Here is a 72,089-nt window from a genome sequence, read left to right on the forward strand (position 1 = left end):
GATCCAGTTCACCCAAAGTCCACATGTCATTTAGAGGCACTGTAGGAAGGTTATATTAGGAGCCGCTGTCCTCCGTGTTGTGGACGACCTGGATATGGTAGAAACAGTGGGATTTTTGAATTCCAATTTTCCACTTCATTCCACAAAAAAACTATTAGAACTAATAAATCAATTCAGTAAAGTTGCAAAATCAATACACAGAAATCAGTTGCCTTTCTAAACACTAATAATGAACCATCAGAAAGAGAAAGAAAGCAACCCTATTTACAACTGCATCAAAAAGAACAAAATACCTGGGAATAAAGTCAACCAAGGAGGTGAAAGACCTGCACACTGAAAACTTGAAGACATTGATGAAGACATTGAAAGACACACCAATAAATGGAAAGATATCCTGTTCTCATGGAATGGAACAATTAATATTGTTAAAATATCCATGCTACCCGAAGCAGTGGACACAGTGAATGCAATCCCTCCCAAAATTCCATGGTATTTCCCCCCAAAATAGAGCAAATCCTCCTAATATCTGTGGGGAACCACAAAGGACCCCAAATAGCCAAAGAAACCCTGAAAAAAGAGAACGGGCTGGAGGCATCTCCCTCCCTGACGTCACACTCTGCTGAGAAGCTACAGTCACCAAAACAGTGTGGAACTGGCTCAAAACGGGCGCAGGGACCAGAGGAACAGGACAGAGAGACCAGAATTCAACCCACACGGACGGGGTCGGTGAATTTATGACACAGGGACCAAGGGCACACCAAGGAGCACGACACTCCCCACGATAAATGGTGCTGGGAAAACTGGACGCCCGATAACTCACGCTGGCTACCCTGCACACAAACCTGACCAAAAACCCAGCTTTCCACGCCAAGCCCTCCCTCGCTCACACGAAGACGGACCCCCTCAACGGTCAGTCGCCCACAGGAAGCTTCTCCCCACTTTTCCTCACCGTCTCTTCACCTTTTCCTCAGGCATCACCTGGGTCCTCAGGAACCCTAGTTCCCTAGTCAGCGTGGAGGCAGCCCCACTTTGTCCTGAAGCCGAAACCCCAGCGAGTCCTGAGGAGATGGAGACCGAGCTCCTCTCAGCAGAGAAGCTGAGCCGGGCGTCCTACCCGAAGGCCCCCGCCCCCGCCCCCGCGCCTGAGGCGGCTCAACTCCTCTCAGCTGCCCTCACAATGGAGTTCCATGGAATGAGCATGCGCTGTGGGACAGAGAGGCGAACTCGGCGCCACCCTGTGGTCAGTGCAGGAAGTGCAGGCCGTGCCTCCCTCACAGGTCACTGGAGGCAGCGTGCCCTACTGACAGGACTGCTGAATCCATTAAACTGGAAATTCAAACGAAAACGGAGTCTCTATCCCAAAAGTTTTCTAAAAGTAGTTAAGGAACAATTAATTGGAAACCATTTGGAAGGAAGTGAATGTAGATGCAAACTTTACAACTTATACCAAATTCACTCAAAGTTATTCAGAGGCAAATTTTATTTTAGTTTATAATTTATGTTTGGCTGCATTGGGTCTTCGTTGCTGCATGTGGGCTTGCTCTGGTTGCGTCGAGCGGGGCTACTCTTCGTTGTGGTGCACGGGCTTCTCATTGCGGTGGCTTCTCTTGTGGGCGAGCACGGGCTCTAGGCGCACAGGCTTCAGTAGTTGTGCCGCGCAGGCTTGGTTGCTCTGCGGCATGTGGGAGCTTCCCGGACCAGGGCTCGAGCCCGTGTCCCCTGCATTGGCAGGCGGACTCTTAACCACTGCGTCACCAGGGAAGTCCCCACAGACAAACTTTAAATACAAAACTATTCAAGGGGCTTCCCTGGTGGCGCAGTGGTTGAGAATCTGCCTGCTAATGCAGGGGACACGGGTTCGAACCCTGGTCCGGGAAGCTCCCACATGCCGCGGAGCAACTAGCCCCGTGAGCCACAACTCCTGAGCCTGCGCGTCTGGAGCCTGGGCTCCGCAACAAGAGAGGCCGCGATAGTGAGAGGCCCGCGCACCGCGATGAAGAGTGGCCCCCGCTTGCCACAACTAGAGAAAGCCTTCGCACAGAAACGAAGACCCAACACAGCCAAAAATAAATTAATTAATTCATCAATTAAAAAAGAAAGCTGTCTCTCAAATTTAACTTCCAGAATATATTCAGGAAAAACGCATACGCCCTTTTTGCCCAACCAAAGAAGCGGGCAATGCAAATCAACACTACAGAGAGGTATCACTGTGAATCAGAAAAAAGGACCATCCTCACAAAGGGTAAAAACCAGATATGCAGGACAAGGAGAGGAGAAAAGGGAGCCTTGTTACGCTGAAGGGGGGAATGTAAATTGCCAACGGCCACTCTGGAGAAGTGTGCTGTGTTTCCTGAAGCATCTAAAAAACAGAGCTACAAAGCATAGGGCGCTTCCACTCATGGGCCTATATGTTGGCAAAACCAAAAATCCACAGGATGCAGGCACCCCGTTTACTGCTGCTATGTTTACAACAGCCTCGACTTGGGTACAACTTCATAGTCCTTGGAAGGAAAAAACGGTGAAAGAAAATTTGGTACTTAAGCACAACGGAATATTACTCAGCCCTGAAATCAATGAAATGAGGCCAGTTGCAGCAACTCAGGGGGACTTATGTATGGTCATTGAGAGTGAAATAAGTTAGACAGCAAGAGAAACTTATCATATCACTTATAAAGGGAATCTAAAAATCGCCAACCGTGAACTGAATTACAAACAGAACACCATCACACGTTTACAAAACACACTTATGGCTGCTTAAGGGGAAAAGTGTGGTGCGGTGATGCATAAACCAGGAGGTTGAAATTGGCACAGATACCGTTCCACACGCCAATAATGTAATCGCCAAGACATACTCATTGTTCAAGGAACTGGACTCAGCACACTCTAGTCACAGAAAAAACATATATCTGACTACTAGAAACTAGAAAAGAATTTATTGATGTCTCTCTGTAAGTGACTCAAGTGGATGTACAGCACCAAGAAACACAACATTGCAAATCAGCTCCAGCCCATTATAAAAATTAATTATAAAAAGAGAAAGACAGTGAGAGAGAGAGGAATTCTTACAAAATTCAATCACGGGCTGTGAGGCAACTGGACTGACCACATCTACACTCACAGCTGAATGGGACGTAAGGCTGGACACCCTAACCCTAAACCCTAACCCTAACCCAACCCTAACCCTACCTTAACCCTAACCCTAACCCAACACTAACCCTAACCCTAAACCTAAACCCTAACCCTAACCCCTAACCCTAACCCAACCCTAAGCCTAACCCTAACCCCTAGCCCTAGCCCTAGCCCTAACCCTGACCCTAACCCCTAACCCTTAACCCCTAACCCCTAACCCTAACCAAGTTCACAAGTAAACTTCTCGCCCACCTGGAGAGAGTGATTTCATTTGAAAGAGTAAAGACACAATCAGCTCAGTAATTGGCCACGGGGGCTGGAGGGGCCAAGGCTAACCTGAGCTGGAGGAACGTGGGTGCCTGCCTGGATGCTCAGAGGCCAAGGGCTGTTCTGAGACCTGCTTGGACACCCGTGCAGATGGAACAAAGGATCCGCCCAGTCCCAAGAGGGCCCCACCGGCCCTCACGAACGCAACACCAGACTTCCCTGGTGGCGCAGTGGTTAAGAATCCACCTGCCAATGCAGAAGACACGGGTTTGAGCCCTGCTCAGGGAAGATCCCACATGCTGTGGAGCAGCTAAGCCCGTGCACCACAACTACTGAGCCTGCGCTCTAGAACCCGCGAGCCCCAACTGCTGAAGCCCACGCGCTTAGAGCCTGTGCTCTGCAACAAGAGAAGCCACCGCAATGAGAAGCCCCCACTCGCCGCAATTAGAGAAAGCCTCCGGGCAGCAATGCAGACCCAACACAGCCCAAAATTAATTAATTAATTAATTAATTAATTAATTAAGAAAAAAAAAAAGGCAGCACCTGGGGGCTGGCAGACTGATGCACCAAGTCTTACATCACGTCTACTTAGTATCCTGCATGTCAGGGCCATGCTGGACCTGGGGCTGCCCAGACAGAGTGGGGCCTGCATCACCCTTCCCAGGAGGGAGGGTGGAGGGAAACCCTGCATGACCTCTGAGGCCCTAAGAACCCTTGACTAAGGCTGAGCTCAATTTGAAACAGTGGGTGACCAGAGCAGACATTTCATTCGTCTATCAATGAGAATCCAGCACTGGAGGAGCAGCAAACCATGGCCTCGCTCAACCTTGACGCTAATCCTGACATGGACCCTAACCCTAAACTCTGATCCTGACCCTAAGCCCTGACCTAACCTTAGCCTAACCCGTACCCTAAACCTGTACCTTACCCTAACCCATGCTCTACCCGCATCCTACCTGTACCCCAATTCTCACCCGTACCCTAACACCCACTCTAACACAGAACCCTAACACCCTGAGACCAAAACCATAAACCTTAACCAATAAGCAAAACCATAACCATAACCAAACCATAAAATATAGTCATTAACCATACCCATAAATAACTCATTAACCATAAAATTTAAACCATAACAGCAACCATAAACCATACACAGCCCCAACCCTCACACCAGCCCCAGCCCTAATGCTAACCCTCCAAACCACTTACACCAAGCCAAGTCTAATCAGATTATACAAATACATCTTGAAAAAGAAAACTGGGGAATACTCTGGTGGCCCAGTGGTTAGGACTCTGTGCTTTCACTGCCAAGGGCTCGGGTTCGATCCCTGACTGGGGAACTAAGATCCCACAAGCCATGGGACGTGGCCAAAGTAAATAAATAATTAAAATGAAATAAAACCACTATTTTAAAAAAGATTTTAAAAATAAAGGAAAAAAACAAGAAAACTACCCCAGTACAACTTATAAATAGGAATGTAAAAATCTATCACACAATAATAGCAACATGAAACCAACAGAACGTTAAATGGATAATGCCATAAGCCAAGTATCTCTACACCAGGAATTTCAGGTTGCTCAACATATGAAAAGTAAGCAATGTATTCAACCACAATAATGGTGTGAAGTAAAAACACATAATCATATCAATTAATGCAAAAAATCTACAATGAAAATCCAGTGTTATTTCATGAAAAACACTCAAGAAAGCAGGAATAAAAGGAAATGTGTTCAATATGGAAAAGAGTAGTACAAAAAGCCACAGCAAACATCATGCTCAACGTTAAAGACTGAAAGATTTACTCCTGAAATCAGGAACAGGGCCAGGAAGCTGGCCTTCATCACCGTTACTCAATAGTGTACTGGAAGTTCTACCCAGAATCTTGAGGAAAGAAAGAAAAGGCATCCATGGGTGAATGGAAAAATTAAAACCGTGTCTCTTCACAGAACATAGGTCACATCATCTTATATATAAAACTACCTATAATCAGCAAAGAAATTATTTGAGCTAATCAACTCATTAATAAGCAAAGTTATAGAACAAAATATCAATTCATGAAAATCTATCTTATATGCATACGCTGGCAAAAAATAATCTGAAAAAGAATTTATGAGAACAATTCCATTTTTAAGAATGTCAACATCAATATTTAGGAGTATATTTAATCAAGGTAGGAGACTTGTTTTTATGTATGTAAAGTTGTATGTTTGAAATTACTGGAAAGTCAATTACTTTTCAAAACATCATGTATGTCAACAGCATGCCAGAAAAGCAGAGAAAACATCAAACTTCCATATAGAAGCCAAGCCTTACCCAGATCCAGTTCACCCAAAGTCCACATGTCATTTAGAGGCACTGTAGGAAGGTTATATTAGGAGCCGCTGTCCTCCGTGTTGTGGACGACCTGGATATGGTAGAAACAGTGGGATTTTTGAATTCCAATTTTCCACTTCATTCCACAAAAAAACTATTAGAACTAATAAATCAATTCAGTAAAGTTGCAAAATCAATACACAGAAATCAGTTGCCTTTCTAAACACTAATAATGAACCATCAGAAAGAGAAAGAAAGCAACCCTATTTACAACTGCATCAAAAAGAACAAAATACCTGGGAATAAAGTCAACCAAGGAGGTGAAAGACCTGCACACTGAAAACTTGAAGACATTGATGAAGACATTGAAAGACACACCAATAAATGGAAAGATATCCTGTTCTCATGGAATGGAACAATTAATATTGTTAAAATATCCATGCTACCCGAAGCAGTGGACACAGTGAATGCAATCCCTCCCAAAATTCCATGGTATTTCCCCCCAAAATAGAGCAAATCCTCCTAATATCTGTGGGGAACCACAAAGGACCCCAAATAGCCAAAGAAACCCTGAAAAAAGAGAACGGGCTGGAGGCATCTCCCTCCCTGACGTCACACTCTGCTGAGAAGCTACAGTCACCAAAACAGTGTGGAACTGGCTCAAAACGGGCGCAGGGACCAGAGGAACAGGACAGAGAGACCAGAATTCAACCCACACGGACGGGGTCGGTGAATTTATGACACAGGGACCAAGGGCACACCAAGGAGCACGACACTCCCCACGATAAATGGTGCTGGGAAAACTGGACGCCCGATAACTCACGCTGGCTACCCTGCACACAAACCTGACCAAAAACCCAGCTTTCCACGCCAAGCCCTCCCTCGCTCACACGAAGACGGACCCCCTCAACGGTCAGTCGCCCACAGGAAGCTTCTCCCCACTTTTCCTCACCGTCTCTTCACCTTTTCCTCAGGCATCACCTGGGTCCTCAGGAACCCTAGTTCCCTAGTCAGCGTGGAGGCAGCCCCACTTTGTCCTGAAGCCGAAACCCCAGCGAGTCCTGAGGAGATGGAGACCGAGCTCCTCTCAGCAGAGAAGCTGAGCCGGGCGTCCTACCCGAAGGCCCCCGCCCCCGCCCCCGCGCCTGAGGCGGCTCAACTCCTCTCAGCTGCCCTCACAATGGAGTTCCATGGAATGAGCATGCGCTGTGGGACAGAGAGGCGAACTCGGCGCCACCCTGTGGTCAGTGCAGGAAGTGCAGGCCGTGCCTCCCTCACAGGTCACTGGAGGCAGCGTGCCCTACTGACAGGACTGCTGAATCCATTAAACTGGAAATTCAAACGAAAACGGAGTCTCTATCCCAAAAGTTTTCTAAAAGTAGTTAAGGAACAATTAATTGGAAACCATTTGGAAGGAAGTGAATGTAGATGCAAACTTTACAACTTATACCAAATTCACTCAAAGTTATTCAGAGGCAAATTTTATTTTAGTTTATAATTTATGTTTGGCTGCATTGGGTCTTCGTTGCTGCATGTGGGCTTGCTCTGGTTGCGTCGAGCGGGGCTACTCTTCGTTGTGGTGCACGGGCTTCTCATTGCGGTGGCTTCTCTTGTGGGCGAGCACGGGCTCTAGGCGCACAGGCTTCAGTAGTTGTGCCGCGCAGGCTTGGTTGCTCTGCGGCATGTGGGAGCTTCCCGGACCAGGTCTCGAGCCCGTGTCCCCTGCATTGGCAGGCGGACTCTTAACCACTGCGTCACCAGGGAAGTCCCCACAGACAAACTTTAAATACAAAACTATTCAAGGGGCTTCCCTGGTGGCGCAGTGGTTGAGAATCTGCCTGCTAATGCAGGGGACACGGGTTCGAACCCTGGTCCGGGAAGCTCCCACATGCCGCGGAGCAACTAGCCCCGTGAGCCACAACTCCTGAGCCTGCGCGTCTGGAGCCTGGGCTCCGCAACAAGAGAGGCCGCGATAGTGAGAGGCCCGCGCACCGCGATGAAGAGTGGCCCCCGCTTGCCACAACTAGAGAAAGCCTTCGCACAGAAACGAAGACCCAACACAGCCAAAAATAAATTAATTAATTCATCAATTAAAAAAGAAAGCTGTCTCTCAAATTTAACTTCCAGAATATATTCAGGAAAAACGCATACGCCCTTTTTGCCCAACCAAAGAAGCGGGCAATGCAAATCAACACTACAGAGAGGTATCACTGTGAATCAGAAAAAAGGACCATCCTCACAAAGGGTAAAAACCAGATATGCAGGACAAGGAGAGGAGAAAAGGGAGCCTTGTTACGCTGAAGGGGGGAATGTAAATTGCCAACGGCCACTCTGGAGAAGTGTGCTGTGTTTCCTGAAGCATCTAAAAAACAGAGCTACAAAGCATAGGGCGCTTCCACTCATGGGCCTATATGTTGGCAAAACCAAAAATCCACAGGATGCAGGCACCCCGTTTACTGCTGCTATGTTTACAACAGCCTCGACTTGGGTACAACTTCATAGTCCTTGGAAGGAAAAAACGGTGAAAGAAAATTTGGTACTTAAGCACAACGGAATATTACTCAGCCCTGAAATCAATGAAATGAGGCCAGTTGCAGCAACTCAGGGGGACTTATGTATGGTCATTGAGAGTGAAATAAGTTAGACAGCAAGAGAAACTTATCGTATCACTTATAAAGGGAATCTAAAAATCGCCAACCGTGAACTGAATTACAAACAGAACACCATCACACGTTTACAAAACACACTTATGGCTGCTTAAGGGGAAAAGTGTGGTGCGGTGATGCATAAACCAGGAGGTTGAAACTGGCACAGATACCGTTCCATACGCCAATAATGTAATCGCCAAGACATACTCATTGTTCAAGGAACTGGACTCAGCACACTCTATTCACAGAAAAAACATATATCTGACTACTAGAAACTAGAAAAGAATTTATTGATGTCTCTCTGTAAGTGACTCAAGTGGATGTACAGCACCAAGAAACACAACATTGCAAATCAGCTCCAGCCCATTATAAAAATTAATTATAAAAAGAGAAAGACAGTGAGAGAGAGAGGAATTCTTACAAAATTCAATCACGGGCTGTGAGGCAACTGGACTGACCACATCTACACTCACAGCTGAATGGGACGTAAGGCTGGACACCCTAACCCTAAACCCTAACCCTAACCCAACCCTAACCCTACCTTAACCCTAACCCTAACCCAACACTAACCCTAACCCTAAACCTAAACCCTAACCCTAACCCCTAACCCTAACCCAACCCTAAGCCTAACCCTAACCCCTAGCCCTAGCCCTAGCCCTAACCCTGACCCTAACCCCTAACCCTTAACCCCTAACCCCTAACCCTAACCAAGTTCACAAGTAAACTTCTCGCCCACCTGGAGAGAGTGATTTCATTTGAAAGAGTAAAGACACAATCAGCTCAGTAATTGGCCACGGGGGCTGGAGGGGCCAAGGCTAACCTGAGCTGGAGGAACGTGGGTGCCTGCCTGGATGCTCAGAGGCCAAGGGCTGTTCTGAGACCTGCTTGGACACCTGTGCAGATGGAACAAAGGATCCGCCCAGTCCCAAGAGGGCCCCACCGGCCCTCACGAACGCAACACCAGACTTCCCTGGTGGCGCAGTGGTTAAGAATCCACCTGCCAATGCAGAAGACACGGGTTTGAGCCCTGCTCAGGGAAGATCCCACATGCTGTGGAGCAGCTAAGCCCGTGCACCACAACTACTGAGCCTGCGCTCTAGAACCCGCGAGCCCCAACTGCTGAAGCCCACGCGCTTAGAGCCTGTGCTCTGCAACAAGAGAAGCCACCGCAATGAGAAGCCCCCACTCGCCGCAATTAGAGAAAGCCTCCGGGCAGCAATGCAGACCCAACACAGCCCAAAATTAATTAATTAATTAATTAATTAATTAATTAAGAAAAAAAAAAAGGCAGCACCTGGGGGCTGGCAGACTGATGCACCAAGTCTTACATCACGTCTACTTAGTATCCTGCATGTCAGGGCCATGCTGGACCTGGGGCTGCCCAGACAGAGTGGGGCCTGCATCACCCTTCCCAGGAGGGAGGGTGGAGGGAAACCCTGCATGACCTCTGAGGCCCTAAGAACCCTTGACTAAGGCTGAGCTCAATTTGAAACAGTGGGTGACCAGAGCAGACATTTCATTCGTCTATCAATGAGAATCCAGCACTGGAGGAGCAGCAAACCATGGCCTCGCTCAACCTTGACGCTAATCCTGACATGGACCCTAACCCTAAACTCTGATCCTGACCCTAAGCCCTGACCTAACCTTAGCCTAACCCGTACCCTAAACCTGTACCTTACCCTAACCCATGCTCTACCCGCATCCTACCTGTACCCCAATTCTCACCCGTACCCTAACACCCACTCTAACACAGAACCCTAACACCCTGAGACCAAAACCATAAACCTTAACCAATAAGCAAAACCATAACCATAACCAAACCATAAAATATAGTCATTAACCATACCCATAAATAACTCATTAACCATAAAATTTAAACCATAACAGCAACCATAAACCATACACAGCCCCAACCCTCACACCAGCCCCAGCCCTAATGCTAACCCTCCAAACCACTTACACCAAGCCAAGTCTAATCAGATTATACAAATACATCTTGAAAAAGAAAACTGGGGAATACTCTGGTGGCCCAGTGGTTAGGACTCTGTGCTTTCACTGCCAAGGGCTCGGGTTCGATCCCTGACTGGGGAACTAAGATCCCACAAGCCATGGGACGTGGCCAAAGTAAATAAATAATTAAAATGAAATAAAACCACTATTTTAAAAAAGATTTTAAAAATAAAGGAAAAAAACAAGAAAACTACCCCAGTACAACTTATAAATAGGAATGTAAAAATCTATCACACAATAATAGCAACATGAAACCAACAGAACGTTAAATGGATAATGCCATAAGCCAAGTATCTCTACACCAGGAATTTCAGGTTGCTCAACATATGAAAAGTAAGCAATGTATTCAACCACAATAATGGTGTGAAGTAAAAACACATAATCATATCAATTAATGCAAAAAATCTACAATGAAAATCCAGGGTTATTTCATGAAAAACACTCAAGAAAGCAGGAATAAAAGGAAATGTGTTCAATATGGAAAAGAGTAGTACAAAAAGCCACAGCAAACATCATGCTCAACGTTAAAGACTGAAAGATTTACTCCTGAAATCAGGAACAGGGCCAGGAAGCTGGCCTTCATCACCGTTACTCAATAGTGTACTGGAAGTTCTACCCAGAATCTTGAGGAAAGAAAGAAAAGGCATCCATGGGTGAATGGAAAAATTAAAACCGTGTCTCTTCACAGAACATAGGTCACATCATCTTATATATAAAACTACCTATAATCAGCAAAGAAATTATTTGAGCTAATCAACTCATTAATAAGCAAAGTTATAGAACAAAATATCAATTCATGAAAATCTATCTTATATGCATACGCTGGCAAAAAATAATCTGAAAAAGAATTTATGAGAACAATTCCATTTTTAAGAATGTCAACATCAATATTTAGGAGTATATTTAATCAAGGTAGGAGACTTGTTTTTATGTATGTAAAGTTGTATGTTTGAAATTACTGGAAAGTCAATTACTTTTCAAAACATCATGTATGTCAACAGCATGCCAGAAAAGCAGAGAAAACATCAAACTTCCATATAGAAGCCAAGCCTTACCCAGATCCAGTTCACCCAAAGTCCACATGTCATTTAGAGGCACTGTAGGAAGGTTATATTAGGAGCCGCTGTCCTCCGTGTTGTGGACGACCTGGATATGGTAGAAACAGTGGGATTTTTGAATTCCAATTTTCCACTTCATTCCACAAAAAAACTATTAGAACTAATAAATCAATTCAGTAAAGTTGCAAAATCAATACACAGAAATCAGTTGCCTTTCTAAACACTAATAATGAACCATCAGAAAGAGAAAGAAAGCAACCCTATTTACAACTGCATCAAAAAGAACAAAATACCTGGGAATAAAGTCAACCAAGGAGGTGAAAGACCTGCACACTGAAAACTTGAAGACATTGATGAAGACATTGAAAGACACACCAATAAATGGAAAGATATCCTGTTCTCATGGAATGGAACAATTAATATTGTTAAAATATCCATGCTACCCGAAGCAGTGGACACAGTGAATGCAATCCCTCCCAAAATTCCATGGTATTTCCCCCCAAAATAGAGCAAATCCTCCTAATATCTGTGGGGAACCACAAAGGACCCCAAATAGCCAAAGAAACCCTGAAAAAAGAGAACGGGCTGGAGGCATCTCCCTCCCTGACGTCACACTCTGCTGAGAAGCTACAGTCACCAAAACAGTGTGGAACTGGCTCAAAACGGGCGCAGGGACCAGAGGAACAGGACAGAGAGACCAGAATTCAACCCACACGGACGGGGTCGGTGAATTTATGACACAGGGACCAAGGGCACACCAAGGAGCACGACACTCCCCACGATAAATGGTGCTGGGAAAACTGGACGCCCGATAACTCACGCTGGCTACCCTGCACACAAACCTGACCAAAAACCCAGCTTTCCACGCCAAGCCCTCCCTCGCTCACACGAAGACGGACCCCCTCAACGGTCAGTCGCCCACAGGAAGCTTCTCCCCACTTTTCCTCACCGTCTCTTCACCTTTTCCTCAGGCATCACCTGGGTCCTCAGGAACCCTAGTTCCCTAGTCAGCGTGGAGGCAGCCCCACTTTGTCCTGAAGCCGAAACCCCAGCGAGTCCTGAGGAGATGGAGACCGAGCTCCTCTCAGCAGAGAAGCTGAGCCGGGCGTCCTACCCGAAGGCCCCCGCCCCCGCCCCCGCGCCTGAGGCGGCTCAACTCCTCTCAGCTGCCCTCACAATGGAGTTCCATGGAATGAGCATGCGCTGTGGGACAGAGAGGCGAACTCGGCGCCACCCTGTGGTCAGTGCAGGAAGTGCAGGCCGTGCCTCCCTCACAGGTCACTGGAGGCAGCGTGCCCTACTGACAGGACTGCTGAATCCATTAAACTGGAAATTCAAACGAAAACGGAGTCTCTATCCCAAAAGTTTTCTAAAAGTAGTTAAGGAACAATTAATTGGAAACCATTTGGAAGGAAGTGAATGTAGATGCAAACTTTACAACTTATACCAAATTCACTCAAAGTTATTCAGAGGCAAATTTTATTTTAGTTTATAATTTATGTTTGGCTGCATTGGGTCTTCGTTGCTGCATGTGGGCTTGCTCTGGTTGCGTCGAGCGGGGCTACTCTTCGTTGTGGTGCACGGGCTTCTCATTGCGGTGGCTTCTCTTGTGGGCGAGCACGGGCTCTAGGCGCACAGGCTTCAGTAGTTGTGCCGCGCAGGCTTGGTTGCTCTGCGGCATGTGGGAGCTTCCCGGACCAGGGCTCGAGCCCGTGTCCCCTGCATTGGCAGGCGGACTCTTAACCACTGCGTCACCAGGGAAGTCCCCACAGACAAACTTTAAATACAAAACTATTCAAGGGGCTTCCCTGGTGGCGCAGTGGTTGAGAATCTGCCTGCTAATGCAGGGGACACGGGTTCGAACCCTGGTCCGGGAAGCTCCCACATGCCGCGGAGCAACTAGCCCCGTGAGCCACAACTCCTGAGCCTGCGCGTCTGGAGCCTGGGCTCCGCAACAAGAGAGGCCGCGATAGTGAGAGGCCCGCGCACCGCGATGAAGAGTGGCCCCCGCTTGCCACAACTAGAGAAAGCCTTCGCACAGAAACGAAGACCCAACACAGCCAAAAATAAATTAATTAATTCATCAATTAAAAAAGAAAGCTGTCTCTCAAATTTAACTTCCAGAATATATTCAGGAAAAACGCATACGCCCTTTTTGCCCAACCAAAGAAGCGGGCAATGCAAATCAACACTACAGAGAGGTATCACTGTGAATCAGAAAAAAGGACCATCCTCACAAAGGGTAAAAACCAGATATGCAGGACAAGGAGAGGAGAAAAGGGAGCCTTGTTACGCTGAAGGGGGGAATGTAAATTGCCAACGGCCACTCTGGAGAAGTGTGCTGTGTTTCCTGAAGCATCTAAAAAACAGAGCTACAAAGCATAGGGCGCTTCCACTCATGGGCCTATATGTTGGCAAAACCAAAAATCCACAGGATGCAGGCACCCCGTTTACTGCTGCTATGTTTACAACAGCCTCGACTTGGGTACAACTTCATAGTCCTTGGAAGGAAAAAACGGTGAAAGAAAATTTGGTACTTAAGCACAACGGAATATTACTCAGCCCTGAAATCAATGAAATGAGGCCAGTTGCAGCAACTCAGGGGGACTTATGTATGGTCATTGAGAGTGAAATAAGTTAGACAGCAAGAGAAACTTATCATATCACTTATAAAGGGAATCTAAAAATCGCCAACCGTGAACTGAATTACAAACAGAACACCATCACACGTTTACAAAACACACTTATGGCTGCTTAAGGGGAAAAGTGTGGTGCGGTGATGCATAAACCAGGAGGTTGAAATTGGCACAGATACCGTTCCACACGCCAATAATGTAATCGCCAAGACATACTCATTGTTCAAGGAACTGGACTCAGCACACTCTAGTCACAGAAAAAACATATATCTGACTACTAGAAACTAGAAAAGAATTTATTGATGTCTCTCTGTAAGTGACTCAAGTGGATGTACAGCACCAAGAAACACAACATTGCAAATCAGCTCCAGCCCATTATAAAAATTAATTATAAAAAGAGAAAGACAGTGAGAGAGAGAGGAATTCTTACAAAATTCAATCACGGGCTGTGAGGCAACTGGACTGACCACATCTACACTCACAGCTGAATGGGACGTAAGGCTGGACACCCTAACCCTAAACCCTAACCCTAACCCAACCCTAACCCTACCTTAACCCTAACCCTAACCCAACACTAACCCTAACCCTAAACCTAAACCCTAACCCTAACCCCTAACCCTAACCCAACCCTAAGCCTAACCCTAACCCCTAGCCCTAGCCCTAGCCCTAACCCTGACCCTAACCCCTAACCCTTAACCCCTAACCCCTAACCCTAACCAAGTTCACAAGTAAACTTCTCGCCCACCTGGAGAGAGTGATTTCATTTGAAAGAGTAAAGACACAATCAGCTCAGTAATTGGCCACGGGGGCTGGAGGGGCCAAGGCTAACCTGAGCTGGAGGAACGTGGGTGCCTGCCTGGATGCTCAGAGGCCAAGGGCTGTTCTGAGACCTGCTTGGACACCCGTGCAGATGGAACAAAGGATCCGCCCAGTCCCAAGAGGGCCCCACCGGCCCTCACGAACGCAACACCAGACTTCCCTGGTGGCGCAGTGGTTAAGAATCCACCTGCCAATGCAGAAGACACGGGTTTGAGCCCTGCTCAGGGAAGATCCCACATGCTGTGGAGCAGCTAAGCCCGTGCACCACAACTACTGAGCCTGCGCTCTAGAACCCGCGAGCCCCAACTGCTGAAGCCCACGCGCTTAGAGCCTGTGCTCTGCAACAAGAGAAGCCACCGCAATGAGAAGCCCCCACTCGCCGCAATTAGAGAAAGCCTCCGGGCAGCAATGCAGACCCAACACAGCCCAAAATTAATTAATTAATTAATTAATTAATTAATTAAGAAAAAAAAAAAAGGCAGCACCTGGGGGCTGGCAGACTGATGCACCAAGTCTTACATCACGTCTACTTAGTATCCTGCATGTCAGGGCCATGCTGGACCTGGGGCTGCCCAGACAGAGTGGGGCCTGCATCACCCTTCCCAGGAGGGAGGGTGGAGGGAAACCCTGCATGACCTCTGAGGCCCTAAGAACCCTTGACTAAGGCTGAGCTCAATTTGAAACAGTGGGTGACCAGAGCAGACATTTCATTCGTCTATCAATGAGAATCCAGCACTGGAGGAGCAGCAAACCATGGCCTCGCTCAACCTTGACGCTAATCCTGACATGGACCCTAACCCTAAACTCTGATCCTGACCCTAAGCCCTGACCTAACCTTAGCCTAACCCGTACCCTAAACCTGTACCTTACCCTAACCCATGCTCTACCCGCATCCTACCTGTACCCCAATTCTCACCCGTACCCTAACACCCACTCTAACACAGAACCCTAACACCCTGAGACCAAAACCATAAACCTTAACCAATAAGCAAAACCATAACCATAACCAAACCATAAAATATAGTCATTAACCATACCCATAAATAACTCATTAACCATAAAATTTAAACCATAACAGCAACCATAAACCATACACAGCCCCAACCCTCACACCAGCCCCAGCCCTAATGCTAACCCTCCAAACCACTTACACCAAGCCAAGTCTAATCAGATTATACAAATACATCTTGAAAAAGAAAACTGGGGAATACTCTGGTGGCCCAGTGGTTAGGACTCTGTGCTTTCACTGCCAAGGGCTCGGGTTCGATCCCTGACTGGGGAACTAAGATCCCACAAGCCATGGGACGTGGCCAAAGTAAATAAATAATTAAAATGAAATAAAACCACTATTTTAAAAAAGATTTTAAAAATAAAGGAAAAAAACAAGAAAACTACCCCAGTACAACTTATAAATAGGAATGTAAAAATCTATCACACAATAATAGCAACATGAAACCAACAGAACGTTAAATGGATAATGCCATAAGCCAAGTATCTCTACACCAGGAATTTCAGGTTGCTCAACATATGAAAAGTAAGCAATGTATTCAACCACAATAATGGTGTGAAGTAAAAACACATAATCATATCAATTAATGCAAAAAATCTACAATGAAAATCCAGTGTTATTTCATGAAAAACACTCAAGAAAGCAGGAATAAAAGGAAATGTGTTCAATATGGAAAAGAGTAGTACAAAAAGCCACAGCAAACATCATGCTCAACGTTAAAGACTGAAAGATTTACTCCTGAAATCAGGAACAGGGCCAGGAAGCTGGCCTTCATCACCGTTACTCAATAGTGTACTGGAAGTTCTACCCAGAATCTTGAGGAAAGAAAGAAAAGGCATCCATGGGTGAATGGAAAAATTAAAACCGTGTCTCTTCACAGAACATAGGTCACATCATCTTATATATAAAACTACCTATAATCAGCAAAGAAATTATTTGAGCTAATCAACTCATTAATAAGCAAAGTTATAGAACAAAATATCAATTCATGAAAATCTATCTTATATGCATACGCTGGCAAAAAATAATCTGAAAAAGAATTTATGAGAACAATTCCATTTTTAAGAATGTCAACATCAATATTTAGGAGTATATTTAATCAAGGTAGGAGACTTGTTTTTATGTATGTAAAGTTGTATGTTTGAAATTACTGGAAAGTCAATTACTTTTCAAAACATCATGTATGTCAACAGCATGCCAGAAAAGCAGAGAAAACATCAAACTTCCATATAGAAGCCAAGCCTTACCCAGATCCAGTTCACCCAAAGTCCACATGTCATTTAGAGGCACTGTAGGAAGGTTATATTAGGAGCCGCTGTCCTCCGTGTTGTGGACGACCTGGATATGGTAGAAACAGTGGGATTTTTGAATTCCAATTTTCCACTTCATTCCACAAAAAAACTATTAGAACTAATAAATCAATTCAGTAAAGTTGCAAAATCAATACACAGAAATCAGTTGCCTTTCTAAACACTAATAATGAACCATCAGAAAGAGAAAGAAAGCAACCCTATTTACAACTGCATCAAAAAGAACAAAATACCTGGGAATAAAGTCAACCAAGGAGGTGAAAGACCTGCACACTGAAAACTTGAAGACATTGATGAAGACATTGAAAGACACACCAATAAATGGAAAGATATCCTGTTCTCATGGAATGGAACAATTAATATTGTTAAAATATCCATGCTACCCGAAGCAGTGGACACAGTGAATGCAATCCCTCCCAAAATTCCATGGTATTTCCCCCCAAAATAGAGCAAATCCTCCTAATATCTGTGGGGAACCACAAAGGACCCCAAATAGCCAAAGAAACCCTGAAAAAAGAGAACGGGCTGGAGGCATCTCCCTCCCTGACGTCACACTCTGCTGAGAAGCTACAGTCACCAAAACAGTGTGGAACTGGCTCAAAACGGGCGCAGGGACCAGAGGAACAGGACAGAGAGACCAGAATTCAACCCACACGGACGGGGTCGGTGAATTTATGACACAGGGACCAAGGGCACACCAAGGAGCACGACACTCCCCACGATAAATGGTGCTGGGAAAACTGGACGCCCGATAACTCACGCTGGCTACCCTGCACACAAACCTGACCAAAAACCCAGCTTTCCACGCCAAGCCCTCCCTCGCTCACACGAAGACGGACCCCCTCAACGGTCAGTCGCCCACAGGAAGCTTCTCCCCACTTTTCCTCACCGTCTCTTCACCTTTTCCTCAGGCATCACCTGGGTCCTCAGGAACCCTAGTTCCCTAGTCAGCGTGGAGGCAGCCCCACTTTGTCCTGAAGCCGAAACCCCAGCGAGTCCTGAGGAGATGGAGACCGAGCTCCTCTCAGCAGAGAAGCTGAGCCGGGCGTCCTACCCGAAGGCCCCCGCCCCCGCCCCCGCGCCTGAGGCGGCTCAACTCCTCTCAGCTGCCCTCACAATGGAGTTCCATGGAATGAGCATGCGCTGTGGGACAGAGAGGCGAACTCGGCGCCACCCTGTGGTCAGTGCAGGAAGTGCAGGCCGTGCCTCCCTCACAGGTCACTGGAGGCAGCGTGCCCTACTGACAGGACTGCTGAATCCATTAAACTGGAAATTCAAACGAAAACGGAGTCTCTATCCCAAAAGTTTTCTAAAAGTAGTTAAGGAACAATTAATTGGAAACCATTTGGAAGGAAGTGAATGTAGATGCAAACTTTACAACTTATACCAAATTCACTCAAAGTTATTCAGAGGCAAATTTTATTTTAGTTTATAATTTATGTTTGGCTGCATTGGGTCTTCGTTGCTGCATGTGGGCTTGCTCTGGTTGCGTCGAGCGGGGCTACTCTTCGTTGTGGTGCACGGGCTTCTCATTGCGGTGGCTTCTCTTGTGGGCGAGCACGGGCTCTAGGCGCACAGGCTTCAGTAGTTGTGCCGCGCAGGCTTGGTTGCTCTGCGGCATGTGGGAGCTTCCCGGACCAGGGCTCGAGCCCGTGTCCCCTGCATTGGCAGGCGGACTCTTAACCACTGCGTCACCAGGGAAGTCCCCACAGACAAACTTTAAATACAAAACTATTCAAGGGGCTTCCCTGGTGGCGCAGTGGTTGAGAATCTGCCTGCTAATGCAGGGGACACGGGTTCGAACCCTGGTCCGGGAAGCTCCCACATGCCGCGGAGCAACTAGCCCCGTGAGCCACAACTCCTGAGCCTGCGCGTCTGGAGCCTGGGCTCCGCAACAAGAGAGGCCGCGATAGTGAGAGGCCCGCGCACCGCGATGAAGAGTGGCCCCCGCTTGCCACAACTAGAGAAAGCCTTCGCACAGAAACGAAGACCCAACACAGCCAAAAATAAATTAATTAATTCATCAATTAAAAAAGAAAGCTGTCTCTCAAATTTAACTTCCAGAATATATTCAGGAAAAACGCATACGCCCTTTTTGCCCAACCAAAGAAGCGGGCAATGCAAATCAACACTACAGAGAGGTATCACTGTGAATCAGAAAAAAGGACCATCCTCACAAAGGGTAAAAACCAGATATGCAGGACAAGGAGAGGAGAAAAGGGAGCCTTGTTACGCTGAAGGGGGGAATGTAAATTGCCAACGGCCACTCTGGAGAAGTGTGCTGTGTTTCCTGAAGCATCTAAAAAACAGAGCTACAAAGCATAGGGCGCTTCCACTCATGGGCCTATATGTTGGCAAAACCAAAAATCCACAGGATGCAGGCACCCCGTTTACTGCTGCTATGTTTACAACAGCCTCGACTTGGGTACAACTTCATAGTCCTTGGAAGGAAAAAACGGTGAAAGAAAATTTGGTACTTAAGCACAACGGAATATTACTCAGCCCTGAAATCAATGAAATGAGGCCAGTTGCAGCAACTCAGGGGGACTTATGTATGGTCATTGAGAGTGAAATAAGTTAGACAGCAAGAGAAACTTATCGTATCACTTATAAAGGGAATCTAAAAATCGCCAACCGTGAACTGAATTACAAACAGAACACCATCACACGTTTACAAAACACACTTATGGCTGCTTAAGGGGAAAAGTGTGGTGCGGTGATGCATAAACCAGGAGGTTGAAATTGGCACAGATACCGTTCCATACGCCAATAATGTAATCGCCAAGACATACTCATTGTTCAAGGAACTGGACTCAGCACACTCTAGTCACAGAAAAAACATATATCTGACTACTAGAAACTAGAAAAGAATTTATTGATGTCTCTCTGTAAGTGACTCAAGTGGATGTACAGCACCAAGAAACACAACATTGCAAATCAGCTCCAGCCCATTATAAAAATTAATTATAAAAAGAGAAAGACAGTGAGAGAGAGAGGAATTCTTACAAAATTCAATCACGGGCTGTGAGGCAACTGGACTGACCACATCTACACTCACAGCTGAATGGGACGTAAGGCTGGACACCCTAACCCTAAACCCTAACCCTAACCCAACCCTAACCCTACCTTAACCCTAACCCTAACCCAACACTAACCCTAACCCTAAACCTAAACCCTAACCCTAACCCCTAACCCTAACCCAACCCTAAGCCTAACCCTAACCCCTAGCCCTAGCCCTAACCCTAACCCTGACCCTAACCCCTAACCCTTAACCCCTAACCCCTAACCCTAACCAAGTTCACAAGTAAACTTCTCGCCAACCTGGAGAGAGTGATTTCATTTGAAAGAGTAAAGACACAATCAGCTCAGTAATTGGCCACGGGGGCTGGAGGGGCCAAGGCTAACCTGAGCTGGAGGAACGTGGGTGCCTGCCTGGACGCTCAGAGGCCAAGGGCTGTTCTGAGACCTGCTTGGACACCCGTGCAGATGGAACAAAGGATCCGCCCAGTCCCACGAGGGCCCCACCGGCCCTCACGAACGCAACACCAGACTTCCTTGGTGGCGCAGTGGTTAAGAATCCACCTGCCAATGCAGGGGACACGGGTTTGAGCCCTGGTCCGGGAAGATCCCACATGCTGTGGAGCAACTAAGCCCGTGCACCACAACTACTGAGCCTGCGCTCTAGAACCCGCGAGCCCCAACTGCTGAAGCCCACGCGCTTAGAGCCTGTGCTCTGCAACAAGAGAAGCCACCGCAATGAGAAGCCCCCACTCGCCGCAACTAGAGAAAGCCTCCGGGCAGCAATGCAGACCCAACACAGCCCAAAATTAATTAATTAATTAATTAAGGGAAAAAAAAAAGGCAGCACCTGGGGGCTGGCAGACTGAGGCACCAAGTCTTCCATCACGTCTACTTAGTATCCTGCATGTCAGGGCCATGCTGGACCTGGGGCTGCCCAGACAGAGTGGGGCCTGCATCACCCTTCCCAGGAGGGAGGGTGGAGGGAAACCCTGCATGACCTCTGAGGCCCTAAGAACCCTTGACTAAGGCTGAGCTCAATTTGAAACAGTGGGTGACCAGAGCAGACATTTCATTCGTCTATCAATGAGAATCCAGCACTGGAGGAGCAGCAAACAATGGCCTCGCTCAACCTTGACGCTAATCCTGACATGGACCCTAACCCTAAACTCTGATCCTGACCCTAAGCCCTGACCTAACCTTAGCCTAACCCGTACCCTAAACCTGTACCTTACCCTAACCCATGCTCTACCCGCATCCTACCTGTACCCCAATTCTCACCCATACCCTAACACCCACTCTAACACAGAACCCTAACACCCTGAGACCAAAACCATAAACCTTAACCAATAAGCAAAACCATAACCATAACCAAACCATAAAATATAGTCATTAACCATACCCATAAATAACTCATTAACCATAAAACTTAAACCATAACAGCAACCATGAACCATACACAGCCCCAACCCTCACACCAGCCCCAGCCCTAATGCTAACCCTCCAAACCACTTACACCAAGCCAAGTCTAATCAGATTATACAACTACATCTCGAAAAAGAAAACTGGGGAATACTCTGGTGGCCCAGTGGTTAGGACTCTGTGCTTTCACTGCCAAGGGCTCGGGTTCGATCCCTGACTGGGGAACTAAGATCCCACAAGCCATGGGACGTGGCCAAAATAAATAAATAAGTAAAATGAAATAAAACCACTATTTTAAAAAAGATTTTAAAAATAAAGGAAAAAAACAAGAAAACTACCCCAGTACAACTTACAAATAGGAACGTAAAAATCTATCACACAATAATAGCAACATGAAACCAACAGAACTTTAAATGGATAATGCCATAAGCAAGTATCTCTACATCAGAAATTTCAGGTTGCTCAACATACGAAAAGTAAGCAATGTATTCAACCACAATAATGGTGTGAAGTAAAAACACATAATCATATCAATTAATGCAAAAAATCTACAATGAAAATCCAGGGTTATTTCATGAAAAACACTCAAGAAAGCAGGAATAAAAGGAAATTTGCTCAATATGGAAAAGAGTAGTACAAAAAGCCACAGCAAACATCATGCTCAACGTTAAAGACTGAAAGATTTACTCCTGAAATCAGGAACAGGGCCAGGAAGCTGGCCTTCATCACCGTTACTCAATAGTGTACTGGAAGTTCTACCCAGAATCTTGAGGAAAGAAAGAAAAGGCATCCATGGGTGAATGGAAAAATTAAAACCGTGTCTCTTCACAGAACATAGGTCACATCATCTTATATATAAGACTACCTATAATCAGCAAAGAAATTATTTGAGCTAATCAACTCATTAATAAGCAAAGTTATAGAACAAAATATCAATTCATGAAAATCTATCTTATATGCATACGCTGGCAAAAAATAATCTGAAAAAGAATTTATGAGAACAATTCCATTTTTAAGAATGTCAACATCAATATTTAGGAGTATATTTAATCAAGGTAGGAGACTTGTTTTTATGTATGTAAAGTTGTATGTTTGAAATTACTGGAAAGTCAATTACTTTTCAAAACATCATGTATGTCAACAGCATGCCAGAAAAGCAGAGAAAACATCAAACTTCCATATAGAAGCCAAGCCTTACCCAGATCCAGTTCACCCAAAGTCCACATGTCATTTAGAGGCACTGTAGGAAGGTTATATTAGGAGCCGCTGTCCTCCGTGTTGTGGACGACCTGGATATGGTAGAAACAGTGGGATTTTTGAATTCCAATTTTCCACTTCATTCCACAAAAAAACTATTAGAACTAATAAATCAATTCAGTAAAGTTGCAAAATCAATACACAGAAATCAGTTGCCTTTCTAAACACTAATAATGAACCATCAGAAAGAGAAAGAAAGCAACCCTATTTACAACTGCATCAAAAAGAACAAAATACCTGGGAATAAAGTCAACCAAGGAGGTGAAAGACCTGCACACTGAAAACTTGAAGACATTGATGAAGACATTGAAAGACACACCAATAAATGGAAAGATATCCTGTTCTCATGGAATGGAACAATTAATATTGTTAAAATATCCATGCTACCCGAAGCAGTGGACACAGTGAATGCAATCCCTCCCAAAATTCCATGGTATTTCCCCCCAAAATAGAGCAAATCCTCCTAATATCTGTGGGGAACCACAAAGGACCCCAAATAGCCAAAGAAACCCTGAAAAAAGAGAACGGGCTGGAGGCATCTCCCTCCCTGACGTCACACTCTGCTGAGAAGCTACAGTCACCAAAACAGTGTGGAACTGGCTCAAAACGGGCGCAGGGACCAGAGGAACAGGACAGAGAGACCAGAATTCAACCCACACGGACGGGGTCGGTGAATTTATGACACAGGGACCAAGGGCACACCAAGGAGCACGACACTCCCCACGATAAATGGTGCTGGGAAAACTGGACGCCCGATAACTCACGCTGGCTACCCTGCACACAAACCTGACCAAAAACCCAGCTTTCCACGCCAAGCCCTCCCTCGCTCACACGAAGACGGACCCCCTCAACGGTCAGTCGCCCACAGGAAGCTTCTCCCCACTTTTCCTCACCGTCTCTTCACCTTTTCCTCAGGCATCACCTGGGTCCTCAGGAACCCTAGTTCCCTAGTCAGCGTGGAGGCAGCCCCACTTTGTCCTGAAGCCGAAACCCCAGCGAGTCCTGAGGAGATGGAGACCGAGCTCCTCTCAGCAGAGAAGCTGAGCCGGGCGTCCTACCCGAAGGCCCCCGCCCCCGCCCCCGCGCCTGAGGCGGCTCAACTCCTCTCAGCTGCCCTCACAATGGAGTTCCATGGAATGAGCATGCGCTGTGGGACAGAGAGGCGAACTCGGCGCCACCCTGTGGTCAGTGCAGGAAGTGCAGGCCGTGCCTCCCTCACAGGTCACTGGAGGCAGCGTGCCCTACTGACAGGACTGCTGAATCCATTAAACTGGAAATTCAAACGAAAACGGAGTCTCTATCCCAAAAGTTTTCTAAAAGTAGTTAAGGAACAATTAATTGGAAACCATTTGGAAGGAAGTGAATGTAGATGCAAACTTTACAACTTATACCAAATTCACTCAAAGTTATTCAGAGGCAAATTTTATTTTAGTTTATAATTTATGTTTGGCTGCATTGGGTCTTCGTTGCTGCATGTGGGCTTGCTCTGGTTGCGTCGAGCGGGGCTACTCTTCGTTGTGGTGCACGGGCTTCTCACTGCGGTGGCTTCTCTTGTGGGCGAGCACGGGCTCTAGGCGCACAGGCTTCAGTAGTTGTGCCGCGCAGGCTTGGTTGCTCTGCGGCATGTGGGAGCTTCCCGGACCAGGGCTCGAGCCCGTGTCCCCTGCATTGGCAGGCGGACTCTTAACCACTGCGTCACCAGGGAAGTCCCCACAGACAAACTTTAAATACAAAACTATTCAAGGGGCTTCCCTGGTGGCGCAGTGGTTGAGAATCTGCCTGCTAATGCAGGGGACACGGGTTCGAGCCCTGGTCCGGGAAGCTCCCACATGCCGCGGAGCAACTAGCCCCGTGAGCCACAACTCCTGAGCCTGCGCGTCTGGAGCCTGGGCTCCGCAACAAGAGAGGCCGCGATAGTGAGAGGCCCGCGCACCGCGATGAAGAGTGGCCCCCGCTTGCCACAACTAGAGAAAGCCTTCGCACAGAAACGAAGACCCAACACAGCCAAAAATAAATTAATTAATTCATCAATTAAAAAAGAAAGCTGTCTCTCAAATTTAACTTCCAGAATATATTCAGGAAAAACGCATACGCCCTTTTTGCCCAACCAAAGAAGCGGGCAATGCAAATCAACACTACAGAGAGGTATCACTGTGAATCAGAAAAAAGGACCATCCTCACAAAGGGTAAAAACCAGATATGCAGGACAAGGAGAGGAGAAAAGGGAGCCTTGTTACGCTGAAGGGGGGAATGTAAATTGCCAACGGCCACTCTGGAGAAGTGTGCTGTGTTTCCTGAAGCATCTAAAAAACAGAGCTACAAAGCATAGGGCGCTTCCACTCATGGGCCTATATGTTGGCAAAACCAAAAATCCACAGGATGCAGGCACCCCGTTTACTGCTGCTATGTTTACAACAGCCTCGACTTGGGTACAACTTCATAGTCCTTGGAAGGAAAAAACGGTGAAAGAAAATTTGGTACTTAAGCACAACGGAATATTACTCAGCCCTGAAATCAATGAAATGAGGCCAGTTGCAGCAACTCAGGGGGACTTATGTATGGTCATTGAGAGTGAAATAAGTTAGACAGCAAGAGAAACTTATCGTATCACTTATAAAGGGAATCTAAAAATCGCCAACCGTGAACTGAATTACAAACAGAACACCATCACACGTTTACAAAACACACTTATGGCTGCTTAAGGGGAAAAGTGTGGTGCGGTGATGCATAAACCAGGAGGTTGAAACTGGCACAGATACCGTTCCATACGCCAATAATGTAATCGCCAAGACATACTCATTGTTCAAGGAACTGGACTCAGCACACTCTATTCACAGAAAAAACATATATCTGACTACTAGAAACTAGAAAAGAATTTATTGATGTCTCTCTGTAAGTGACTCAAGTGGATGTACAGCACCAAGAAACACAACATTGCAAATCAGCTCCAGCCCATTATAAAAATTAATTATAAAAAGAGAAAGACAGTGAGAGAGAGAGGAATTCTTACAAAATTCAATCACGGGCTGTGAGGCAACTGGACTGACCACATCTACACTCACAGCTGAATGGGACGTAAGGCTGGACACCCTAACCCTAAACCCTAACCCTAACCCAACCCTAACCCTACCTTAACCCTAACCCTAACCCAACACTAACCCTAACCCTAAACCTAAACCCTAACCCTAACCCCTAACCCTAACCCAACCCTAAGCCTAACCCTAACCCCTAGCCCTAGCCCTAACCCTAACCCTGACCCTAACCCCTAACCCTTAACCCCTAACCCCTAACCCTAACCAAGTTCACAAGTAAACTTCTCGCCAACCTGGAGAGAGTGATTTCATTTGAAAGAGTAAAGACACAATCAGCTCAGTAATTGGCCACGGGGGCTGGAGGGGCCAAGGCTAACCTGAGCTGGAGGAACGTGGGTGCCTGCCTGGACGCTCAGAGGCCAAGGGCTGTTCTGAGACCTGCTTGGACACCCGTGCAGATGGAACAAAGGATCCGCCCAGTCCCACGAGGGCCCCACCGGCCCTCACGAACGCAACACCAGACTTCCCTGGTGGCGCAGTGGTTAAGAATCCACCTGCCAATGCAGGGGACACGGGTTTGAGCCCTGGTCCGGGAAGATCCCACATGCTGTGGAGCAACTAAGCCCGTGCACCACAACTACTGAGCCTGCGCTCTAGAACCCGCGAGCCCCAACTGCTGAAGCCCACGCGCTTAGAGCCTGTGCTCTGCAACAAGAGAAGCCACCGCAATGAGAAGCCCCCACTCGCCGCAACTAGAGAAAGCCTCCGGGCAGCAATGCAGACCCAACACAGCCCAAAATTAATTAATTAATTAATTAAGGGAAAAAAAAAAGGCAGCACCTGGGGGCTGGCAGACTGAGGCACCAAGTCTTCCATCACGTCTACTTAGTATCCTGCATGTCAGGGCCATGCTGGACCTGGGGCTGCCCAGACAGAGTGGGGCCTGCATCACCCTTCCCAGGAGGGAGGGTGGAGGGAAACCCTGCATGACCTCTGAGGCCCTAAGAACCCTTGACTAAGGCTGAGCTCAATTTGAAACAGTGGGTGACCAGAGCAGACATTTCATTCGTCTATCAATGAGAATCCAGCACTGGAGGAGCAGCAAACAATGGCCTCGCTCAACCTTGACGCTAATCCTGACATGGACCCTAACCCTAAACTCTGATCCTGACCCTAAGCCCTGACCTAACCTTAGCCTAACCCGTACCCTAAACCTGTACCTTACCCTAACCCATGCTCTACCCGCATCCTACCTGTACCCCAATTCTCACCCATACCCTAACACCCACTCTAACACAGAACCCTAACACCCTGAGACCAAAACCATAAACCTTAACCAATAAGCAAAACCATAACCATAACCAAACCATAAAATATAGTCATTAACCATACCCATAAATAACTCATTAACCATAAAACTTAAACCATAACAGCAACCATGAACCATACACAGCCCCAACCCTCACACCAGCCCCAGCCCTAATGCTAACCCTCCAAACCACTTACACCAAGCCAAGTCTAATCAGATTATACAACTACATCTCGAAAAAGAAAACTGGGGAATACTCTGGTGGCCCAGTGGTTAGGACTCTGTGCTTTCACTGCCAAGGGCTCGGGTTCGATCCCTGACTGGGGAACTAAGATCCCACAAGCCATGGGACGTGGCCAAAATAAATAAATAAGTAAAATGAAATAAAACCACTATTTTAAAAAAGATTTTAAAAATAAAGGAAAAAAACAAGAAAACTACCCCAGTACAACTTACAAATAGGAACGTAAAAATCTATCACACAATAATAGCAACATGAAACCAACAGAACTTTAAATGGATAATGCCATAAGCAAGTATCTCTACATCAGAAATTTCAGGTTGCTCAACATACGAAAAGTAAGCAATGTATTCAACCACAATAATGGTGTGAAGTAAAAACACATAATCATATCAATTAATGCAAAAAATCTACAATGAAAATCCAGGGTTATTTCATGAAAAACACTCAAGAAAGCAGGAATAAAAGGAAATTTGCTCAATATGGAAAAGAGTAGTACAAAAAGCCACAGCAAACATCATGCTCAACGTTAAAGACTGAAAGATTTACTCCTGAAATCAGGAACAGGGCCAGGAAGCTGGCCTTCATCACCGTTACTCAATAGTGTACTGGAAGTTCTACCCAGAATCTTGAGGAAAGAAAGAAAAGGCATCCATGGGTGAATGGAAAAATTAAAACCGTGTCTCTTCACAGAACATAGGTCACATCATCTTATATATAAGACTACCTATAATCAGCAAAGAAATTATTTGAGCTAATCAACTCATTAATAAGCAAAGTTATAGAACAAAATATCAATTCATGAAAATCTATCTTATATGCATACGCTGGCAAAAAATAATCTGAAAAAGAATTTATGAGAACAATTCCATTTTTAAGAATGTCAACATCAATATTTAGGAGTATATTTAATCAAGGGACGAGACTTGTTTTTATGTATGTAAAGTTGTATGTTTGAAATTACTGGAAAGTCAATTACTTTTCAAAACATCATGTATGTCAACAGCATGCCAGAAAAGCAGAGAAAACATCAAACTTCCATATAGAAGCCAAGCCTTACCCAGATCCAGTTCACCCAAAGTCCACATGTCATTTAGAGGCACTGTGGGAAGGTTATATTAGGAGCCGCTGTCCTCCGTGTTGTGGACGACCTGGATATGGTAGAAACAGTGGGATTTTTGAATTCCAATTTTCCACTTCATTCCACAAAAAAACTATTAGAACTAATAAATCAATTCAGTAAAGTTGCAAAATCAATACACAGAGATCAGTTGCCTTTCTAAACACTAATAATGAACCATCAGAAAGAGAAAGAAAGCAACCCTATTTACAACTGCATTCAAAAAGAACAAAATACCTGGGAATAAAGTCAACCAAGGAGGTGAAAGACCTGCACACTGAAAACTTGAAGACATTGATGAAGACATTGCAAAACACACCAAGAAATGGAAAGATATCCTGTTCTCATGGAATGGAACAATTAATATTGTTAAAATATCCATGCTACCCAAAGCAGTGGACACAGTGAATGCAATCCCTCCCAAAATTCCATGGTATTTTCCCCCAAAATAGAGCAAATCCTCCTAATATCTGTGGGGAACCACAAAGGACCCCAAATAGCCAAAGAAACCCTGAAAAAAGAGAACGGGCTGGAGGCATCTCCCTCCCTGACGTCACACTCTGCTGAGAAGCTACAGTCACCAAAACAGTGTGGAACTGGCTCTAAACGGGCACAGGGACCAGAGGAACAGGCCAGAGAGACCAGAATTCAACCCACACGGACGGGGTCGGTGAATTTATGACACAGGGACCAAGGACACACCAAGGAGCACGACACGCCCCACGATAAATGGTGCTGGGAAAACTGGACGCCCCATAACTCACGCTGGCTACCCTGCACACAAACCTGACCAAACACCCAGCTTTCCACGCCAAGCCCTCCCTCGCTCACACGAAGACGGACCCCCTCAACGGTCAGTCGCCCACAGGAAGCTTCTCCCCACTTTTCCTCACCGTCTCTTCACCTTTTCCTCAGGCATCACCTGGGTCCTCAGGAACCCTAGTTCCCTAGTCAGCGTGGAGGCAGCCCCACTTTGTCCTGAAGCCGAAACCCCAGCGAGTCCTGAGGAGATGGAGACCGAGCTCCTCTCAGCAGAGAAGCTGAGCCGGGCGTCCTACCCGAAGGCCCCCGCCCCCGCCCCCGCGCCTGAGGCGGCTCAACTCCTCTCAGCTGCCCTCACAATGGAGTTCCATGGAATGAGCATGCGCTGTGGGTCAGAGAGGCGAACTCGGCGCCACCCTGTGGTCAGTGCAGGAAGTGCAGGCCGTGCCTCCCTCACAGGTCACTGGAGGCAGCGTGCCCTACTGACAGGACTGCTGAATCCATTCAACTGGAAATTCAAACGAAAACGGAGTCTCTATCCCAAAAGTTTTCTAAAAGTAGTTAAGGAACAATTACTTGGAAACCATTTGGAATGAAGTGAATGTAGATGCAAACTTTACAACTTATACCAAATTCACTCAAAGTTATTCAGAGGCAAATTTTATTTTAGTTTATAATTTATGTTTGGCTGCATTGGGTCTTCGTTGCTGCATGTGGGCTTGCTCTGGTTGCGTCGAGCGGGGCTACTCTTCGTTGTGGTGCACGGGCTTCTCACTGCGGTGGCTTCTCTTGTGGGCGAGCACGGGCTCTAGGCGCACAGGCTTCAGTAGTTGTGCCGCGCAGGCTTGGTTGCTCTGCGGCATGTGGGAGCTTCCCGGACCAGGGCTCGAGCCCGTGTCCCCTGCATTGGCAGGCGGACTCTTAACCACTGCGTCACCAGGGAAGTCCCCACAGACAAACTTTAAATACAAAACTATTCAAGGGGCTTCCCTGGTGGCGCAGTGGTTGAGAATCTGCCTGCTAATGCAGGGGACACGGGTTCGAGCCCTGGTCCGGGAAGCTCCCACATGCCGCGGAGCAACTAGCCCCGTGAGCCACAACTCCTGAGCCTGCGCGTCTGGAGCCTGGGCTCCGCAACAAGAGAGGCCGCGATAGTGAGAGGCCCGCGCACCGCGATGAAGAGTGGCCCCCGCTTGCCACAACTAGAGAAAGCCTTCGCACAGAAACGAAGACCCAACACAGCCAAAAATAAATTAATTAATTCATCAATTAAAAAAGAAAGCTGTCTCTCAAATTTAACTTCCAGAATATATTCAGGAAAAACGCATACGCCCTTTTTGCCCAACCAAAGAAGCGGGCAATGCAAATCAACACTACAGAGAGGTATCACTGTGAATCAGAAAAAAGGACCATCCTCACAAAGGGTAAAAACCAGATATGCAGGACAAGGAGAGGAGAAAAGGGAGCCTTGTTACGCTGAAGGGGGGAATGTAAATTGCCAACGGCCACTCTGGAGAAGTGTGCTGTGTTTCCTGAAGCATCTAAAAAACAGAGCTACAAAGCATAGGGCGCTTCCACTCATGGGCCTATATGTTGGCAAAACCAAAAATCCACAGGATGCAGGCACCCCGTTTACTGCTGCTATGTTTACAACAGCCTCGACTTGGGTACAACTTCATAGTCCTTGGAAGGAAAAAACGGTGAAAGAAAATTTGGTACTTAAGCACAACGGAATATTACTCAGCCCTGAAATCAATGAAATGAGGCCAGTTGCAGCAACTCAGGGGGACTTATGTATGGTCATTGAGAGTGAAATAAGTTAGACAGCAAGAGAAACTTATCGTATCACTTATAAAGGGAATCTAAAAATCGCCAACCGTGAACTGAATTACAAACAGAACACCATCACACGTTTACAAAACACACTTATGGCTGCTTAAGGGGAAAAGTGTGGTGCGGTGATGCATAAACCAGGAGGTTGAAATTGGCACAGATACCGTTCCATACGCCAATAATGTAATCGCCAAGACATACTCATTGTTCAAGGAACTGGACTCAGCACACTCTATTCACAGAAAAAACATATATCTGACTACTAGAAACTAGAAAAGAATTTATTGATGTCTCTCTGTAAGTGACTCAAGTGGATGTACAGCACCAAGAAACACAACATTGCAAATCAGCTCCAGCCCATTATAAAAATTAATTATAAAAAGAGAAAGACAGTGAGAGAGAGAGGAATTCTTACAAAATTCAATCACGGGCTGTGAGGCAACTGGACTGACCACATCTACACTCACAGCTGAATGGGACGTAAGGCTGGACACCCTAACCCTAAACCCTAACCCTAACCCAACCCTAACCCTACCTTAACCCTAACCCTAACCCAACACTAACCCTAACCCTAAACCTAAACCCTAACCCTAACCCCTAACCCTAACCCAACCCTAAGCCTAACCCTAACCCCTAGCCCTAGCCCTAACCCTAACCCTGACCCTAACCCCTAACCCTTAACCCCTAACCCCTAACCCTAACCAAGTTCACAAGTAAACTTCTCGCCAACCTGGAGAGAGTGATTTCATTTGAAAGAGTAAAGACACAATCAGCTCAGTAATTGGCCACGGGGGCTGGAGGGGCCAAGGCTAACCTGAGCTGGAGGAACGTGGGTGCCTGCCTGGACGCTCAGAGGCCAAGGGCTGTTCTGAGACCTGCTTGGACACCCGTGCAGATGGAACAAAGGATCCGCCCAGTCCCACGAGGGCCCCACCGGCCCTCACGAACGCAACACCAGACTTCCCTGGTGGCGCAGTGGTTAAGAATCCACCTGCCAATGCAGGGGACACGGGTTTGAGCCCTGGTCCGGGAAGATCCCACATGCTGTGGAGCAACTAAGCCCGTGCACCACAACTACTGAGCCTGCGCTCTAGAACCCGCGAGCCCCAACTGCTGAAGCCCACGCGCTTAGAGCCTGTGCTCTGCAACAAGAGAAGCCACCGCAATGAGAAGCCCCCACTCGCCGCAACTAGAGAAAGCCTCCGGGCAGCAATGCAGACCCAACACAGCCCAAAATTAATTAATTAATTAATTAAGGGAAAAAAAAAAGGCAGCACCTGGGGGCTGGCAGACTGAGGCACCAAGTCTTCCATCACGTCTACTTAGTATCCTGCATGTCAGGGCCATGCTGGACCTGGGGCTGCCCAGACAGAGTGGGGCCTGCATCACCCTTCCCAGGAGGGAGGGTGGAGGGAAACCCTGCATGACCTCTGAGGCCCTAAGAACCCTTGACTAAGGCTGAGCTCAATTTGAAACAGTGGGTGACCAGAGCAGACATTTCATTCGTCTATCAATGAGAATCCAGCACTGGAGGAGCAGCAAACAATGGCCTCGCTCAACCTTGACGCTAATCCTGACATGGACCCTAACCCTAAACTCTGATCCTGACCCTAAGCCCTGACCTAACCTTAGCCTAACCCGTACCCTAAACCTGTACCTTACCCTAACCCATGCTCTACCCGCATCCTACCTGTACCCCAATTCTCACCCATACCCTAACACCCACTCTAACACAGAACCCTAACACCCTGAGACCAAAACCATAAACCTTAACCAATAAGCAAAACCATAACCATAACCAAACCATAAAATATAGTCATTAACCATACCCATAAATAACTCATTAACCATAAAACTTAAACCATAACAGCAACCATGAACCATACACAGCCCCAACCCTCACACCAGCCCCAGCCCTAATGCTAACCCTCCAAACCACTTACACCAAGCCAAGTCTAATCAGATTATACAACTACATCTCGAAAAAGAAAACTGGGGAATACTCTGGTGGCCCAGTGGTTAGGACTCTGTGCTTTCACTGCCAAGGGCTCGGGTTCGATCCCTGACTGGGGAACTAAGATCCCACAAGCCATGGGACGTGGCCAAAATAAATAAATAAGTAAAATGAAATAAAACCACTATTTTAAAAAAGATTTTAAAAATAAAGGAAAAAAACAAGAAAACTACCCCAGTACAACTTACAAATAGGAACGTAAAAATCTATCACACAATAATAGCAACATGAAACCAACAGAACTTTAAATGGATAATGCCATAAGCAAGTATCTCTACATCAGAAATTTCAGGTTGCTCAACATACGAAAAGTAAGCAATGTATTCAACCACAATAATGGTGTGAAGTAAAAACACATAATCATATCAATTAATGCAAAAAATCTACAATGAAAATCCAGGGTTATTTCATGAAAAACACTCAAGAAAGCAGGAATAAAAGGAAATTTGCTCAATATGGAAAAGAGTAGTACAAAAAGCCACAGCAAACATCATGCTCAACGTTAAAGACTGAAAGATTTACTCCTGAAATCAGGAACAGGGCCAGGAAGCTGGCCTTCATCACCGTTACTCAATAGTGTACTGGAAGTTCTACCCAGAATCTTGAGGAAAGAAAGAAAAGGCATCCATGGGTGAATGGAAAAATTAAAACCGTGTCTCTTCACAGAACATAGGTCACATCATCTTATATATAAGACTACCTATAATCAGCAAAGAAATTATTTGAGCTAATCAACTCATTAATAAGCAAAGTTATAGAACAAAATATCAATTCATGAAAATCTATCTTATATGCATACGCTGGCAAAAAATAATCTGAAAAAGAATTTATGAGAACAATTCCATTTTTAAGAATGTCAACATCAATATTTAGGAGTATATTTAATCAAGGGACGAGACTTGTTTTTATGTATGTAAAGTTGTATGTTTGAAATTACTGGAAAGTCAATTACTTTTCAAAACATCATGTATGTCAACAGCATGCCAGAAAAGCAGAGAAAACATCAAACTTCCATATAGAAGCCAAGCCTTACCCAGATCCAGTTCACCCAAAGTCCACATGTCATTTAGAGGCACTGTGGGAAGGTTATATTAGGAGCCGCTGTCCTCCGTGTTGTGGACGACCTGGATATGGTAGAAACAGTGGGATTTTTGAATTCCAATTTTCCACTTCATTCCACAAAAAAACTATTAGAACTAATAAATCAATTCAGTAAAGTTGCAAAATCAATACACAGAGATCAGTTGCCTTTCTAAACACTAATAATGAACCATCAGAAAGAGAAAGAAAGCAACCCTATTTACAACTGCATTCAAAAAGAACAAAATACCTGGGAATAAAGTCAACCAAGGAGGTGAAAGACCTGCACACTGAAAACTTGAAGACTTTGATGAAGACATTGCAAAACACACCAAGAAATGGAAAGATATCCTGTTCTCATGGAATGGAACAATTAATATTGTTAAAATATCCATGCTACCCAAAGCAGTGGACACAGTGAATGCAATCCCTCCCAAAATTCCATGGTATTTTCCCCCAAAATAGAGCAAATCCTCCTAATATCTGTGGGGAACCACAAAGGACCCCAAATAGCCAAAGAAACCCTGAAAAAAGAGAACGGGCTGGAGGCATCTCCCTCCCTGACGTCACACTCTGCTGAGAAGCTACAGTCACCAAAACAGTGTGGAACTGGCTCTAAACGGGCACAGGGACCAGAGGAACAGGCCAGAGAGACCAGAATTCAACCCACACGGACGGGGTCGGTGAATTTATGACACAGGGACCAAGGACACACCAAGGAGCACGACACGCCCCACGATAAATGGTGCTGGGAAAACTGGACGCCCCATAACTCACGCTGGCTACCCTGCACACAAACCTGACCAAACACCCAGCTTTCCACGCCAAGCCCTCCCTCGCTCACACGAAGACGGACCCCCTCAACGGTCAGTCGCCCACAGGAAGCTTCTCCCCACTTTTCCTCACCGTCTCTTCACCTTTTCCTCAGGCATCACCTGGGTCCTCAGGAACCCTAGTTCCCTAGTCAGCGTGGAGGCAGCCCCACTTTGTCCTGAAGCCGAAACCCCAGCGAGTCCTGAGGAGATGGAGACCGAGCTCCTCTCAGCAGAGAAGCTGAGCCGGGCGTCCTACCCGAAGGCCCCCGCCCCCGCCCCCGCGCCTGAGGCGGCTCAACTCCTCTCAGCTGCCCTCACAATGGAGTTCCATGGAATGAGCATGCGCTGTGGGTCAGAGAGGCGAACTCGGCGCCACCCTGTGGTCAGTGCAGGAAGTGCAGGCCGTGCCTCCCTCACAGGTCACTGGAGGCAGCGTGCCCTACTGACAGGACTGCTGAATCCATTCAACTGGAAATTCAAACGAAAACGGAGTCTCTATCCCAAAAGTTTTCTAAAAGTAGTTAAGGAACAATTACTTGGAAACCATTTGGAATGAAGTGAATGTAGATGCAAACTTTACAACTTATACCAAATTCACTCAAAGTTATTCAGAGGCAAATTTTATTTTAGTTTATAATTTATGTTTGGCTGCATTGGGTCTTCGTTGCTGCATGTGGGCTTGCTCTGGTTGCGTCGAGCGGGGCTACTCTTCGTTGTGGTGCACGGGCTTCTCACTGCGGTGGCTTCTCTTGTGGGCGAGCACGGGCTCTAGGCGCACAGGCTTCAGTAGTTGTGCCGCGCAGGCTTGGTTGCTCTGCGGCATGTGGGAGCTTCCCGGACCAGGGCTCGAGCCCGTGTCCCCTGCATTGGCAGGCGGACTCTTAACCACTGCGTCACCAGGGAAGTCCCCACAGACAAACTTTAAATACAAAACTATTCAAGGGGCTTCCCTGGTGGCGCAGTGGTTGAGAATCTGCCTGCTAATGCAGGGGACACGGGTTCGAGCCCTGGTCCGGGAAGCTCCCACATGCCGCGGAGCAACTAGCCCCGTGAGCCACAACTCCTGAGCCTGCGCGTCTGGAGCCTGGGCTCCGCAACAAGAGAGGCCGCGATAGTGAGAGGCCCGCGCACCGCGATGAAGAGTGGCCCCCGCTTGCCACAACTAGAGAAAGCCTTCGCACAGAAACGAAGACCCAACACAGCCAAAAATAAATTAATTAATTCATCAATTAAAAAAGAAAGCTGTCTCTCAAATTTAACTTCCAGAATATATTCAGGAAAAACGCATACGCCCTTTTTGCCCAACCAAAGAAGCGGGCAATGCAAATCAACACTACAGAGAGGTATCACTGTGAATCAGAAAAAAGGACCATCCTCACAAAGGGTAAAAACCAGATATGCAGGACAAGGAGAGGAGAAAAGGGAGCCTTGTTACGCTGAAGGGGGGAATGTAAATTGCCAACGGCCACTCTGGAGAAGTGTGCTGTGTTTCCTGAAGCATCTAAAAAACAGAGCTACAAAGCATAGGGCGCTTCCACTCATGGGCCTATATGTTGGCAAAACCAAAAATCCACAGGATGCAGGCACCCCGTTTACTGCTGCTATGTTTACAACAGCCTCGACTTGGGTACAACTTCATAGTCCTTGGAAGGAAAAAACGGTGAAAGAAAATTTGGTACTTAAGCACAACGGAATATTACTCAGCCCTGAAATCAATGAAATGAGGCCAGTTGCAGCAACTCAGGGGGACTTATGTATGGTCATTGAGAGTGAAATAAGTTAGACAGCAAGAGAAACTTATCGTATCACTTATAAAGGGAATCTAAAAATCGCCAACCGTGAACTGAATTACAAACAGAACACCATCACACGTTTACAAAACACACTTATGGCTGCTTAAGGGGAAAAGTGTGGTGCGGTGATGCATAAACCAGGAGGTTGAAATTGGCACAGATACCGTTCCATACGCCAATAATGTAATCGCCAAGACATACTCATTGTTCAAGGAACTGGACTCAGCACACTCTATTCACAGAAAAAACATATATCTGACTACTAGAAACTAGAAAAGAATTTATTGATGTCTCTCTGTAAGTGACTCAAGTGGATGTACAGCACCAAGAAACACAACATTGCAAATCAGCTCCAGCCCATTATAAAAATTAATTATAAAAAGAGAAAGACAGTGAGAGAGAGAGGAATTCTTACAAAATTCAATCACGGGCTGTGAGGCAACTGGACTGACCACATCTACACTCACAGCTGAATGGGACGTAAGGCTGGACACCCTAACCCTAAACCCTAACCCTAACCCAACCCTAACCCTACCTTAACCCTAACCCTAACCCAACACTAACCCTAACCCTAAACCTAAACCCTAACCCTAACCCCTAACCCTAACCCAACCCTAAGCCTAACCCTAACCCCTAGCCCTAGCCCTAACCCTAACCCTGACCCTAACCCCTAACCCTTAACCCCTAACCCCTAACCCTAACCAAGTTCACAAGTAAACTTCTCGCCAACCTGGAGAGAGTGATTTCATTTGAAAGAGTAAAGACACAATCAGCTCAGTAATTGGCCACGGGGGCTGGAGGGGCCAAGGCTAACCTGAGCTGGAGGAACGTGGGTGCCTGCCTGGACGCTCAGAGGCCAAGGGCTGTTCTGAGACCTGCTTGGACACCCGTGCAGATGGAACAAAGGATCCGCCCAGTCCCACGAGGGCCCCACCGGCCCTCACGAACGCAACACCAGACTTCCCTGGTGGCGCAGTGGTTAAGAATCCACCTGCCAATGCAGGGGACACGGGTTTGAGCCCTGCTCCGGGAAGATCCCACATGCTGTGGAGCAACTAAGCCCGTGCACCACAACTACTGAGCCTGCGCTCTAGAACCCGCGAGCCCCAACTGCTGAAGCCCACGCGCTTAGAGCCTGTGCTCTGCAACAAGAGAAGCCACCGCAATGAGAAGCCCCCACTCGCCGCAACTAGAGAAAGCCTCCGGGCAGCAATGCAGACCCAACACAGCCCAAAATTAATTAATTAATTAATTAAGGGAAAAAAAAAAGGCAGCACCTGGGGGCTGGCAGACTGAGGCACCAAGTCTTCCATCACGTCTACTTAGTATCCTGCATGTCAGGGCCATGCTGGACCTGGGGCTGCCCAGACAGAGTGGGGCCTGCATCACCCTTCCCAGGAGGGAGGGTGGAGGGAAACCCTGCATGACCTCTGAGGCCCTAAGAACCCTTGACTAAGGCTGAGCTCAATTTGAAACAGTGGGTGACCAGAGCAGACATTTCATTCGTCTATCAATGAGAATCCAGCACTGGAGGAGCAGCAAACAATGGCCTCGCTCAACCTTGACGCTAATCCTGACATGGACCCTAACCCTAAACTCTGATCCTGACCCTAAGCCCTGACCTAACCTTAGCCTAACCCGTACCCTAAACCTGTACCTTACCCTAACCCATGCTCTACCCGCATCCTACCTGTACCCCAATTCTCACCCATACCCTAACACCCACTCTAACACAGAACCCTAACACCCTGAGACCAAAACCATAAACCTTAACCAATAAGCAAAACCATAACCATAACCAAACCATAAAATATAGTCATTAACCATACCCATAAATAACTCATTAACCATAAAACTTAAACCATAACAGCAACCATGAACCATACACAGCCCCAACCCTCACACCAGCCCCAGCCCTAATGCTAACCCTCCAAACCACTTACACCAAGCCAAGTCTAATCAGATTATACAACTACATCTCGAAAAAGAAAACTGGGGAATACTCTGGTGGCCCAGTGGTTAGGACTCTGTGCTTTCACTGCCAAGGGCTCGGGTTCGATCCCTGACTGGGGAACTAAGATCCCACAAGCCATGGGACGTGGCCAAAATAAATAAATAAGTAAAATGAAATAAAACCACTATTTTAAAAAAGATTTTAAAAATAAAGGAAAAAAACAAGAAAACTACCCCAGTACAACTTACAAATAGGAACGTAAAAATCTATCACACAATAATAGCAACATGAAACCAACAGAACTTTAAATGGATAATGCCATAAGCAAGTATCTCTACATCAGAAATTTCAGGTTGCTCAACATACGAAAAGTAAGCAATGTATTCAACCACAATAATGGTGTGAAGTAAAAACACATAATCATATCAATTAATGCAAAAAATCTACAATGAAAATCCAGGGTTATTTCATGAAAAACACTCAAGAAAGCAGGAATAAAAGGAAATTTGCTCAATATGGAAAAGAGTAGTACAAAAAGCCACAGCAAACATCATGCTCAACGTTAAAGACTGAAAGATTTACTCCTGAAATCAGGAACAGGGCCAGGAAGCTGGCCTTCATCACCGTTACTCAATAGTGTACTGGAAGTTCTACCCAGAATCTTGAGGAAAGAAAGAAAAGGCATCCATGGGTGAATGGAAAAATTAAAACCGTGTCTCTTCACAGAACATAGGTCACATCATCTTATATATAAGACTACCTATAATCAGCAAAGAAATTATTTGAGCTAATCAACTCATTAATAAGCAAAGTTATAGAAGAAAATATCAATTCATGAAAATCTATCTTATATGCATACGCTGGCAAAAAATAATCTGAAAAAGAATTTATGAGAACAATTCCATTTTTAAGAATGTCAACATCAATATTTAGGAGTATATTTAATCAAGGGACGAGACTTGTTTTTGTGTATGTAAAGTTGTATGTTTGAAATTACTGGAAAGTCAATTACTTTTCAAAACATCATGTATGTCAACAGCATGCCAGAAAAGCAGAGAAAACATCAAACATCCATATAGAAGCCAAGCCTTACCCAGATCCAGTTCACCCAAAGTCCACATGTCATTTAGAGGCACTGTGGGAAGGTTATATTAGGAGCCGCTGTCCTCCGTGTTGTGGACGACCTGGATATGGTAGAAACAGTGGGATTTTTGAATTCCAATTTTCCACTTCATTCCACAAAAAAACTATTAGAACTAATAAATCAATTCAGTAAAGTTGCAAAATCAATACACAGAGATCAGTTGCCTTTCTAAACACTAATAATGAACCATCAGAAAGAGAAAGAAAGCAACCCTATTTACAACTGCATTCAAAAAGAACAAAATACCTGGGAATAAAGTCAACCAAGGAGGTGAAAGACCTGCACACTGAAAACTTGAAGACATTGATGAAGACATTGCAAAACACACCAAGAAATGGAAAGATATCCTGTTCTCATGGAATGGAACAATTAATATTGTTAAAATATCCATGCTACCCAAAGCAGTGGACACAGTGAATGCAATCCCTCCCAAAATTCCATGGTATTTTCCCCCAAAATAGAGCAAATCCTCCTAATATCTGTGGGGAACCACAAAGGACCCCAAATAGCCAAAGAAACCCTGAAAAAAGAGAACGGGCTGGAGGCATCTCCCTCCCTGACGTCACACTCTGCTGAGAAGCTACAGTCACCAAAACAGTGTGGAACTGGCTCTAAACGGGCACAGGGACCAGAGGAACAGGCCAGAGAGACCAGAATTCAACCCACACGGACGGGGTCGGTGAATTTATGACACAGGGACCAAGGACACACCAAGGAGCACGACACGCCCCACGATAAATGGTGCTGGGAAAACTGGACGCCCCATAACTCACGCTGGCTACCCTGCACACAAACCTGACCAAACACCCAGCTTTCCACGCCAAGCCCTCCCTCGCTCACACGAAGACGGACCCCCTCAACGGTCAGTCGCCCACAGGAAGCTTCTCCCCACTTTTCCTCACCGTCTCTTCACCTTTTCCTCAGGCATCACCTGGGTCCTCAGGAACCCTAGTTCCCTAGTCAGCGTGGAGGCAGCCCCACTTTGTCCTGAAGCCGAAACCCCAGCGAGTCCTGAGGAGATGGAGACCGAGCTCCTCTCAGCAGAGAAGCTGAGCCGGGCGTCCTACCCGAAGGCCCCCGCCTCTGCCCCCGCCCCCGCCCCCGCGCCTGAGGCGGCTCAACTCCTCTCAGCTGCCCTCACAATCGAGTTCCATGGAACGAGCATGCGCTGTGGGTCAGAGAGGCGAACTCGGCGCCACCCTGTGGTCAGTGCAGGAAGTGCAGGCCGCGCCTCCCTCACAGGTCACTGGAGGCAGCGTGCCCTACTGACAGGACTGCTGAATCCATTAAACTGGAAATTCAAACGAAAATGGAGTCTCTATCCCAAAAGTTTTCTAAAAGTAGTTAAGGAACAATTAATTGGAAACCATTTGGAAGGAAGTGAATGTAGATGCAAACTTTACAACTTATACCAAATTCACTCAAAGTTATTCAGAGGCAAATTTTATTTTAGTTTATAATTTATGTTTGGCTGCGTTGGGTCTTCGTTGCTGCATGTGGGCTTGCTCTAGTTGCGTCGAGCGGGGCTACTCTTCGTTGCGGTGCACGGGCTTCTCATTGCGGTGGCTTCTCTTGTGAGCGAGCACGGGCTCTAGGCGCGCAGGCTTCAGTAGTTGTGCCGCGCAGGCTTGGTTGCTCTGCGGCATGTGGGATCTTCCCGGACCAGGGCTCGAGCCCGTGTCCCCTGCATTGGCAGGCGGACTCTTAACCACTGCGTCACCAGGGAAGTCCCCACAGAAAAACTTTAAATACAAAACTATTCAAGGGGCTCCCCTGGTGGCGCAGTGGTTGAGAATCTGCCTGCTAATGCAGGGGACACGGGTTCGAGCCCTGGTCTGGGAAGATCCCACATGCCGCGGAGCAACCAGGCCCGTGAGCCACAACTCCTGAACCTGCGCGTCTGGAGCCTGTGCTCCGCAACAAGACAGGCCGCGATAGTGAGAGGCCCGCGCACCGCGATGAAGAGTGGCCCCCGCTTGCCACAACTAGAGAAAGCCTTCGCACAGAATCGAAGACCCAACACAGCCAAAAATAAATAAATTATTTATTCAATTAAAAAGAAAAGCTGTCTCTCAAATTTAACTTCCAGAATATATTCAGGAAAAACGCATACGCCCTTTTTGGCCAACCAAAGAAGCGGGCAATGCAAATCAACACTACAAAGAGGTATCACTTCGAATCAGAAAAAAGGACCATCCTCACAAAGGGTAAAAACCAGATATGCAGGACAAGGAGAGGAGAAAAGGGAGCCTCGTTACGCTGAAGGGGGGAATGTAAATTGCCAACGGCCACTCTGGAGAAGTGTGCTGTGTTTCCTAAAACATCTAAAAAACAGAGCTACAAAGCATAGGGCGCTTCCACTCATGGGCCTATATGTTGGAAAATCCAAAAATCCACCGGACGCAGGCACCCCGTTTACTGCTGCTATGTTTACAACAGCCTTGACTTGGGTACAACTTCATAGTCCTTGGAAGGAAAAAATGGTGAAAGAAAATTTGATACTTAAGCACAACGGAATATTACTCAGCCCTGAAATCAATGAAATGAGGCCAGTTGCAGCAACTCAGGGGGACTTATGTATGGTCATTGAGAGTGAAATCAGTTAGACAGCAAGAGAAACTTATCATATCACTTATAAAGGGAATCTAAAAATCGCCAACCGTGAACTGAATTACAAACAGAACACCATCACACATTTACAAAACACACTTATGGCTGCTTAAGGGGAAAAGTGTGGTGCGGTGATGCATAAACCAGGAGGTTGAAATTGGCACAGATACCGTTCCATACGCCAATAATGTAATCGCCAAGACATACTCATTGTTCAAGGAACTGGACTCAGCACACTCTAGTCACAGAAAAAACATATATCTGACTACTAGAAACTAGAAAAGAATTTATTGATGTCTCTCTGTAAGTGACTCAAGTGGATGTACAGCACCAAGAAACACAACATTGCAAATCAGCTCCAGCCCATTATAAAAATTAATTATAAAAAGAGAAAGACAGTGAGAGAGAGAGAGGAATTCTTACAAAATTCAATCAGGGGCTGTGAGGCAACTGGACTGACCACATCTACACTCACAGCTGAATGGGACGTAAGGCTGGACACCCTAACCCTAAACCCTAACCCTAACCCAACCCTAACCCTACCTTAACCCTAACCCTAACCCAACACTAACCCTAACCCTAAACCTAAACCCTAACCCTAACCCCTAACCCTAACCCAACCCTAAGCCTAACCCTAACCCCTAGCCCTAGCCCTAACCCTGACCCTAACCCCTAACCCTTAACCCCTAACCCTAACCAAGTTCACAAGTAAACTTCTCGCCCACCTGGAGAGAGTGATTTCATTTGAAAGAGTAAAGACACAATCAGCTCACTAATTGGCCACGGGGGCTGGAGGGGCCAAGGCTAACCTGAGCTGGAGGAACGTGGGTGCCTGCCTGGATGCTCAGAGGCCAAGGGCTGTTCTGAGACCTGCTTGGACACCCGTGCAGATGGAACAAAGGATCCGCCCAGTCCCAAGAGGGCCCCACCGGCCCTCACGAACGCAACACCAGACTTCCCTGGTGGCGCAGTGGTTAAGAATCCACCTGCCAATGCAGGAGACACGGGTTTGAGCCCTGGTCAGGGAAGATCCCACATGCTGTGGAGCAACTAAGCCCGTGCACCACAACTACTGAGCCTGCGCTCTAGAACCCGCGAGCCCCAACTGCTGAAGCCCACGCGCTTAGAGCCTGTGCTCTGCAACAAGAGAAGCCACCGCAATGAGAAGCCCCCACTCGCCGCAACTAGAGAAAGCCTCCGGGCAGCAATGCAGACCCAACACAGCCCAAAATTAATTAATTAATTAATTAATTAAGAAAAAAAAAAAGGCAGCACCTGGGGGCTGGCAGACTGATGCACCAAGTCTTACATCACGTCTACTTAGTATCCTGCATGTCAGGGCCATGCTGGACCTGGGGCTGCCCAGACAGAGTGGGGCCTGCATCACCCTTCCCAGGAGGGAGGGTGGAGGGAAACCCTGCATGACCTCTGAGGCCCTAAGAACCCTTGACTAAGGCTGAGCTCAATTTGAAACAGCGGGTGACCAGAGCAGACATTTCATTCATCTATCAATGAGAATCCAGCACTGGAGGAGCAGAAAACAATGGCCTCACTCAACCTTGACGCTAATCCTGACATGGACCCTAACCCTAAACTCTGATCCTGACCCTAAGCCCTGACCTAACCTTAGCCTAACCCGTACCCTAAACCTGTACCTTACCCTAACCCATGCTCTACCCGTATCCTACCTGTACCCCAATTCTAACCCATACCCTAACACCCACTCTAACACAGAACCCTAACACCCTGAGACCAAAACCATAAACCTTAACCAATAAGCAAAACCATAACCATAACCAAACCATAAAATATAGTCATTAACCATACCCATAAATAACTCATTAACCATAAAACTTAAACCATAACAGCAACCATGAACCATACACAGCCCCAACCCTCACACCAGCCCCAGCCCTAATGCTAACCCTCCAAACCACTTACACCAAGCCAAGTCTAATCAGATTATACAGCTACATCTTGAAAAAGAAAACTGGGGAATTCTCTGGTGGCCCAGTGGTTAGGACTCTGTGCTTTCACTGCCAAGGGCTCGGGTTCGATCCCTGACTGGGGAACTAAGATCCCACAAGCCATGGGACGTGGCCAAAATAAATAAATAATTAAAATGAAATAAAACCACTATTTTAAAAAAGATTTTAAAAATAAAGGAAAAAAACAAGAAAACTACCCCAGTACAACTTATAAATAGGAATGTAAAAATCTATCACACAATAATAGCAACATGAAACCAACAGAACTTTAAATGGATAATGCCATAAGCAAGTATCTCTACACCAGGAATTTCAGGTTGCTCAACATATGAAAAGTAAGCAGTGTATTCAACCACAATAATGGTGTGAAGTAAAAACACATAATCATATCAATTAATGCAAAACATCTACAATGAAAATCCAGTGTTATTTCATGAAAAACACTCAAGAAAGCAGGAATAAAAGGAAATTTGTTCAATATGGAAAAGAGTAGTACAAAAAGCCACAGCAAACATCATGCTCAACGTTAAAGACTGAAAGATTTACTCCTGAAATCAGGAACAGGGCCAGGAAGCTGGCCTTCATCACCGTTACTCAATAGTGTACTGGAAGTTCTACCCAGAATCTTGAGGAAAGAAATAAAAGGCATCCATGGGTGAATGGAAAAATTAAAACCGTGTCTCTTCACAGAACATAGGTCACATCATCTTATATATAAAACTATCTATAATCAGCAAAGAAATTATTTGAGCTAATCAACTAATTAATAAGCAAAGTTACAGAACAAAACATCAATTCATGAAAATCTATCTTATATGCATACGCTGGCAAAAAATAATCTGAAAAAGAATTTATGAGAACAATTCCATTTTTAAGAATGTCAACATCAATATTTAGGAGTATATTTAATCAAGGGACGAGACTTGTTTTTATGTATGTAAAGTTGTATGTTTGAAATTACTGGAAAGTCAATTACTTTTCAAAACATCATGTATGTCAACAGCATGCCAGAAAAGCAGAGAAAACATCAAACTTCCATATAGAAGCCAAGCCTTACCCAGATCCAGTTCACCCAAAGTCCACATGTCATTTAGAGGCACTGTGGGAAGGTTATATTAGGAGCCGCCGTGTTCCGTGTTGTGGACGACCTGGATATGGTAGAAACAGTGGGATTTTTGAATTCCAATTTTCCACTTCATTCCACAAAAAAACTATTAGAACTAATAAATCAATTCAGTAAAGTTGCAAAATCAATACACAGAAATCAGTTGCCTTTCTAAACACTAATAATGAACCATCAGAAAGAGAAAGAATGCAACCCTATTTACAACTGCATCAAAAAGAACAAAATACCTGGGAATAAAGTCAACCAAGGAGGTGAAAGACCTGCACACTGAAAACTTGAAGACATTGATGAAGACATTGAAAGACACACCAATAAATGGAAAGATATCCTGTTCTCATGGAATGGAACAATTAATATTGTTAAAATATCCATGCTACCCGAAGCAGTGGACACAGTGAATGCAATCCCTCCCAAAATTCCATGGTATTTCCCCCCAAAATAGAGCAAATCCTCCTAATATCTGTGGGGAACCACAAAGGACCCCAAATAGCCAAAGAAACCCTGAAAAAAGAGAACGGGCTGGAGGCATCTCCCTCCCTGACGTCACACTCTGCTGAGAAGCTACAGTCACCAAAACAGTGTGGAACTGGCTCAAAACGGGCGCAGGGACCAGAGGAACAGGACAGAGAGACCAGAATTCAACCCACACGGACGGGGTCGGTGAATTTATGACACAGGGACCAAGGGCACACCAAGGAGCACGACACTCCCCACGATAAATGGTGCTGGGAAAACTGGACGCCCCATAACTCACGCTGGCTACCCTGCACACAAACCTGACCAAACACCCAGCTTTCCACGCCAAGCCCTCCCTCGCTCACACGAAGACGGACCCCCTCAATGGTCAGTCGCCCACAGGAAGCTTCTCCCCACTTTTCCTCACCGTCTCTTCACCTTTTCCTCAGGCATCACCTGGGTCCTCAGGAAACCTAGTTCCCCAGTCAGCGTGGACGCAGCCCCATTTTGTCCTGAAGCCGAAACCCCAGCGAGTCCTAAGGAGACGGAGACCGAGCTCCTCTCAGCAGAGACGCTGAGCCGGGCGTCCTACCCGAAGGCCCCCGCCTCTGCCCCCGCCCCCGCCCCCGCGCCTGAGGCGGCTCAACTCCTCTCAGCTGCCCTCACAATCGAGTTCCATGGAACGAGCATGCGCTGTGGGTCAGAGAGGCGAACTCGGCGCCACCCTGTGGTCAGTGCAGGAAGTGCAGGCCGCGCCTCCCTCACAGGTCACTGGAGGCAGCGTGCCCTACTGACAGGACTGCTGAATCCATTAAACTGGAAATTCAAACGAAAATGGAGTCTCTATCCCAAAAGTTTTCTAAAAGTAGTTAAGGAACAATTAATTGGAAACCATTTGGAAGGAAGTGAATGTAGATGCAAACTTTACAACTTATACCAAATTCACTCAAAGTTATTCAGAGGCAAATTTTATTTTAGTTTATAATTTATGTTTGGCTGCGTTGGGTCTTCGTTGCTGCATGTGGGCTTGCTCTAGTTGCGTCGAGCGGGGCTACTCTTCGTTGCGGTGCACGGGCTTCTCATTGCGGTGGCTTCTCTTGTGAGCGAGCACGGGCTCTAGGCGCGCAGGCTTCAGTAGTTGTGCCGCGCAGGCTTGGTTGCTCTGCGGCATGTGGGATCTTCCCGGACCAGGGCTCGAGCCCGTGTCCCCTGCATTGGCAGGCGGACTCTTAACCACTGCGTCACCAGGGAAGTCCCCACAGAAAAACTTTAAATACAAAACTATTCAAGGGGCTCCCCTGGTGGCGCAGTGGTTGAGAATCTGCCTGCTAATGCAGGGGACACGGGTTCGAGCCCTGGTCTGGGAAGATCCCACATGCCGCGGAGCAACCAGGCCCGTGAGCCACAACTCCTGAACCTGCGCGTCTGGAGCCTGTGCTCCGCAACAAGACAGGCCGCGATAGTGAGAGGCCCGCGCACCGCGATGAAGAGTGGCCCCCGCTTGCCACAACTAGAGAAAGCCTTCGCACAGAATCGAAGACCCAACACAGCCAAAAATAAATAAATTATTTATTCAATTAAAAAGAAAAGCTGTCTCTCAAATTTAACTTCCAGAATATATTCAGGAAAAACGCATACGCCCTTTTTGGCCAACCAAAGAAGCGGGCAATGCAAATCAACACTACAAAGAGGTATCACTTCGAATCAGAAAAAAGGACCATCCTCACAAAGGGTAAAAACCAGATATGCAGGACAAGGAGAGGAGAAAAGGGAGCCTCGTTACGCTGAAGGGGGGAATGTAAATTGCCAACGGCCACTCTGGAGAAGTGTGCTGTGTTTCCTAAAACATCTAAAAAACAGAGCTACAAAGCATAGGGCGCTTCCACTCATGGGCCTATATGTTGGAAAATCCAAAAATCCACCGGACGCAGGCACCCCGTTTACTGCTGCTATGTTTACAACAGCCTTGACTTGGGTACAACTTCATAGTCCTTGGAAGGAAAAAATGGTGAAAGAAAATTTGATACTTAAGCACAACGGAATATTACTCAGCCCTGAAATCAATGAAATGAGGCCAGTTGCAGCAACTCAGGGGGACTTATGTATGGTCATTGAGAGTGAAATCAGTTAGACAGCAAGAGAAACTTATCATATCACTTATAAAGGGAATCTAAAAATCGCCAACCGTGAACTGAATTACAAACAGAACACCATCACACATTTACAAAACACACTTATGGCTGCTTAAGGGGAAAAGTGTGGTGCGGTGATGCATAAACCAGGAGGTTGAAATTGGCACAGATACCGTTCCATACGCCAATAATGTAATCGCCAAGACATACTCATTGTTCAAGGAACTGGACTCAGCACACTCTAGTCACAGAAAAAACATATATCTGACTACTAGAAACTAGAAAAGAATTTATTGATGTCTCTCTGTAAGTGACTCAAGTGGATGTACAGCACCAAGAAACACAACATTGCAAATCAGCTCCAGCCCATTATAAAAATTAATTATAAAAAGAGAAAGACAGTGAGAGAGAGAGAGGAATTCTTACAAAATTCAATCAGGGGCAGTGAGGCAACTGGACTGACCACATCTACACTCACAGCTGAATGGGACGTAAGGCTGGACACCCTAACCCTAAACCCTAACCCTAACCCAACCCTAACCCTACCTTAACCCTAACCCTAACCCAACACTAACCCTAACCCTAAACCTAAACCCTAACCCTAACCCCTAACCCTAACCCAACCCTAAGCCTAACCCTAACCCCTAGCCCTAGCCCTAGCCCTAACCCTGACCCTAACCCCTAACCCTTAACCCCTAACCCTAACCAAGTTCACAAGTAAACTTCTCGCCCACCTGGAGAGAGTGATTTCATTTGAAAGAGTAAAGACACAATCAGCTCACTAATTGGCCACGGGGGCTGGAGGGGCCAAGGCTAACCTGAGCTGGAGGAACGTGGGTGCCTGCCTGGATGCTCAGAGGCCAAGGGCTGTTCTGAGACCTGCTTGGACACCCGTGCAGATGGAACAAAGGATCCGCCCAGTCCCAAGAGGGCCCCACCGGCCCTCACGAACGCAACACCAGACTTCCCTGGTGGCGCAGTGGTTAAGAATCCACCTGCCAATGCAGGAGACACGGGTTTGAGCCCTGGTCAGGGAAGATCCCACATGCTGTGGAGCAACTAAGCCCGTGCACCACAACTACTGAGCCTGCGCTCTAGAACCCGCGAGCCCCAACTGCTGAAGCCCACGCGCTTAGAGCCTGTGCTCTGCAACAAGAGAAGCCACCGCAATGAGAAGCCCCCACTCGCCGCAACTAGAGAAAGCCTCCGGGCAGCAATGCAGACCCAACACAGCCCAAAATTAATTAATTAATTAATTAATTAAGAAAAAAAAAAGGCAGCACCTGGGGGCTGGCAGACTGATGCACCAAGTCTTACATCACGTCTACTTAGTATCCTGCATGTCAGGGCCATGCTGGACCTGGGGCTGCCCAGACAGAGTGGGGCCTGCATCACCCTTCCCAGGAGGGAGGGTGGAGGGAAACCCTGCATGACCTCTGAGGCCCTAAGAACCCTTGACTAAGGCTGAGCTCAATTTGAAACAGCGGGTGACCAGAGCAGACATTTCATTCATCTATCAATGAGAATCCAGCACTGGAGGAGCAGAAAACAATGGCCTCACTCAACCTTGACGCTAATCCTGACATGGACCCTAACCCTAAACTCTGATCCTGACCCTAAGCCCTGACCTAACCTTAGCCTAACCCGTACCCTAAACCTGTACCTTACCCTAACCCATGCTCTACCCGTATCCTACCTGTACCCCAATTCTAACCCATACCCTAACACCCACTCTAACACAGAACCCTAACACCCTGAGACCAAAACCATAAACCTTAACCAATAAGCAAAACCATAACCATAACCAAACCATAAAATATAGTCATTAACCATACCCATAAATAACTCATTAACCATAAAACTTAAACCATAACAGCAACCATGAACCATACACAGCCCCAACCCTCACACCAGCCCCAGCCCTAATGCTAACCCTCCAAACCACTTACACCAAGCCAAGTCTAATCAGATTATACAGCTACATCTTGAAAAAGAAAACTGGGGAATTCTCTGGTGGCCCAGTGGTTAGGACTCTGTGCTTTCACTGCCAAGGGCTCGGGTTCGATCCCTGACTGGGGAACTAAGATCCCACAAGCCATGGGACGTGGCCAAAATAAATAAATAATTAAAATGAAATAAAACCACTATTTTAAAAAAGATTTTAAAAATAAAGGAAAAAAACAAGAAAACTACCCCAGTACAACTTATAAATAGGAATGTAAAAATCTATCACACAATAATAGCAACATGAAACCAACAGAACTTTAAATGGATAATGCCATAAGCAAGTATCTCTACACCAGGAATTTCAGGTTGCTCAACATATGAAAAGTAAGCAGTGTATTCAACCACAATAATGGTGTGAAGTAAAAACACATAATCATATCAATTAATGCAAAACATCTACAATGAAAATCCAGTGTTATTTCATGAAAAACACTCAAGAAAGCAGGAATAAAAGGAAATTTGTTCAATATGGAAAAGAGTAGTACAAAAAGCCACAGCAAACATCATGCTCAACGTTAAAGACTGAAAGATTTACTCCTGAAATCAGGAACAGGGCCAGGAAGCTGGCCTTCATCACCGTTACTCAATAGTGTACTGGAAGTTCTACCCAGAATCTTGAGGAAAGAAATAAAAGGCATCCATGGGTGAATGGAAAAATTAAAACCGTGTCTCTTCACAGAACATAGGTCACATCATCTTATATATAAAACTATCTATAATCAGCAAAGAAATTATTTGAGCTAATCAACTAATTAATAAGCAAAGTTACAGAACAAAACATCAATTCATGAAAATCTATCTTATATGCATACGCTGGCAAAAAATAATCTGAAAAAGAATTTATGAGAACAATTCCATTTTTAAGAATGTCAACATCAATATTTAGGAGTATATTTAATCAAGGGACGAGACTTGTTTTTATGTATGTAAAGTTGTATGTTTGAAATTACTGGAAAGTCAATTACTTTTCAAAACATCATGTATGTCAACAGCATGCCAGAAAAGCAGAGAAAACATCAAACTTCCATATAGAAGCCAAGCCTTACCCAGATCCAGTTCACCCAAAGTCCACATGTCATTTAGAGGCACTGTGGGAAGGTTATATTAGGAGCCGCCGTGTTCCGTGTTGTGGACGACCTGGATATGGTAGAAACAGTGGGATTTTTGAATTCCAATTTTCCACTTCAGTCCACAAAAAAACTATTAGAACTAATAAATCAATTCAGTAAAGTTGCAAAATCAATACACAGAAATCAGTTGCCTTTCTAAACACTAATAATGAACCATCAGAAAGAGAAAGAATGCAACCCTATTTACAACTGCATCAAAAAGAACAAAATACCTGGGAATAAAGTCAACCAAGGAGGTGAAAGACCTGCACACTGAAAACTTGAAGACATTGATGAAGACATTGAAAGACACACCAATAAATGGAAAGATATCCTGTTCTCATGGAATGGAACAATTAATATTGTTAAAATATCCATGCTACCCGAAGCAGTGGACACAGTGAATGCAATCCCTCCCAAAATTCCATGGTATTTCCCCCCAAAATAGAGCAAATCCTCCTAATATCTGTGGGGAACCACAAAGGACCCCAAATAGCCAAAGAAACCCTGAAAAAAGAGAACGGGCTGGAGGCATCTCCCTCCCTGACGTCACACTCTGCTGAGAAGCTACAGTCACCAAAACAGTGTGGAACTGGCTCAAAACGGGCGCAGGGACCAGAGGAACAGGACAGAGAGACCAGAATTCAACCCACACGGATGGGGTCGGTGAATTTATGACACAGGGACCAAGGGCACACCAAGGAGCACGACACTCCCCACGATAAATGGTGCTGGGAAAACTGGACGCCCCATAACTCACGCTGGCTACCCTGCACACAAACCTGACCAAACACCCAGCTTTCCACGCCAAGCCCTCCCTCGCTCACACGAAGACGGACCCCCTCAATGGTCAGTCGCCCACAGGAAGCTTCTCCCCACTTTTCCTCACCGTCTCTTCACCTTTTCCTCAGGCATCACCTGGGTCCTCAGGAAACCTAGTTCCCCAGTCAGCGTGGACGCAGCCCCATTTTGTCCTGAAGCCGAAACCCCAGCGAGTCCTAAGGAGACGGAGACCGAGCTCCTCTCAGCAGAGACGCTGAGCCGGGCGTCCTACCCGAAGGCCCCCGCCTCTGCCCCCACCCCCGCCCCCGCGCCTGAGGCGGCTCAACTCCTCTCAGCTGCCCTCACAATGGAGTTCCATGGAATGAGCATGCGCTGTGGGTCAGAGAGGCGAACTCGGCGCCACCCTGTGGTCAGTGCAGGAAGTGCAGGCCGTGCCTCCCTCACAGGTCACTGGAGGCAGCGTGCCCTACTGACAGGACTGCTGAATCCATTAAACTGGAAATTCAAACGAAAACGGAGTCTCTATCCCAAAAGTTTTCTAAAAGTAGTTAAGGAACAATTACTTGGAAACCATTTGGAATGAAGTGAATGTAGATGCAAACTTTACAACTTATACCAAATTCACTCAAAGTTATTCAGAGGCAAATTTTATTTTAGTTTATAATTTATGTTTGGCTGCATTGGGTCTTCGTTGCTGCATGTGGGCTTGCTCTGGTTGCGTCGAGCGGGGCTACTCTTCGTTGTGGTGCACGGGCTTCTCACTGCGGTGGCTTCTCTTGTGGGCGAGCACGGGCTCTAGGCGCACAGGCTTCAGTAGTTGTGCCGCGCAGGCTTGGTTGCTCTGCGGCATGTGGGAGCTTCCCGGACCAGGGCTCGAGCCCGTGTCCCCTGCATTGGCAGGCGGACTCTTAACCACTGCGTCACCAGGGAAGTCCCCACAGACAAACTTTAAATACAAAACTATTCAAGGGGATTCCCTGGTGGCGCAGTGGTTGAGAATCTGCCTGCTAATGCAGGGGACACGGGTTCGAGCCCTGGTCCGGGAAGCTCCCACATGCCGCGGAGCAACTAGCCCCGTGAGCCACAACTCCTGAGCCTGCGCGTCTGGAGCCTGGGCTCCGCAACAAGAGAGGCCGCGATAGTGAGAGGCCCGCGCACCGCGATGAAGAGTGGCCCCCGCTTGCCACAACTAGAGAAAGCCTTCGCACAGAAACGAAGACCCAACACAGCCAAAAATAAATTAATTAATTCATCAATTAAAAAAGAAAGCTGTCTCTCAAATTTAACTTCCAGAATATATTCAGGAAAAACGCATATGCCCTTTTTGCCCAACCAAAGAAGCGGGCAATGCAAATCAACACTACAGAGAGGTATCACTGTGAATCAGAAAAAAGGACCATCCTCACAAAGGGTAAAAACCAGATATGCAGGACAAGGAGAGGAGAAAAGGGAGCCTTGTTACGCTGAAGGGGGGAATGTAAATTGCCAACGGCCACTCTGGAGAAGTGTGCTGTGTTTCCTGAAGCATCTAAAAAACAGAGCTACAAAGCATAGGGCGCTTCCACTCATGGGCCTATATGTTGGCAAAACCAAAAATCCACAGGATGCAGGCACCCCGTTTACTGCTGCTATGTTTACAACAGCCTCGACTTGGGTACAACTTCATAGTCCTTGGAAGGAAAAAACGGTGAAAGAAAATTTGGTACTTAAGCACAACGGAATATTACTCAGCCCTGAAATCAATGAAATGAGGCCAGTTGCAGCAACTCAGGGGGACTTATGTATGGTCATTGAGAGTGAAATAAGTTAGACAGCAAGAGAAACTTATCGTATCACTTATAATGGGAATCTAAAAATCGCCAACCGTGAACTGAATTACAAACAGAACACCATCACACGTTTACAAAACACACTTATGGCTGCTTAAGGGGAAAAGTGTGGTGCGGTGATGCATAAACCAGGAGGTTGAAATTGGCACAGATACCGTTCCATACGCCAATAATGTAATCGCCAAGACATACTCATTGTTCAAGGAACTGGACTCAGCACACTCTATTCACAGAAAAAACATATATCTGACTACTAGAAACTAGAAAAGAATTTATTGATGTCTCTCTGTAAGTGACTCAAGTGGATGTACAGCACCAAGAAACACAACATTGCAAATCAGCTCCAGCCCATTATAAAAATTAATTATAAAAAGAGAAAGACAGTGAGAGAGAGAGGAATTCTTACAAAATTCAATCACGGGCTGTGAGGCAACTGGACTGACCACATCTACACTCACAGCTGAATGGGACGTAAGGCTGGACACCCTAACCCTAAACCCTAACCCTAACCCAACCCTAACCCTACCTTAACCCTAACCCTAACCCAACACTAACCCTAACCCTAAACCTAAACCCTAACCCTAACCCCTAACCCTAACCCAACCCTAAGCCTAACCCTAACCCCTAGCCCTAGCCCTAACCCTAACCCTGACCCTAACCCCTAACCCTTAACCCCTAACCCTAACCAAGTTCACAAGTAAACTTCTCGCCAACCTGGAGAGAGTGATTTCATTTGAAAGAGTAAAGACACAATCAGCTCAGTAATTGGCCACGGGGGCTGGAGGGGCCAAGGCTAACCTGAGCTGGAGGAACGTGGGTGCCTGCCTGGACGCTCAGAGGCCAAGGGCTGTTCTGAGACCTGCTTGGACACCCGTGCAGATGGAACAAAGGATCCGCCCAGTCCCACGAGGGCCCCACCGGCCCTCACGAACGCAACACCAGACTTCCCTGGTGGCGCAGTGGTTAAGAATCCACCTGCCAATGCAGGGGACACGGGTTTGAGCCCTGCTCCGGGAAGATCCCACATGCTGTGGAGCAACTAAGCCCGTGCACCACAACTACTGAGCCTGCGCTCTAGAACCCGCGAGCCCCAACTGCTGAAGCCCACGCGCTTAGAGCCTGTGCTCTGCAACAAGAGAAGCCACCGCAATGAGAAGCCCCCACTCGCCGCAACTAGAGAAAGCCTCCGGGCAGCAATGCAGACCCAACACAGCCCAAAATTAATTAATTAATTAATTAAGGGAAAAAAAAAGGCAGCACCTGGGGGCTGGCAGACTGAGGCACCAAGTCTTCCATCACGTCTACTTAGTATCCTGCATGTCAGGGCCATGCTGGACCTGGGGCTGCCCAGACAGAGTGGGGCCTGCATCACCCTTCCCAGGAGGGAGGGTGGAGGGAAACCCTGCATGACCTCTGAGGCCCTAAGAACCCTTGACTAAGGCTGAGCTCAATTTGAAACAGTGGGTGACCAGAGCAGACATTTCATTCGTCTATCAATGAGAATCCAGCACTGGAGGAGCAGCAAACAATGGCCTCGCTCAACCTTGACGCTAATCCTGACATGGACCCTAACCCTAAACTCTGATCCTGACCCTAAGCCCTGACCTAACCTTAGCCTAACCCGTACCCTAAACCTGTACCTTACCCTAACCCATGCTCTACCCGCATCCTACCTGTACCCCAATTCTCACCCATACCCTAACACCCACTCTAACACAGAACCCTAACACCCTGAGACCAAAACCATAAACCTTAACCAATAAGCAAAACCATAACCATAACCAAACCATAAAATATAGTCATTAACCATACCCATAAATAACTCATTAACCATAAAACTTAAACCATAACAGCAACCATGAACCATACACAGCCCCAACCCTCACACCAGCCCCAGCCCTAATGCTAACCCTCCAAACCACTTACACCAAGCCAAGTCTAATCAGATTATACAACTACATCTCGAAAAAGAAAACTGGGGAATACTCTGGTGGCCCAGTGGTTAGGACTCTGTGCTTTCACTGCCAAGGGCTCGGGTTCGATCCCTGACTGGGGAACTAAGATCCCACAAGCCATGGGACGTGGCCAAAATAAATAAATAAGTAAAATGAAATAAAACCACTATTTTAAAAAAGATTTTAAAAATAAAGGAAAAAAACAAGAAAACTACCCCAGTACAACTTACAAATAGGAACGTAAAAATCTATCACACAATAATAGCAACATGAAACCAACAGAACTTTAAATGGATAATGCCATAAGCAAGTATCTCTACATCAGAAATTTCAGGTTGCTCAACATACGAAAAGTAAGCAATGTATTCAACCACAATAATGGTGTGAAGTAAAAACACATAATCATATCAATTAATGCAAAAAATCTACAATGAAAATCCAGGGTTATTTCATGAAAAACACTCAAGAAAGCAGGAATAAAAGGAAATTTGCTCAATATGGAAAAGAGTAGTACAAAAAGCCACAGCAAACATCATGCTCAACGTTAAAGACTGAAAGATTTACTCCTGAAATCAGGAACAGGGCCAGGAAGCTGGCCTTCATCACCGTTACTCAATAGTGTACTGGAAGTTCTACCCAGAATCTTGAGGAAAGAAAGAAAAGGCATCCATGGGTGAATGGAAAAATTAAAACCGTGTCTCTTCACAGAACATAGGTCACATCATCTTATATATAAGACTACCTATAATCAGCAAAGAAATTATTTGAGCTAATCAACTCATTAATAAGCAAAGTTATAGAACAAAATATCAATTCATGAAAATCTATCTTATATGCATACGCTGGCAAAAAATAATCTGAAAAAGAATTTATGAGAACAATTCCATTTTTAAGAATGTCAACATCAATATTTAGGAGTATATTTAATCAAGGGACGAGACTTGTTTTTATGTATGTAAAGTTGTATGTTTGAAATTACTGGAAAGTCAATTACTTTTCAAAACATCATGTATGTCAACAGCATGCCAGAAAAGCAGAGAAAACATCAAACTTCCATATAGAAGCCAAGCCTTACCCAGATCCAGTTCACCCAAAGTCCACATGTCATTTAGAGGCACTGTGGGAAGGTAATATTAGGAGCCGCTGTCCTCCGTGTTGTGGACGACCTGGATATGGTAGAAACAGTGGGATTTTTGAATTCCAATTTTCCACTTCATTCCACAAAAAAACTATTAGAACTAATAAATCAATTCAGTAAAGTTGCAAAATCAATACACAGAGATCAGTTGCCTTTCTAAACACTAATAATGAACCATCAGAAAGAGAAAGAAAGCAACCCTATTTACAACTGCATCAAAAAGAACAAAATACCTGGGAATAAAGTCAACCAAGGAGGTGAAAGACCTGCACACTGAAAACTTGAAGACATTGATGAAGACATTGAAAGACACACCAAGAAATGGAAAGATATCCTGTTCTCATGGAATGGAACAATTAATATTGTTAAAATATCCATGCTACCCAAAGCAGTGGACACAGTGAATGCAATCCCTCCCAAAATTCCATGGTATTTTCCCCCAAAATAGAGCAAATCCTCCTAATATCTGTGGGGAACCACAAAGGACCCCAAATAGCCAAAGAAACCCTGAAAAAAGAGAACGGGCTGGAGGCATCTCCCTCCCTGACGTCACACTCTGCTGAGAAGCTACAGTCACCAAAACAGTGTGGAACTGGCTCAAAACGGGCACAGGGACCAGAGGAACAGGCCAGAGAGACCAGAATTCAACCCACACGGACGGGGTCGGTGAATTTATGACACAGGGACCAAGGACACACCAAGGAGCACGACACGCCCCACGATAAATGGTGCTGGGAAAACTGGACGCCCCATAACTCACGCTGGCTACCCTGCACACAAACCTGACCAAAAACCCAGCTTTCCACGCCAAGCCCTCCCTCGCTCACACGAAGACGGACCCCCTCAACGGTCAGTCGCCCACAGGAAGCTTCTCCCCACTTTTCCTCACCGTCTCTTCACCTTTTCCTCAGGCATCACCTGGGTCCTCAGGAACCCTAGTTCCCTAGTCAGCGTGGAGGCAGCCCCACTTTGTCCTGAAGCCGAAACCCCAGCGAGTCCTGAGGAGATGGAGACCGAGCTCCTCTCAGCAGAGAAGCTGAGCCGGGCGTCCTACCCGAAGGCCCCCGCCCCCGCCCCCGCGCCTGAGGCGGCTCAACTCCTCTCAGCTGCCCTCACAATGGAGTTCCATGGAATGAGCATGCGCTGTGGGTCAGAGAGGCGAACTCGGCGCCACCCTGTGGTCAGTGCAGGAAGTGCAGGCCGTGCCTCCCTCACAGGTCACTGGAGGCAGCGTGCCCTACTGACAGGACTGCTGAATCCATTAAACTGGAAATTCAAACGAAAACGGAGTCTCTATCCCAAAAGTTTTCTAAAAGTAGTTAAGGAACAATTAATTGGAAACCATTTGGAATGAAGTGAATGTAGATGCAAACTTTACAACTTATACCAAATTCACTCAAAGTTATTCAGAGGCAAATTTTATTTTAGTTTATAATTTATGTTTGGCTGCATTGGGTCTTCGTTGCTGCATGTGGGCTTGCTCTGGTTGCGTCGAGCGGGGCTACTCTTCGTTGTGGTGCACGGGCTTCTCACTGCGGTGGCTTCTCTTGTGGGCGAGCACGGGCTCTAGGCGCACAGGCTTCAGTAGTTGTGCCGCGCAGGCTTGGTTGCTCTGCGGCATGTGGGAGCTTCCCGGACCAGGGCTCGAGCCCGTGTCCCCTGCATTGGCAGGCGGACTCTTAACCACTGCGTCACCAGGGAAGTCCCCACAGACAAACTTTAAATACAAAACTATTCAAGGGGCTTTCCTGGTGGCGCAGTGGTTGAGAATCTGCCTGCTAATGCAGGGGACACGGGTTCGAGCCCTGGTCTGGGAAGCTCCCACATGCCGCGGAGCAACTAGCCCCGTGAGCCACAACTCCTGAGCCTGCGCGTCTGGAGCCTGGGCTCCGCAACAAGAGAGGCCGCGATAGTGAGAGGCCCGCGCACCGCGATGAAGAGTGGCCCCCGCTTGCCACAACTAGAGAAAGCCTTCGCACAGAAACGAAGACCCAACACAGCCAAAAATAAATTAATTAATTCATCAATTAAAAAAGAAAGCTGTCTCTCAAATTTAACTTCCAGAATATATTCAGGAAAAACGCATACGCCCTTTTTGCCCAACCAAAGAAGCGGGCAATGCAAATCAACACTACAGAGAGGTATCACTGTGAATCAGAAAAAAGGACCATCCTCACAAAGGGTAAAAACCAGATATGCAGGACAAGGAGAGGAGAAAAGGGAGCCTTGTTACGCTGAAGGGGGGAATGTAAATTGCCAACGGCCACTCTGGAGAAGTGTGCTGTGTTTCCTGAAGCATCTAAAAAACAGAGCTACAAAGCATAGGGCGCTTCCACTCATGGGCCTATATGTTGGCAAAACCAAAAATCCACAGGATGCAGGCACCCCGTTTACTGCTGCTATGTTTACAACAGCCTCGACTTGGGTACAACTTCATAGTCCTTGGAAGGAAAAAACGGTGAAAGAAAATTTGGTACTTAAGCACAACGGAATATTACTCAGCCCTGAAATCAATGAAATGAGGCCAGTTGCAGCAACTCAGGGGGACTTATGTATGGTCATTGAGAGTGAAATAAGTTAGACAGCAAGAGAAACTTATCGTATCACTTATAAAGGGAATCTAAAAATCGCCAACCGTGAACTGAATTACAAACAGAACACCATCACACGTTTACAAAACACACTTATGGCTGCTTAAGGGGAAAAGTGTGGTGCGGTGATGCATAAACCAGGAGGTTGAAATTGGCACAGATACCGTTCCATACGCCAATAATGTAATCGCCAAGACATACTCATTGTTCAAGGAACTGGACTCAGCACACTCTATTCACAGAAAAAACATATATCTGACTACTAGAAACTAGAAAAGAATTTATTGATGTCTCTCTGTAAGTGACTCAAGTGGATGTACAGCACCAAGAAACACAACATTGCAAATCAGCTCCAGCCCATTATAAAAATTAATTATAAAAAGAGAAAGACAGTGAGAGAGAGAGGAATTCTTACAAAATTCAATCACGGGCTGTGAGGCAACTGGACTGACCACATCTACACTCACAGCTGAATGGGACGTAAGGCTGGACACCCTAACCCTAAACCCTAACCCTAACCCAACCCTAACCCTACCTTAACCCTAACCCTAACCCAACACTAACCCTAACCCTAAACCTAAACCCTAACCCTAACCCCTAACCCTAACCCAACCCTAAGCCTAACCCTAACCCCTAGCCCTAGCCCTAACCCTAACCCTGACCCTAACCCCTAACCCTTAACCCTTAACCCTAACCAAGTTCACAAGTAAACTTCTCGCCAACCTGGAGAGAGTGATTTCATTTGAAAGAGTAAAGACACAATCAGCTCAGTAATTGGCCACGGGGGCTGGAGGGGCCAAGGCTAACCTGAGCTGGAGGAACGTGGGTGCCTGCCTGGACGCTCAGAGGCCAAGGGCTGTTCTGAGACCTGCTTGGACACCCGTGCAGATGGAACAAAGGATCCGCCCAGTCCCACGAGGGCCCCACCGGCCCTCACGAACGCAACACCAGACTTCCCTGGTGGCGCAGTGGTTAAGAATCCACCTGCCAATGCAGGGGACACGGGTTTGAGCCCTGCTCCGGGAAGATCCCACATGCTGTGGAGCAACTAAGCCCGTGCACCACAACTACTGAGCCTGCGCTCTAGAACCCGCGAGCCCCAACTGCTGAAGCCCACGCGCTTAGAGCCTGTGCTCTGCAACAAGAGAAGCCACCGCAATGAGAAGCCCCCACTCGCCGCAACTAGAGAAAGCCTCCGGGCAGCAATGCAGACCCAACACAGCCCAAAATTAATTAATTAATTAATTAAGGGAAAAAAAAAAGGCAGCACCTGGGGGCTGGCAGACTGAGGCACCAAGTCTTCCATCACGTCTACTTAGTATCCTGCATGTCAGGGCCATGCTGGACCTGGGGCTGCCCAGACAGAGTGGGGCCTGCATCACCCTTCCCAGGAGGGAGGGTGGAGGGAAACCCTGCATGACCTCTGAGGCCCTAAGAACCCTTGACTAAGGCTGAGCTCAATTTGAAACAGTGGGTGACCAGAGCAGACATTTCATTCGTCTATCAATGAGAATCCAGCACTGGAGGAGCAGCAAACAATGGCCTCGCTCAACCTTGACGCTAATCCTGACATGGACCCTAACCCTAAACTCTGATCCTGACCCTAAGCCCTGACCTAACCTTAGCCTAACCCGTACCCTAAACCTGTACCTTACCCTAACCCATGCTCTACCCGCATCCTACCTGTACCCCAATTCTCACCCATACCCTAACACCCACTCTAACACAGAACCCTAACACCCTGAGACCAAAACCATAAACCTTAACCAATAAGCAAAACCATAACCATAACCAAACCATAAAATATAGTCATTAACCATACCCATAAATAACTCATTAACCATAAAACTTAAACCATAACAGCAACCATGAACCATACACAGCCCCAACCCTCACACCAGCCCCAGCCCTAATGCTAACCCTCCAAACCACTTACACCAAGCCAAGTCTAATCAGATTATACAACTACATCTCGAAAAAGAAAACTGGGGAATACTCTGGTGGCCCAGTGGTTAGGACTCTGTGCTTTCACTGCCAAGGGCTCGGGTTCGATCCCTGACTGGGGAACTAAGATCCCACAAGCCATGGGACGTGGCCAAAATAAATAAATAAGTAAAATGAAATAAAACCACTATTTTAAAAAAGATTTTAAAAATAAAGGAAAAAAACAAGAAAACTACCCCAGTACAACTTACAAATAGGAACGTAAAAATCTATCACACAATAATAGCAACATGAAACCAACAGAACTTTAAATGGATAATGCCATAAGCAAGTATCTCTACATCAGAAATTTCAGGTTGCTCAACATACGAAAAGTAAGCAATGTATTCAACCACAATAATGGTGTGAAGTAAAAACACATAATCATATCAATTAATGCAAAAAATCTACAATGAAAATCCAGGGTTATTTCATGAAAAACACTCAAGAAAGCAGGAATAAAAGGAAATTTGCTCAATATGGAAAAGAGTAGTACAAAAAGCCACAGCAAACATCATGCTCAACGTTAAAGACTGAAAGATTTACTCCTGAAATCAGGAACAGGGCCAGGAAGCTGGCCTTCATCACCGTTACTCAATAGTGTACTGGAAGTTCTACCCAGAATCTTGAGGAAAGAAAGAAAAGGCATCCATGGGTGAATGGAAAAATTAAAACCGTGTCTCTTCACAGAACATAGGTCACATCATCTTATATATAAGACTACCTATAATCAGCAAAGAAATTATTTGAGCTAATCAACTCATTAATAAGCAAAGTTATAGAACAAAATATCAATTCATGAAAATCTATCTTATATGCATACGCTGGCAAAAAATAATCTGAAAAAGAATTTATGAGAACAATTCCATTTTTAAGAATGTCAACATCAATATTTAGGAGTATATTTAATCAAGGGACGAGACTTGTTTTTATGTATGTAAAGTTGTATGTTTGAAATTACTGGAAAGTCAATTACTTTTCAAAACATCATGTATGTCAACAGCATGCCAGAAAAGCAGAGAAAACATCAAACTTCCATATAGAAGCCAAGCCTTACCCAGATCCAGTTCACCCAAAGTCCACATGTCATTTAGAGGCACTGTGGGAAGGTAATATTAGGAGCCGCTGTCCTCCGTGTTGTGGACGACCTGGATATGGTAGAAACAGTGGGATTTTTGAATTCCAATTTTCCACTTCATTCCACAAAAAAACTATTAGAACTAATAAATCAATTCAGTAAAGTTGCAAAATCAATACACAGAGATCAGTTGCCTTTCTAAACACTAATAATGAACCATCAGAAAGAGAAAGAAAGCAACCCTATTTACAACTGCATCAAAAAGAACAAAATACCTGGGAATAAAGTCAACCAAGGAGGTGAAAGACCTGCACACTGAAAACTTGAAGACATTGATGAAGACATTGAAAGACACACCAAGAAATGGAAAGATATCCTGTTCTCATGGAATGGAACAATTAATATTGTTAAAATATCCATGCTACCCAAAGCAGTGGACACAGTGAATGCAATCCCTCCCAAAATTCCATGGTATTTTCCCCCAAAATAGAGCAAATCCTCCTAATATCTGTGGGGAACCACAAAGGACCCCAAATAGCCAAAGAAACCCTGAAAAAAGAGAACGGGCTGGAGGCATCTCCCTCCCTGACGTCACACTCTGCTGAGAAGCTACAGTCACCAAAACAGTGTGGAACTGGCTCAAAACGGGCACAGGGACCAGAGGAACAGGCCAGAGAGACCAGAATTCAACCCACACGGACGGGGTCGGTGAATTTATGACACAGGGACCAAGGACACACCAAGGAGCACGACACGCCCCACGATAAATGGTGCTGGGAAAACTGGACGCCCCATAACTCACGCTGGCTACCCTGCACACAAACCTGACCAAAAACCCAGCTTTCCACGCCAAGCCCTCCCTCGCTCACACGAAGACGGACCCCCTCAACGGTCAGTCGCCCACAGGAAGCTTCTCCCCACTTTTCCTCACCGTCTCTTCACCTTTTCCTCAGGCATCACCTGGGTCCTCAGGAACCCTAGTTCCCTAGTCAGCGTGGAGGCAGCCCCACTTTGTCCTGAAGCCGAAACCCCAGCGAGTCCTGAGGAGATGGAGACCGAGCTCCTCTCAGCAGAGAAGCTGAGCCGGGCGTCCTACCCGAAGGCCCCCGCCCCCGCCCCCGCGCCTGAGGCGGCTCAACTCCTCTCAGCTGCCCTCACAATGGAGTTCCATGGAATGAGCATGCGCTGTGGGTCAGAGAGGCGAACTCGGCGCCACCCTGTGGTCAGTGCAGGAAGTGCAGGCCGTGCCTCCCTCACAGGTCACTGGAGGCAGCGTGCCCTACTGACAGGACTGCTGAATCCATTAAACTGGAAATTCAAACGAAAACGGAGTCTCTATCCCAAAAGTTTTCTAAAAGTAGTTAAGGAACAATTAATTGGAAACCATTTGGAATGAAGTGAATGTAGATGCAAACTTTACAACTTATACCAAATTCACTCAAAGTTATTCAGAGGCAAATTTTATTTTAGTTTATAATTTATGTTTGGCTGCATTGGGTCTTCGTTGCTGCATGTGGGCTTGCTCTGGTTGCGTCAAGCGGGGCTACTCTTCGTTGTGGTGCACGGGCTTCTCACTGCGGTGGCTTCTCTTGTGGGCGAGCACGGGCTCTAGGCGCACAGGCTTCAGTAGTTGTGCCGCGCAGGCTTGGTTGCTCTGCGGCATGTGGGAGCTTCCCGGACCAGGGCTCGAGCCCGTGTCCCCTGCATTGGCAGGCGGACTCTTAACCACTGCGTCACCAGGGAAGTCCCCACAGACAAACTTTAAATACAAAACTATTCAAGGGGCTTTCCTGGTGGCGCAGTGGTTGAGAATCTGCCTGCTAATGCAGGGGACACGGGTTCGAGCCCTGGTCTGGGAAGCTCCCACATGCCGCGGAGCAACTAGCCCCGTGAGCCACAACTCCTGAGCCTGCGCGTCTGGAGCCTGGGCTCCGCAACAAGAGAGGCCGCGATAGTGAGAGGCCCGCGCACCGCGATGAAGAGTGGCCCCCGCTTGCCACAACTAGAGAAAGCCTTCGCACAGAAACGAAGACCCAACACAGCCAAAAATAAATTAATTAATTCATCAATTAAAAAAGAAAGCTGTCTCTCAAATTTAACTTCCAGAATATATTCAGGAAAAACGCATACGCCCTTTTTGCCCAACCAAAGAAGCGGGCAATGCAAATCAACACTACAGAGAGGTATCACTGTGAATCAGAAAAAAGGACCATCCTCACAAAGGGTAAAAACCAGATATGCAGGACAAGGAGAGGAGAAAAGGGAGCCTTGTTACGCTGAAGGGGGGAATGTAAATTGCCAACGGCCACTCTGGAGAAGTGTGCTGTGTTTCCTGAAGCATCTAAAAAACAGAGCTACAAAGCATAGGGCGCTTCCACTCATGGGCCTATATGTTGGCAAAACCAAAAATCCACAGGATGCAGGCACCCCGTTTACTGCTGCTATGTTTACAACAGCCTCGACTTGGGTACAACTTCATAGTCCTTGGAAGGAAAAAACGGTGAAAGAAAATTTGGTACTTAAGCACAACGGAATATTACTCAGCCCTGAAATCAATGAAATGAGGCCAGTTGCAGCAACTCAGGGGGACTTATGTATGGTCATTGAGAGTGAAATAAGTTAGACAGCAAGAGAAACTTATCATATCACTTATAAAGGGAATCTAAAAATCGCCAACCGTGAACTGAATTACAAACAGAACACCATCACACGTTTACAAAACACACTTATGGCTGCTTAAGGGGAAAAGTGTGGTGCGGTGATGCATAAACCAGGAGGTTGAAATTGGCACAGATACCGTTCCATACGCCAATAATGTAATCGCCAAGACATACTCATTGTTCAAGGAACTGGACTCAGCACACTCTATTCACAGAAAAAACATATATCTGACTACTAGAAACTAGAAAAGAATTTATTGATGTCTCTCTGTAAGTGACTCAAGTGGATGTACAGCACCAAGAAACACAACATTGCAAATCAGCTCCAGCCCATTATAAAAATTAATTATAAAAAGAGAAAGACAGTGAGAGAGAGAGGAATTCTTACAAAATTCAATCACGGGCTGTGAGGCAACTGGACTGACCACATCTACACTCACAGCTGAATGGGACGTAAGGCTGGACACCCTAACCCTAAACCCTAACCCTAACCCAACCCTAACCCTACCTTAACCCTAACCCTAACCCAACACTAACCCTAACCCTAAACCTAAACCCTAACCCTAACCCCTAACCCTAACCCAACCCTAAGCCTAACCCTAACCCCTAGCCCTAGCCCTAACCCTAACCCTGACCCTAACCCCTAACCCTTAACCCCTAACCCCTAACCCTAACCAAGTTCACAAGTAAACTTCTCGCCAACCTGGAGAGAGTGATTTCATTTGAAAGAGTAAAGACACAATCAGCTCAGTAATTGGCCACGGGGGCTGGAGGGGCCAAGGCTAACCTGAGCTGGAGGAACGTGGGTGCCTGCCTGGACGCTCAGAGGCCAAGGGCTGTTCTGAGACCTGCTTGGACACCCGTGCAGATGGAACAAAGGATCCGCCCAGTCCCACGAGGGCCCCACCGGCCCTCACGAACGCAACACCAGACTTCCCTGGTGGCGCAGTGGTTAAGAATCCACCTGCCAATGCAGGGGACACGGGTTTGAGCCCTGCTCCGGGAAGATCCCACATGCTGTGGAGCAACTAAGCCCGTGCACCACAACTACTGAGCCTGCGCTCTAGAACCCGCGAGCCCCAACTGCTGAAGCCCACGCGCTTAGAGCCTGTGCTCTGCAACAAGAGAAGCCACCGCAATGAGAAGCCCCCACTCGCCGCAACTAGAGAAAGCCTCCGGGCAGCAATGCAGACCCAACACAGCCCAAAATTAATTAATTAATTAATTAAGGGAAAAAAAAAGGCAGCACCTGGGGGCTGGCAGACTGAGGCACCAAGTCTTCCATCACGTCTACTTAGTATCCTGCATGTCAGGGCCATGCTGGACCTGGGGCTGCCCAGACAGAGTGGGGCCTGCATCACCCTTCCCAGGAGGGAGGGTGGAGGGAAACCCTGCATGACCTCTGAGGCCCTAAGAACCCTTGACTAAGGCTGAGCTCAATTTGAAACAGTGGGTGACCAGAGCAGACATTTCATTCGTCTATCAATGAGAATCCAGCACTGGAGGAGCAGCAAACAATGGCCTCGCTCAACCTTGACGCTAATCCTGACATGGACCCTAACCCTAAACTCTGATCCTGACCCTAAGCCCTGACCTAACCTTAGCCTAACCCGTACCCTAAACCTGTACCTTACCCTAACCCATGCTCTACCCGCATCCTACCTGTACCCCAATTCTCACCCATACCCTAACACCCACTCTAACACAGAACCCTAACACCCTGAGACCAAAACCATAAACCTTAACCAATAAGCAAAACCATAACCATAACCAAACCATAAAATATAGTCATTAACCATACCCATAAATAACTCATTAACCATAAAACTTAAACCATAACAGCAACCATGAACCATACACAGCCCCAACCCTCACACCAGCCCCAGCCCTAATGCTAACCCTCCAAACCACTTACACCAAGCCAAGTCTAATCAGATTATACAACTACATCTCGAAAAAGAAAACTGGGGAATACTCTGGTGGCCCAGTGGTTAGGACTCTGTGCTTTCACTGCCAAGGGCTCGGGTTCGATCCCTGACTGGGGAACTAAGATCCCACAAGCCATGGGACGTGGCCAAAATAAATAAATAAGTAAAATGAAATAAAACCACTATTTTAAAAAAGATTTTAAAAATAAAGGAAAAAAACAAGAAAACTACCCCAGTACAACTTACAAATAGGAACGTAAAAATCTATCACACAATAATAGCAACATGAAACCAACAGAACTTTAAATGGATAATGCCATAAGCAAGTATCTCTACATCAGAAATTTCAGGTTGCTCAACATACGAAAAGTAAGCAATGTATTCAACCACAATAATGGTGTGAAGTAAAAACACATAATCATATCAATTAATGCAAAAAATCTACAATGAAAATCCAGGGTTATTTCATGAAAAACACTCAAGAAAGCAGGAATAAAAGGAAATTTGCTCAATATGGAAAAGAGTAGTACAAAAAGCCACAGCAAACATCATGCTCAACGTTAAAGACTGAAAGATTTACTCCTGAAATCAGGAACAGGGCCAGGAAGCTGGCCTTCATCACCGTTACTCAATAGTGTACTGGAAGTTCTACCCAGAATCTTGAGGAAAGAAAGAAAAGGCATCCATGGGTGAATGGAAAAATTAAAACCGTGTCTCTTCACAGAACATAGGTCACATCATCTTATATATAAGACTACCTATAATCAGCAAAGAAATTATTTGAGCTAATCAACTCATTAATAAGCAAAGTTATAGAACAAAATATCAATTCATGAAAATCTATCTTATATGCATACGCTGGCAAAAAATAATCTGAAAAAGAATTTATGAGAACAATTCCATTTTTAAGAATGTCAACATCAATATTTAGGAGTATATTTAATCAAGGGACGAGACTTGTTTTTATGTATGTAAAGTTGTATGTTTGAAATTACTGGAAAGTCAATTACTTTTCAAAACATCATGTATGTCAACAGCATGCCAGAAAAGCAGAGAAAACATCAAACTTCCATATAGAAGCCAAGCCTTACCCAGATCCAGTTCACCCAAAGTCCACATGTCATTTAGAGGCACTGTGGGAAGGTTATATTAGGAGCCGCTGTCCTCCGTGTTGTGGACGACCTGGATATGGTAGAAACAGTGGGATTTTTGAATTCCAATTTTCCACTTCATTCCACAAAAAAACTATTAGAACTAATAAATCAATTCAGTAAAGTTGCAAAATCAATACACAGAGATCAGTTGCCTTTCTAAACACTAATAATGAACCATCAGAAAGAGAAAGAAAGCAACCCTATTTACAACTGCATTCAAAAAGAACAAAATACCTGGGAATAAAGTCAACCAAGGAGGTGAAAGACCTGCACACTGAAAACTTGAAGACATTGATGAAGACATTGCAAAACACACCAAGAAATGGAAAGATATCCTGTTCTCATGGAATGGAACAATTAATATTGTTAAAATATCCATGCTACCCAAAGCAGTGGACACAGTGAATGCAATCCCTCCCAAAATTCCATGGTATTTTCCCCCAAAATAGAGCAAATCCTCCTAATATCTGTGGGGAACCACAAAGGACCCCAAATAGCCAAAGAAACCCTGAAAAAAGAGAACGGGCTGGAGACATCTCCCTCCCTGACGTCACACTCTGCTGAGAAGCTACAGTCACCAAAACAGTGTGGAACTGGCTCTAAACGGGCACAGGGACCAGAGGAACAGGACAGAGAGACCAGAATTCAACCCACACGGACGGGGTCGGTGAATTTATGACACAGGGACCAAGGACACACCAAGGAGCACGACACGCCCCACGATAAATGGTGCTGGGAAAACTGGACGCCCCATAACTCACGCTGGCTACCCTGCACACAAACCTGACCAAAAACCCAGCTTTCCACGCCAAGCCCTCCCTCGCTCACACGAAGACGGACCCCCTCAACGGTCAGTCGCCCACAGGAAGCTTCTCCCCACTTTTCCTCACCGTCTCTTCACCTTTTCCTCAGGCATCACCTGGGTCCTCAGGAACCCTAGTTCCCTAGTCAGCGTGGAGGCAGCCCCACTTTGTCCTGAAGCCGAAACCCCAGCGAGTCCTGAGGAGATGGAGACCGAGCTCCTCTCAGCAGAGAAGCTGAGCCGGGCGTCCTACCCGAAGGCCCCCGCCCCCGCCCCCGCGCCTGAGGCGGCTCAACTCCTCTCAGCTGCCCTCACAATGGAGTTCCATGGAATGAGCATGCGCTGTGGGTCAGAGAGGCGAACTCGGCGCCACCCTGTGGTCAGTGCAGGAAGTGCAGGCCGTGCCTCCCTCACAGGTCACTGGAGGCAGCGTGCCCTACTGACAGGACTGCTGAATCCATTAAACTGGAAATTCAAACGAAAACGGAGTCTCTATCCCAAAAGTTTTCTAAAAGTAGTTAAGGAACAATTAATTGGAAACCATTTGGAATGAAGTGAATGTAGATGCAAACTTTACAACTTATACCAAATTCACTCAAAGTTATTCAGAGGCAAATTTTATTTTAGTTTATAATTTATGTTTGGCTGCATTGGGTCTTCGTTGCTGCATGTGGGCTTGCTCTGGTTGCGTCGAGCGGGGCTACTCTTCGTTGTGGTGCACGGGCTTCTCACTGCGGTGGCTTCTCTTGTGGGCGAGCACGGGCTCTAGGCGCACAGGCTTCAGTAGTTGTGCCGCGCAGGCTTGGTTGCTCTGCGGCATGTGGGAGCTTCCCGGACCAGGGCTCGAGCCCGTGTCCCCTGCATTGGCAGGCGGACTCTTAACCACTGCGTCACCAGGGAAGTCCCCACAGACAAACTTTAAATACAAAACTATTCAAGGGGATTCCCTGGTGGCGCAGTGGTTGAGAATCTGCCTGCTAATGCAGGGGACACGGGTTCGAGCCCTGGTCTGGGAAGCTCCCACATGCCGCGGAGCAACTAGCCCCGTGAGCCACAACTCCTGAGCCTGCGCGTCTGGAGCCTGGGCTCCGCAACAAGAGAGGCCGCGATAGTGAGAGGCCCGCGCACCGCGATGAAGAGTGGCCCCCGCTTGCCACAACTAGAGAAAGCCTTCGCACAGAAACGAAGACCCAACACAGCCAAAAATAAATTAATTAATTCATCAATTAAAAAAGAAAGCTGTCTCTCAAATTTAACTTCCAGAATATATTCAGGAAAAACGCATACGCCCTTTTTGCCCAACCAAAGAAGCGGGCAATGCAAATCAACACTACAGAGAGGTATCACTGTGAATCAGAAAAAAGGACCATCCTCACAAAGGGTAAAAACCAGATATGCAGGACAAGGAGAGGAGAAAAGGGAGCCTTGTTACGCTGAAGGGGGGAATGTAAATTGCCAACGGCCACTCTGGAGAAGTGTGCTGTGTTTCCTGAAGCATCTAAAAAACAGAGCTACAAAGCATAGGGCGCTTCCACTCATGGGCCTATATGTTGGCAAAACCAAAAATCCACAGGATGCAGGCACCCCGTTTACTGCTGCTATGTTTACAACAGCCTCGACTTGGGTACAACTTCATAGTCCTTGGAAGGAAAAAACGGTGAAAGAAAATTTGGTACTTAAGCACAACGGAATATTACTCAGCCCTGAAATCAATGAAATGAGGCCAGTTGCAGCAACTCAGGGGGACTTATGTATGGTCATTGAGAGTGAAATAAGTTAGACAGCAAGAGAAACTTATCATATCACTTATAAAGGGAATCTAAAAATCGCCAACCGTGAACTGAATTACAAACAGAACACCATCACACGTTTACAAAACACACTTATGGCTGCTTAAGGGGAAAAGTGTGGTGCGGTGATGCATAAACCAGGAGGTTGAAATTGGCACAGATACCGTTCCATACGCCAATAATGTAATCGCCAAGACATACTCATTGTTCAAGGAACTGGACTCAGCACACTCTATTCACAGAAAAAACATATATCTGACTACTAGAAACTAGAAAAGAATTTATTGATGTCTCTCTGTAAGTGACTCAAGTGGATGTACAGCACCAAGAAACACAACATTGCAAATCAGCTCCAGCCCATTATAAAAATTAATTATAAAAAGAGAAAGACAGTGAGAGAGAGAGGAATTCTTACAAAATTCAATCACGGGCTGTGAGGCAACTGGACTGACCACATCTACACTCACAGCTGAATGGGACGTAAGGCTGGACACCCTAACCCTAAACCCTAACCCTAACCCAACCCTAACCCTACCTTAACCCTAACCCTAACCCAACACTAACCCTAACCCTAAACCTAAACCCTAACCCTAACCCCTAACCCTAACCCAACCCTAAGCCTAACCCTAACCCCTAGCCCTAGCCCTAACCCTAACCCTGACCCTAACCCCTAACCCTTAACCCTTAACCCTAACCAAGTTCACAAGTAAACTTCTCGCCAACCTGGAGAGAGTGATTTCATTTGAAAGAGTAAAGACACAATCAGCTCAGTAATTGGCCACGGGGGCTGGAGGGGCCAAGGCTAACCTGAGCTGGAGGAACGTGGGTGCCTGCCTGGACGCTCAGAGGCCAAGGGCTGTTCTGAGACCTGCTTGGACACCCGTGCAGATGGAACAAAGGATCCGCCCAGTCCCACGAGGGCCCCACCGGCCCTCACGAACGCAACACCAGACTTCCCTGGTGGCGCAGTGGTTAA

The 72,089-nt window shown here is 46.4% G+C and overlaps 1 long non-coding RNA gene across 1 annotated transcript; it reads right to left on the reverse strand.

Annotated features, from left to right (window-relative positions):
* Nucleotides 1-16,942: 16,942 nt before the first annotated feature.
* Nucleotides 16,943-28,608, reverse strand: LOC309622203. The gene is made up of 3 exons (XR_014240605.1): nt 28,540-28,608; nt 22,839-22,929; nt 16,943-17,228 (listed from the first exon to the last, which is right to left on the reverse strand). It is a non-coding gene; the product is annotated as an uncharacterized lncRNA (long non-coding RNA).
* Between the last annotated feature and the right edge of the window lie 43,481 nt (nt 28,609-72,089).

Source organism: Balaenoptera borealis (genome assembly GCF_965194805.1).
Source record: "Balaenoptera borealis genome assembly, contig: HAP1_SCAFFOLD_1809, whole genome shotgun sequence".
Taxonomy (NCBI): Eukaryota; Metazoa; Chordata; class Mammalia; order Artiodactyla; family Balaenopteridae; genus Balaenoptera; species Balaenoptera borealis.